Source organism: Dasypus novemcinctus, chromosome 3 (genome assembly GCF_030445035.2).
Source record: "Dasypus novemcinctus isolate mDasNov1 chromosome 3, mDasNov1.1.hap2, whole genome shotgun sequence".
Lineage (NCBI taxonomy): Eukaryota > Metazoa > Chordata > Mammalia > Cingulata > Dasypodidae > Dasypus > Dasypus novemcinctus.
In genome coordinates this window covers 85,098,892-85,170,980 of record NC_080675.1, presented here as the reverse complement: position 1 = coordinate 85,170,980, position 72,089 = coordinate 85,098,892, and positions in this window count along the sequence as shown.

Here is a 72,089-nt window from a genome sequence, read left to right as displayed (position 1 = left end):
AAATACCAGTCCTTGAACCACTGTTATTGCGAGTTTGTACAACCTGAAGCAAAATGGGAAATAAAAGGACACACGCACACAGAGATACAAACACAGAACCTACAGGTATAAGGAAGCCAGTTGAAACTGTCCTTTAAATAAATAAAAGAAAGCCTACCCTTTATTCTGAAATTATGTTCTTTCATTTCATAAATATATGAAAAGGTCTTTTTCTTATAAAATAAAGGTAATGGTAGGTGAGAGTGTCTTTTCAAAATTTTTCATTATTTGTGAAAATATATGGCTCTCCTCAAAACTTGGTTAGGAACAGGGCTTCATTGTATTTGGTTTTCAAAATTTGGGAAAGAAATTTCCCTAGTCTTCGCAATCCCAAAAGTCTGGAACCACTGATCTAAAGAATGGACCTGACCCTTCCTCTGTTAATGTAACCCCTTTGTTATATGTGTCTTAACATGGTATTTCTTTAACTAAACTTATTGGATGTCATTCCATCAACTCTATACCCTTCAACAGCCAGACCACAGAAAGTAGAAAAATCAGAGTATACCTGTTAATCTTAGTTCAAAAATTGCCTAAACTGTATCAGGTAATGACAGGTACCTAATAAATACTGTCCAATACTGGTATTAGCAAATCTTGTTTCCATTTCAAAAATATGTCAGGAAAATCATTTGAGTGGATAGAATAATCTCTTTTTAAAGTCAATTGTCTTTTTTAAATAAAATTGTATTGAAGTATATCATTCATACATGAACATATATAAACAATAAGTGCATAATAAAAGTTGTGAACTTATAAAACAAACATATCATCATACAGGGTCCCCACACATTAACACCAACACCTTGCTTTGTTGTAAAATGCTTGTTACAATCTAGGAATCATCTCTTATAATTAGCGTACTTCTAAAAAGCAGTAAGGAAACAAATATGGGTTAAAGTAAAAATAAAGTTGCCAGTCAATTAGCAATAATTCAGAAGATTATATGTAAGAGGGTAGATATTACCTTTAGTAATAGACAGCAATGTATTCTCAAGGATTGTTGCTAAGCTACTTCTTTTTATTGAAAACCTAGACAAGGCACTTCTGAAGAGCTAAGTACCTGCTAAGTTAATTTAGTTTGCTCTAGGATTAGGTGCCAGGAGCCAGTTCTCACTCCATCACTGTGTAGTTATGTAACCTTGGATGAATCACCTCACCACCTTAAATCTTAATTTTTAGTCCCTAAAAGATAAGGTATGAGTTCAATGACTTCCAAAATCCTTTGCAACTCTAACATTAAATGAGTTTGGAATTCTTCTCTCATGGATCCCAGCAGGTACTATATCCCACTTTTTTAACTAGAAATAATCTTTGAAAATAAGAAGTGCAACAACTACTACTTCAGGATCTCCAAGTTTAGTTGAATAGACAGTGCTGAGATATGGAGTTAATGAATCAGCAATTCTAAATCCTGACATTACAGCCTTCTGAAATGGCCCAAATTATCTCATTGGTTTTAGAATTATTTTAGAAAAAGTCATCAAAGTAAACTCCATTTTAAATATTTTGAAGAAAGCCATGGCATATAGTAATTTAAGGAGAAAGATTTTTGTAAAGTGAAATAAAAGATAAAGTGCTGGAATTTTAAATGACTTGGAATCACTGAGATTAGACAACTCCCATAGAAGCAGAACAATAATTCAGTTATGAATATAGTCCCGGGTGACTTACTGCTTGACTCATCCAAAATCATGCCCTTCCCACTCCAGTTAAAATGTTATCTCCCATCAAAATATGACATCCAAAAACAACATGCCAGTAACTCTAGGCCTTGGGGAACTGCAATGAATATCATTCAAATTAATTCTGACTGACATTTTGGTAAATCACCCTCTCGAAGTCAGGAAGGGAACATTTCTAAAGCACTTGAACAGTGCCAAAACAGTTAGGAGTAAAAACCACATTCATGACTCAGGAGGTGAAGTGCCAGGAGAGTCTGAAGTCCGGAAAATGGCATGGCATCCACAACATTTCAACTGGAACATGAGTCTTCATCAACAATCAGGTATTGATTTAGCAGGTATTGACTTAGCAACTCTTGTTGTACAAAATGGTATTACAGGTGAGATATATATGGAAAGAGAAGTACTTATGTGTACTCATTTGTATTTTAAATAGGTAGCTCAATAATTAAGAGCCGGCTTTGGTTTCAGCATGAACCTGTTCAAACATGGACTCTGCCACTTACCAGCTGCTGGGTTTCTCAGAAAGTTCATTTTTCAAAGCCTCAGTTTTCTGAACTATAAAATGCAGATGATGAAAATACATACTTCATATGGTCAATGGTAGACTGAATAAAATGACGCAAGTATAGTGCTCAGCATAGTGCTGGGCATATATAAATAAATTAATAAAAGGTGTCTGTTATTGTTGCTAACATATACATATATATATATATATAATAGCAGTCTTCACTTCCCAAGTGAGGAAACAAGCATTTACTGGGCATGTATTAATCATTATGCTAAGTACTTTACATATATTTACATACATTTGTTCATGTAATTCTTTTGCTACAAACAAACAAAGATTGAGAGAAGTTACAACAATTTGCGCAAGGTAACATAGTTAACAGCTGTTAGAGTCAGAATTTGTCCCTAGGTCTGTCTTCAAATCCAGTTTAAGATAATGCTAAACTTTAATTAGAGATATCAAACTATTAACTGAGGTTGTTCCTCTCAAATTCAACCCTTCTTTACCCATCTCACTGACACTGTTCTGGTTCAGGTATATCCTCATCCTTCATCACCTTAACTATTAAAATAATGCTCTACAGTGCTCTCCTCAGGATTTCATCAATCCAATCAATTCATATGTCCAAAATAAACTGTCTGTATTTTAACTTCAAGTGTGGTGCCCTGCTCCTAACCTTCAATGATTCTTATACTGACTGAATCAAGTCCAAATACCTCAGACTTCTCTTCAATATTCTTAATAATCAGGTGCCAATCCTTAGTTTGGGGCTACATTTTAGACACTCCAGTTAACCTGGATTACTCAGAGTTTCATAGCTTCCTGATAATATCCTATTACCCTTTGCCACCTTCAACAAGTTCCTATTACTCCCTCCAACCCTGTCAAAATCTAGCTTATATTTTAGGGCCTCATTATTCAAACCTTTTCTGATTTCTCACTACTCTTTGTAATTATTCCCTCCTTTCAATACCCCCAGCTCTTTATTTTTGCCTCCATTATGCCAATTTTTACTTTCTGTCATATACTATAATTATTTGTGTACCAGCTCCTCAGACTGTCATTTTCTTGACAGGAGAAACCGAGGCTTATTTATTAAGTATCCCAGTGATTTGAATACAGTAATAGTTACAGCTAACTTATATATCATTTATTATGTCCCAGACATCATTCTAAGGTCTTTTACATATATTAACTCAAATTCACATAACAAACCTATGAGGCAGGTATGGGAGGCAACTTCTAAGATGGCCTGCCATGATCCCTGCCTCTTAGTATGCACACCTGTATGGAATCACATCCTCTTGAAAGTGTGCTAGAATAACAACTTGCTTCTAATGAACACAATATGGCAAAGGTGATGGGATGTCACTTTGGAGATTAGGTTACAAACAGACCATGGCTTTTACCTCATACATCTTCTCTTTTTTACTTGCTTGAGGGAAGCCAGTTGCCAAGTCATAAATTGCTCTATGGAGGTACCCACTTGATAAAGAACTGAGAAAAATCTCTGGCCAATAGTCAGAGAGGACCTGAGGTCTTCAGTCCAACAGTTCATGAGGAACTGAATCTGTCAAGAGCCACATAAATTTGGAAATAGATCTTCACTCAGTCAAGCCTTCAGATGAGACGACAGTACTTGCTATCACCCTGATTGCAGCCTCATGAAAGACCCTGAAGCAAAAGAGGCCAGCTAAAGTCATGCCTGGGTTCTTAACCCACAGCTTTGGGGTAATTTGTTATGCAGCAATAGATAATAAATACAGCAAATATTATTATTATTCCCTTTTTTTTTTTCAGATGAGAAAGCTGAGGCTTATACACCTAGTAAGTTACAGGGACAGGATTTAAACCAGAGCAATACTGCTCTAGAGTCCACACTCTTACTCATGAATATAAATTGCCTTATAATGAATAAGTGAAAGTTCTTTACCTAAATTGGACCACTGACTATAACAAAGCCAAGTGACTTTTGTTCAAATAATAAGTAAGAGATGACTGCAAGAATATTTATAGAATCTGAAATCACAACTGACTGATGGGTCTTCTATTGATATCAGACAGGCTTACATTATATACTCTTATTTCAGTGTGTGTTTAGGTCTAACTTTCTACGTAAAACTTGAGTAACCTATTAGCTTTATTGAGATAGATGTAAGACCTTGTTCTGTAAAAACTTACATTAAAGAGCTCTGTTTGCATTACTTTCTGTTTAGAGCATTAAACAAAGTTGGCAGTAAGTATGGTGAGACTGAAAGAACACAGGCTTTGGAATCTCACTAACCTGGATCTCAGGCTTACCTCTCACAATTTCTGCCTGTGTGATAGAGAAGGTATATAACTTTTCTAAGTCATGATTTCCATGGATAAACAATGGGAACAGTAAGAGTACCTACACCTCATAGAGATCTAGGTTTACATTCTGATGTAATTAAATTGCCTAGAACAGTACCTGGCCATTTTCTCTCCAAGGCTTTGCTCAAATTCCATGTCTTTAATAAACTCTCCTCTGGTTACTAAAGTTAAAAATGGTTGCTTGGCCCAAATGCCCATCAACAGATGAATGGATAAACAAAAAGTGGCATGGACATACAATGGAATACTACTCAGCTATAAGAAGGAATACAGTACTAACACATGGGATAACATGGATGAATCTTGAGGACCTTATGTTGAGTGAAGCAAGCCAGGCATTGAAGCACAAATACAGACGACTTCTCTGATACGAATGAAGCAAATCAAGCTGTCTCAGAGAGCTAGAGACTGGAAGACAGGCTTATAGGAAATGGTGGGGGATGGAGAAGAAAGTTGTGAGCCGACACCTACATGGGCAAAATCTATGATAAAGTGGAGGTAAGTAGCTGTGCACTGAAGGGATAAGACAGGGCATATGAATATTACTGGGTGGGGTTTTGCAGGCTTGAGGGGGGCCTGTGTTGGGAGGATAGATCAGATGGTCCATGGATTTGGGGGGAGGGTCGGGGGGGAGCAGGTGAACACAGGAAATTGTCAGGTGTGTGGCTGAACTATAATGTTGAGAAAACTCTTTAGAAAATATAATAAGGAAGAGCTACTCGTTTAAGATGTTGATGGGGCATCTGGTGTAGGTGTACCTGGAGCAGGCTTCTTGGGAGTGTGTGAGTGCTCATCTTGTCATAGAGTGTTACATCAGTGGGTAAAGACCCATACAATGAGCAGGAAGGTGTTGTACCCCCATCCTGGGATGCCTGATGTTCTCAAACTGAGAGGAGGGTATCTCTCAAGAGCATGGTTGGCTTCCAGTTGGGGAGGAGAGACAAGTTTGTCAAGCCCTCAGCACTGTCCTTCAAGCAGTGAAACTTAGTAGTCACTGTGGGTCCCGAGGGAAGGAGAGAGGAATAGAATAGATGAAATAGGGGATAACTGGGGGGCAATGGAAGTATTCTGTAAGATCGTGCAATGATGGATACAGGCCATATTAAATTTCACCAAAAATTTAGAGAAGTGTATAGTCTAAAATGTAAACCATAAGGTAACCAAAAATTTATAAAAGCATAGAGTCTAAAATATAAACCATAATGTAAATCATAATGGAATCATGGTTGGTAGCTATGTTTCAATATCTGTTTATCAGTTGTACGAATGTAACATCCACATGTAAAAAGATCACAGCTGGGGAAGGGGGAAAGGGTTTTTGATGCTGGGTATATGGGAGTTTCCTATATTCTATTCATGACTTTACAGTGACCTAAAACTTTTTTGAAAACATAATAAAAAAATTTTTTTTAAAGGATGTAGATACTGAGGAAGAAATGGAAGAGACTGTCTTGCCACTGTACATACATGGCAACACCTACTACAGTGGTGAAAGGCTAAACATAAAAAAAAAGTTGTATGTTATTTTTCATTTTTTAATACTCCAATTTATTTTTTATTTATTTTAGTTTTTCTAAATTATGTATTCTATTTCTAATCTTTAAACTATCATTACTATTTCATTTTCCTACTAATTGAATTTGGCAATATATTAGGCTTCATTTTGAAGAAGTTGTGGATCAGACAGGTTCAACTATGACAGAGGAGGAGCACTCTGGTGGCATGTAATTCATCAGGGTGCATGGATTGGAGGGAGTTCTCCAGGGTGTGTGTATTGGGTATATAGATATGTTCGGATGTTTGTTGGGTATTGTCATAGTGGGTAGAGTTACACACAACAACTGAGGGAGTACTAGTTCCCATCCTGGGGAGCTTTGTCACATTCTCCAATGGAACAGCAACAATCCCCCAAGTGCAAGGGCACACAACAGTGAAGAAGGATGGTCCAATGATGGGCCCTTGATACTGATGACTATGCTTATGAACCTGTGTACTTGAAATTTCAACTAGGCCTAGAGCTGCAGGGTGCCTAAGAGTTACATCCTGAGAGCCTCCATGTTGCTCAAATGTGGCCACTCTCTAAGCCAAACTCAGCATGTAAATGCATTACATTCCCCCCAGTGTGGGACATGACTCTTGGGGATGAGCCCCGCTGGTGCTGAGGGATTACTACCAAGTACCAGCTGGTGATGCAACTAGAAAAAAAACTTGAAAAAAAAGGGGGAAATGATAAAGACAAATGAGTTTATATGGCTTCAAAATGAGTAAGGAGGTCATCAGAGGAGTCACACTTATACATGACGTCCCAGCAGGATCCCAGAGACAGCCAAAGTAGCTACAACACCAGGTACTGGTGTTCCTGGGGGCTATGGAGACACTCATGTCCTATGGTCATGGCAGATGGCTCTGGAGTTCAGTGCCTTGCCAGTGGGCCCTACTTTGGAGCTTGTGCTCCTGAGTTGGACTCAGATATGACATCTCTACACACACTTTTTCTGTTACTTTTACTGAACATGTTGTTGGCACTGGGATTGGTGTATGCTCAGGAGACTTGAATCTCTGGACTGTCTATGTGCCAGCTGGGCCCTGAGCCTCAGTAGAGTTGCAACATGTACTCTCCGGTTCATTGGACTTACCCAGGTCAGCTAAAGGGAGGTAAGGATGGTCAACCATCACACCAAGGAACCAAGAGAGTCTACAACTGCAAGCAGAAGAGTCCCACCCATCAGCCATGTGGGATCTAAGCCCCCTCTCAATTTAGAGGTGGAGTGGACATCACCATCCAAGCGTCCTGAGGATGGAGGAATAAAATATGGATTAGAGTGGATTTACTGGTATTCTACTATAGAATTATTGTGACTCTAGCAATGGAAGAAATTGTATCATTGATGTGGAGACAGTGGTCACAGGAGTTGCTGAGGGCAGGGAAAGGGAGGAAGAGGTGTGATATGCGGGCATTTTCAGGCTTGGAGTTGTCCAGAATGATATTGCAGGAATATCAGGTGCAGGACATTATACATCCTACCATAACCCACTGAATGGACTGGGGGAGAATGTAAACTACAATGTAAACTATAACCCACGTGGTACAGCAGTGTTCCAAAATGTATTCATCATACGCAATGAATGTGCCACACTGATGAAAGAGGTTGTTGATGTGGGAGGAGTGGGGGTGGGGTGGGGAGTGGGGTATATGGGAACCTGTCATATTTTTTAATGTAACATTTTGTGTGATCTATGTACCTTAAAAAAAAAGACAATAAAAAAAAATGGTTGATTGGGAAGCAGATGTGGCACAAGCAACTTGTCTACCGTCTACCATATAGGAGGTCCAGGGTTCAATACCTGATGGCATAGAGATCACAATATCTGCTAGAGGCAAGAAAATACTTTATCATCTTTTGATATTCAATTTAATTATTCACTCAGAAATTCTTAACTGATCACCTTGTGTAAGTCCTTGTATCTTAGTAATGAGGGAATCCTAATAAAGTTTATTTATTTTAACTAATTTTTATTTTTCCTCCTCCTTCCCCAGATGGTTCTCTTGTCCGACTGTTCATTGTTTGCTCACCTTCTTCAGGAGGTATTGGGAACCGATGAGCACTTTTTCTGTTACTTTTCTGTTACTTTTACTGTTACACACACTTTTTCTGTTACTTTTACTGAACATGTTGTTGGCACTGGGGTTGGTGTATGCTCAGGAGACTTGAATCTCTGGACTGTCTATGTGCCAGCTGGGCCCTGAGCCTCAGTAGAATTGCAACCTACCACATGAGAGGCAAGTACCCAGCGGCCTGAGCCACATCCCCATCCCACAGCTGCAGCATCTGTTAGCTTGTGGTGTCTGCTCATTGTGGCAGGTGAAGTACCTAGTTTATTGTAGCAGGTGCGGCGTCTGCTCATCTTCTTTTAGGAAGCACCAGAACCCAAACCTGGGACCTCCCATGTGGTTGGTGGGTGTCCAACTGGTTGAGCCACATACACTCCCAATATAGTGTTTTGAAATAAAGAAAGCGGCCACTAAATATCTGTTGGATTAATAAATGAACATTCTGTATTTTACTATTTCACCATCATTGGAAAATAATGGGCTCTTGTCTGATACATTTTGAAAACAAATGTGCTAGTATGATTGACAAAATCTTGTTGAGAAGAAGCAAGATGACTGAGATGACTTTTTTAAGACTGTATCTCAGTGTGGTGCAGGGATTGCTATGAGTGCAGCAGCGTTGTCACCCCCTTCCAAATTCTCTTGTGCATCATAGGAGAGAAGTTTGGAACTACACTTCCCATAATCCACTGGCCCTTAGATATGGCCTTTGAAAGCCACTCCCAAAGATTGAAAGATCATTCTTCACTGGCAAGTGAAGGCAATCATAGATTATCTGAGGTGTGGCCTGCCTTTGAATTCAAAGGATTTCTACTAATCATCTACTACAGTGCTACACGCAGCTGAGAGCATTGCTTACTGCTTCACTGCAATCCTGTACTACTGGATTTCCTGAAATATTTTCTGAAAGGCCTCCTGACTTCATCTTCTCAGAATTTCCAAAAGTTATATAAGCCTCTAATTCCATATAGAGGAATATCTAATTTCTAGTCAAAATAGCTCAGTAGCTTCTGCTTTCCTGATTGAACTCAGACTGACAGGCTATGATCTGGTGACTTAGTAGTAATAGTAGTACCATTTATTAAACACAAAATCATTCTTCATTAGAGAATCATCCCAATTAATTTTCCCTAGGAGAATTTATAGAATGGCCATAAAGAAAGCTCTTAAGTGTACTTCTAGGATCAGTTAGTTATATTAGTATACCTACTTCAAAGGAATTTATTATTATTTTTTTCTAATAGTCCATGGAATTCCCAACCATTTGAGGATAAAAGTGATAGAAGAGTTGAAAGTCATACCACCAGTTATCAATACAGATGATAATGGAAACATAAATCTATTCCTAATATCATAGCCTTTGACCCAGTCTCTAGAGCTAGATTACCTGGATTCAAATTCCAGCTCTTCCACTTATTTGACCGAGCCTAACTTTCCTCTTCCATAAAATGGATTACTATATCTGTATTGTTATTTTTATTACCATTATTACCTTTAGTCACAACAGATGGGATGATGGCTGAATCCCCAAATCTCACCTATCTACTGCCTGCACCAATTCCTGATGGGTATACAAGGCACAGGGAGAACTAACACCTGGGCAAGTATATACTTTATAACAGTCTCCTATTCTGACAAATTTGGTAGTAACACTCTGAGAGCTTCCTTTTTATACTCTCCCACAAGCCCAGATTAGAGCAGGAAACCAGCCCCTTTCCCATAGATCCCACACTCTGTCCTTGGTTTTCTCCATCTTCATGACTGTGGCGTGACCTTAACTTACAAATAAGACTTAAAAAAAAAAACCATATGCTTAATATTTCTTAAGCTTATATTATGTGCCAGGCAATATGTTAAGCACTCTCCATGCCTCAAAGCCTCATAACACCACTGTGAGATAGCTATTATTATTACTCCAATTTTTTTTCAAGGATATAAAATGAAGTCAAGGGAAGGGAGCGCTTTGCCTAAGGTCACAAACTAGTACTAGATGATGACATTCACACTCAGAAAATCTGATTAAGAGCCATTGCTCGTAAAAACTACATGCTATGCTCAGTTGGTTATATTGCCCAATCCCAATTTCTACTGGGAGGCACTGGAGGAGAAGCATTTTCTAAAATCAAATTATGAAAATTTCTGAATTCTTCCTTGCTCACAGAAAATTGCATCTGTAGCTCAGTGTGCCTATTATGCATGCTATTTTACTTACAGAGAAGAAAAGGTTATGTATTTAAAAAAAGGTGAGGAAGCCATTGGAGGATGCCATAAATTTATTCTGTCAAGCAGGCCAAGTTGTGTGACAGTCAGAGACATGGCTTGATACAGAGATGTGAAGTGTGACTTTTTTTGACTGTCACACTGGATGAGATGGATGGATTTTGGAACACATCCCAGGAAGCTGAGACACTCATGTGGTCAAGTGTTGGTCTCTCTGATCAAATTTGACTTGCTGTCTCTAAAGTTGTTGGATTTTGCCAGCCCTCCAGATGCTGCATTGTGTCTTTGCAAACGCAGTTGGCTTGACACCATCTGCAAGACCCTGCATTGGTCCTAGCACGAAGAGCCATTGTTTCCCGCAGAATTAATGGACATTCTCACATTCTACCTGTGTTAATTGAGTTATTTTCACACATGCTAATGTGTTGGATACCCAAGGCCCAGTTCTCACTTACACACTCTGCACTAGATATGCATATAAATGGGAGAAATCCTGAAACTTGCTGCTAAAACCTAGATAGCCTACTATTCAGCAACTGAGAATAGCTAGTGTTTAAAGAAATTTTATTTCCAGAAATAAATGTGCAGGACTCTTGTTCTGAAGATTAAACCAGTATATACTTATATACTCCAATATATAAAGGATCTCACCTTGGATAAGTCACTTGGCTTACCCATAATTTAGTTCCTTATTGTGCTTTAAATCAGTATTTTTCCATACTCTAGAAATATTTCACTCTAATATTACCATGCAGGGTAATAAGAGTAAGTCTGGGCTTCCATCCAAAGGTGTTTAGTTAATGAATTACCCAAAGTACTTGGTTATAAGGAAATTCCACTTATCTGGTATAGTAGGTGCTCTCTTACCAGAGGCAAATGATCCCAAAAGGCAGTTAAGGTGGGATATATTTAAAAGAATATATGTCCTAAGCATTTTCTTTTAACTTAAAAATACGCGAGTGTACATTAATTCACCAGTATTTTGATGAGGAACCAAGACCTCTTCCTTGAATGTGGATCTGCCAGTTAGTGTTTTTCTTCATCTAACCTTGGGTAAACCATATCTATAATGCATTGTCTATGAGTTCTAGACTTTTTTAACTCACAGAAACTTGAATAGCAAGCTGAGTGGTGTATCCTTACAGATTTTTATAAGTTCTGTTGTCCCACCCAAATCTAATTTCACAACATGTTTAAAGTAACTTCATCATGTCTTCCCAAAGCATCCAATTTAGTTGTCACAGTAATATAACTTTCTATTTTGCACTAATATTTAAAGGATGTAAAATGTAATTAAAATTAACCCATTGACTATGGGGTGCAGTGATGCTCAGAGATGAACTTACCAGGTGCAATGGATGTATCACGATGATGGGAGAGAGTGTTGCTGTGGGGGGAGTGGGGGGCGGGGGCGGTGGGGTTGAATGGGACCTCATATATATTTTTTAATGTAATTAAAAAAAATAATAATAATAATAAATAAATATTTTTTAAAAAAGTAATTTTATGTAACTAAAATAACAAATATCAATGGCACCCATGGGTGTGGAAACTAACACAATTAACCCTTTCTAAGCATGTAACTCACCTTATGGTGGTATCAGAAGTATGGAGGATCCTAAGGAGTAGCCTACTAACCACTGGAACTCTATATGCTATGGACATCCATCAGCATGTTTTACTAAATGAACAGAGAGAGTTCATTAATCCAACAACTTGGTTATATATTTCTACCACACTGACCTTGTCTACATGTATTAATAAATATGACATACTGTGAAGTTCTCAATTGTGCAGGATTTGAATATCCAGTATGTTATCTGACCATAATTTCGTAAGGGGGAAAGTGCCCACTGGGCTTGGTATTAACCTCAAAGACTCAAAACACAGAAACATGGAAACATATATTTGAAAAAATTGTGGATTACCAACCATTTTTATTACATAGTTGGGCAGCAGATTTTAGCATCTAAAGAACTGCTAACCATCCAAAATATACCTTATATAAATGCCCAAGATTCTCGTACTGTTTTAGAAGAGGAAAAATAACTGGCATTCAACTAGAATTTCATTTCCATCCTCCCCTCATGCCTACAAAATAAGGAATATTTCCTATTTTCATTTTTTATTCTAAGAGTTTGAAGAAAAAAAATACTTGACAATTTTCCAAGGCGTCTAACTGAACTAGCTTTCCCTTCCATTGCAGTGTCTGTGGAAGATATACTCTGCATATTTCAGGGAGATGAAAAGTTCACCTACCTTAATAATACCTCCTATTCACATAACCCTTTGGAATTCCATGACATGGCTTTTTTGCTAACATTTAATTCAAAATCCAATGAACTGGGAAGCGGCTGTGGCTCAATCATATGAGCTCCTGTCCACCATATGGGAGGCCCTCAGTTTGCTTCCTGGGGCCTCTTTGTGAAGGCAGGCTTGCCTACAGCCCACGGACACCACAGAGTGCCTCCTGGCCTGCAGGTACCACAGCAAGGTGATGCAACAAAAAGAAGGGAGATAGAAAAGCCCGCAGCAAATGGACAGAGAGAGCAGACAGCAAGCAAGCTGCAAGGGGGGAGGGGAAATAAAAATAATAAATAAATACAGACACAGAAGAACATACAGCAAATGGACACAGACGACATGCAAAAAAAGCCGCAAGGGGGATGGGGGATAACAAAAAATCCAATGAACCGAATGGATGGAGATAGAGAAATGAATCCATCAATAGATATGTATTGAGGCCTAATGTAGAAGGAACAGTGTTTGGGATAGCAGAAATGCTAGCTAATGTCACACATTATCTAAAAAACCTAGGGGTCATCACTTTAGTTAAAAACTTGCCCATTTCATTGATAAAGCATACCAAAATTTAAAACTTTAAGTTTAAAAACTAAGAAAATGGGACCCTGGGACTTGCATTTTGAGTATTTCTGTGCAGATTACAAGAGAACTAACAGTTCTACAGTATCTGGGGATTGTGGGAATTTTGAATTTTTGGGGGGATGACATGGCTACCAAATGTGTTCCCTAATTCATTTCCCAAGGTTTGTGATTGAGAAATATTTTATATAGGTATTTTGTATAAGGACCTAATGTAGAATGCTAGTTGATAAAAAATTCAACAAAAGAAATAAATTACACTTGAACATAAAATTTCTAATATGACATGCTATTTATCTGTTTAATTCTTCTTGCTGTGCACAACATAAAATCCGTTTGTCATAACCGGTTCTAAAAACTCTGTAATAAAGTGCCATTCTTTGACTTTCTCAAGCATAAAAATAAAAACTGAATTTTTTTTCTTGGAAAAGATGAATTATTCTATCTTGACAGAGGATAATTAGCACACCCAACACAAGTTAAGAGAATGGGTTGACAAGCACGAAGAAGACTAAGAAAACATGGGCATATTTTGCATGTGTTTTAATACATAAATGATTAAAAACATTACTATACAAGTTAATTGCCACCAACTGTAACACAACCCTATTGGAAGACAATATTAAGTTGTGTAAAACAGTACATCTTTAATTATTTGTCTATTCTATAAACAAGTTTAATTGGAATCTAAAAACAGCAAGGGACAAAAGCTCAGTTCATTAGGGACCAACTAACTGTAAAGGGCAGATAAAAACCTTTTGTCTGATACTGATGTTCCTCCCGAGCACCATCAGAGAGCACCAGGCAGCACACTAATCAGTAATAAGAGGTGTTCTCATTATTAAGCTTATAAAGCATAAACCAGGTCACCACAAGCTTTGAAGGTACTGATCATCAATTATTTCGCTAATTGTTTGTTCTGTTTGCATGTCTCAGGGTAAAAGGAAAAAGTCACTGAAGCGAAAAAGAGACAGCAATAATTGCTACCTCAGTGACAGTTGGATTTTAGTATCTCATTATTTATGATTTGTTTGGTTGTGCATATGTGACTTTAAGTCTACTGTATTAATGTATACCCAAGAAGCCTACTGTGTAACACTTGTGAAAGAATTACACAAATTAATCAGCAAACCAAGACATAGAATCTGTCCTGAGAAGTCCTGCAAGACTGTTATTACTGTGTGAGAGTGTGAATGTGTGTGTGAATGTGTGTTTGCGAATTCAAGAACCTTTACTCATGGCACGGGATATCTTGCAGTTGAGGAAGTGCAACGTAGCATGTTGCAGCATAAAATGTCAACCTCTCTGTGGCCATTGCCATTTTGTTTTCAAGGATCAAAAGACTTTCAGACTATATTAGAGAGTGAATTAAACCTCTTTAAAGCACAACAACTTTAGGATAATAATTTAAGCTGGAGTTATCATTCATAATAGGACTTTATTTCCTCAATATCAACCATTAAGAGAAGAGCTACCTTACAGTGAAGGCATCACTTGCTCAGAGCTTGGGAAGTTATCAGTTCACAAAGCAGCTATTTCTGGCCATCTTTAAGGTATCAGACAATATTTCCATATTATTTTTCCTTATATTCATTAATTTTCCATTAACATATTAAATATTACCTGAAATTAAAAGCTACGTTACTAACATTTAAACAAAAAAACAGAGTAAATTCTCCAATAAAGGTTTTAAGTGTGTGTATAGAGCTACACATTCATACTTGTTAAATATTGGAAAACCTGAAGGAAAGTTAAGTATTTTACTATGTTAAAGAAAATACTATTTTGTATGTATCAGTCTTTAAAAAAGTCAAGAAAACCCTTCTTGTGGAATGGACCTTCCATGTTCTTTTTTCCCCTCTGACTGAGTGCTGTAAAGAGAACAAAAACTGATAGGTCCTTGCTTTTTCGGGGTGAATTTCATGATGATATCAACTTGAGCTACTCAGAGCCTTAGGAAAGAGCATGAATGATCTCTGTCTAGAAGAAATAAAAGTAAATAATCACTGTTGAACTAAATATTAGCCAATCCTAGTAACTGGAGAAAGTCCAGGCCCTTTTCAATGGAATCAATTTTCTCTGCACAAACTGTGCTGATGTGATTGAATGGTTTTGTGAGGATATTTCTTTTTCCAAATAAAGTAAAGCCCGATTCTTCTTCTAAATAGAAAAAAAAAAGAGAGGTTGTGAAAAGATACCTGGTTTCCTTACAAAATTAAAATGGGGAAAAGAGTTGTTTAAGTACTTTGTAGGAGAATAGATTTCAGGTAACTGCACCTGTACTGTGGAAAATTACTCTTTAATTATGCATAGTAATTATAGTTGTTTAACTGTTAAGAAAAACCTGCAGTGTACTAGAAGGTGCATGCAACTTGTGTTAAGATTTTATCATTGGGGATAAGCAAGGGAAGATGATTTGAGACGAGAGAGAAAGCAAAAGAAAAGAGAAAACTGCTGGGGAACAGATCTTTACAGTACTTAACTGATACATAATGAGAAACAATTTAAAACGTATTTGTTGATCATGTACAATGTACCCAGAATGGTAATAAGATTACTGAGATTTAAATGTTACCAAAGCTCCCTTATTAAAAATCACTAATGCCCTGTGCTAAGTGTTATAATATATAGTTACTAATGATCAATAAATCACTTTAAATTTCGGTTCTTGGATTTTGCCTAGGATGATTTTAGCTGTTGTTTTTTTAACACCACTGTAAATGACATAAGGCAGTCATTTTTAGCTGTTGTTTAGTGGCAAACTCTTTACTCTTAAGGCTCAAGGTATCAAATGATTTAACTAATGACAAATAATAAAAACCCTTGCAGAAATATTTACATTCCACTCCAGTTATCTCCTGCTTGCTTTCTCAGTGGAATGGATAACATGGCTTTGATGTTATAGATAGATGTTAGTGAAACCGCAATCATGACTAAAATGAAATTTAAGTAAAATGAAATGTAGTTAAATATGAGGAAAGTCATCAAGTTGCAATAGCCCTATTCCATGATCTGTGGGAGGGGTGCTAGTCTAGGGCACTCCTTTCTGTTGTATTCCCTTAAGTATCATTGTTATCATCATCATCATCATCCTCAACAATTAAAAAAGAATATGTCAAGCAACTGCTCAACAACTGCTGAAAGAAATATTGAACTGAGCATAATTAGGAGTTTAAATCAGAATTTGTTAGTTTTAAAAGTATCATCAAATCATAAATATTAATAATAGTGATGAAATCTATGAACTCCAGTCTTTCTCTTACATTTACACAACTCTCAGAAGAATTGCAAACTAAATATTTGTTTCTGGGAAGATCCTTTTCTATGTCTCTCTCCCCTTCATAGTTTCAGTAACTGAGTGATACCAGGCACCACAAGCTTCCATTTGCAAATAGTGGTTGCATTTAGTTATTGACACTGATATGAAACCCACATTGTATGTTTTATCTTATATTAAGGCTCATAATTGAGGTGTCCATGCTTTCTGTTTTCATTGTCTAGCCTTTCAGTGAGATAGGAAGCATGATTTAAAAACATCACCTCTCTCAAGACTGATGGTACCACTACTGCTTCCTCAAAACTCCCACTGAAGTCAATAGGTGCTTTGTGTTCACTCAGACTGGATTCATAATGAGCAGATTTGATGAGAATCCAGCTTCCCAAGGATAACTAGTGCTGAGTCTTCAAGGTCATTCATCATTTTCATGTGAGAAGGGAGACCCTTTATTTGCTCTCTTTTCTCAGATAGGTACACAATTAAAGGAGGAATTATTCCTCTCAGTGGCAATCACTTTATTAACAAAGGGCACGTTGAGCCTCCATCTCCTCTCAATGCCAGATGGTCTGTGTGGCCAAGCAACTGAAGGCGGCCTCAATGAATATCTTACTTTTTGCCTCAGAACTGTTGGCTCTATTACTGCTTTGCTGGCAAATAGTAAAAGAAAATCCTCCTTGTAGGTTTACACTACATTATTTAATTTTTTTTCTGTATACTCTGGATCAATGCAAACAAAAGTAGCAGGTTGTCTCTCCAATAATTACATTCAAATTAACATTTTTAAATGCTAAAAATCCAAGATCAGGAGCCCATAATTAGGATCTACTGCTATAACTTGGACTGAGTAGCAGTTATGATAGGGAAAACGCTTTTATTCCAAATAGGATGCTTTTTATCAATTTACATCAAACATACCCAAATAGCACAGTGCTTACAGCAATTTGTAAGATGGACTCAATAGTAAGTTCTACACTTCTCACAACGTCATGAAACCTAACTCCAATGAAATTGTCATTGTGCCCTGAAAATGATTTAACTGAAAGACATTCTTATCATACTTGGCGACAAAGTTTCCAAAAAAAGTGTACCATTCTTTTCTAGGCATAATTATAAAAATGAGGAGTAGAGTACCTTATGAGGAAGAGGGGTTTGAAGAAAATCGACAAAAGTTGTCTGTGCTAGTTAAGATAGGATAGGCTGTGCTATGGTAACAACCCCCCAAATCTGTGATGTAATACAATAAAAGTTTATCTTTACACTTCATAGGTGGGTTGCATGGCTCTTCTGTGCAGCTGGTCTCCATGTGGTGACTCAGGACCTGAGCATCCTCCATCTTATAACCATGCCATCTGGAACTCTTGGCCTCCAAGGTCACCACAAGAAGCAAAGTGAGGGATGGAGGAGGCACAACAGCTTTTAACTGCCCAGCAATGAACATATCCCTTCTACTCAGTATCTACTGGCTACAGCTAGTCATATGGCCCCTAATTCATAGAAAGGGAGGTTGGAATATGTAGGGAGCACATGGCTATTGATAAGCACTAACTCTACCATATTTTCTATGAAATGAAGAGAAGGAAAAAAGCTACAATTAGGATGAACAGATACTGGCATTGATGCCAACATACCCCCTGATGTGCTGTGCTGGCACTAGTTTTGCCACAGTGGAAAGCAAAAATGCAAATCAAAACCAAAGCAAACAATAACAAAAATCTGAGACATGGTCACTGTCCTCATGGAGCTTCCTAGTTAGGTGGCTTTGGACAAGCCCTCAGGATTTCTAAGCCTCATTCTCCCTCTTGGCAGTGCAAATAAAGTTATAATATTTCGTGGAAGAAGTATTGAGTAACAAAGAGATTTTGGATAACAAAGAAAGATGTGATGAGAATTAAGTAAGGTAACTTGTTAAATACCCAACAGAATGTTCATACATTTTAGGTGCTTAATAAATGTTATTTCTCTCCCTTACTAAAGAGCTATACAAATAATACTTACAGCTAACACTACTTTTCCTGGGAGGATATCCTGGGTAGTAATTAAGAGAAGAGTCTTGATTTAATGTGTGCTGAGCCACTTAAACCTTGTGTCCTTTTGTGTATCCCCTCTACACATACTACATAGCAACCGTAGCTTAGTTTATTCCTGTCCTAAGCTTTGTGACTGATACAAAACAAATGTACGAGAAAATTCAAGGACACCAAGAAGTGTAGCTCACCAGCAAGTCAACTTTGTGGCCAGTCCCATTGTATCCTTGCACTCCTGTCCTTGGAATTGTGATGGTTCCTCCAATCCTTCCAGCCCTGAGTTTGTTTGGTTCCAGGTTCACCTAAGCCCCTGCTATGACTCGGATAATGTTTGCTCTTTAATTAAACCTAACATCCAGAAGCATACTTAATGCTATCCCTATCTTCTTTTGCTCTCAAAAGGTTGCTCCTAGCTGTACATTTACAAATGCCTTTAGCATGCCCAATTGTTCCCACAGGTCCCCAAACATGAGCATGAGTTTCCAGAGGCAGATGAGGAATTATTTAGGAAGTCTTGCGCTTGGCATAGGTATATTTAAAATGTAGGTTATATATAAACAGAGAAAAGATGAACTTTAAGAGGTAGCAGAGAGCTTTGATTCTAACTTTCACTGAAGGAAGCAAAAAGATTATTACAGATGAAATAATATTGTTTGTATTTTGTAGGTTTTATTTCTCCCTATATAATTTTTAAGGAAAAGAATTATGCAAGGTGTTAAATCTGTGTGTGTGACATTTTGTTTAGAAAGGCAATTAGCAAGATACCTTGTGGCTTCTCTTATATAAGATTTTACTGTGTTATTATTTAAGTTTTCATTATCTCTTTAGTTGGACTATAAGTTTACTAAGATGGAAAGGTTTCTCATACTTCACAGCTTAGTGACAAAGAGAATGGATTTTGTTAAGGGACAGAGCTGGGTTTGAATCCTGACTCCACACAAAAACATGTAACCTTAGGCGAGTTACTTGACTGTTCTGAGCTTTAGTTTTCTCATCTGTTAAAAAAAGGAATAAAAATAATATCTTCATGGTAGAGCTATAAATTTTAGCTGAGAAAACTGTACATGAGGTTCTTTCAATGATGCCTAGCACATAGTAATCACAAAATAATGTTAGCTCTTAAATATTTACTGATAAGTAGAATGAGAATCAATGCAGAATATACTAGAACTATGCTCTGGCTTCACTACACAGAGAGAATAAGGTAATTGGAATCCTCCCTCTCTAATCTTCAAAAGTAACAGGAAGTATGTAACTACGAAAGAGTATTAGAGGATGTTGGGTTGGAGTTTCTGGGTATCCTATAGTGACCATTTTACGGAATGAGCCCAAAATGAGCAGATTGCACCAACAGAAAAAAAAAGAATTAAAAAAAAAAGTTGAACCAAGGGGTGCAAAACTGTGAAAAGGTAGGACATACCAAATCTTGAGGCAGAAAGAGTTTAACCATGGGTCAGCAAAAAAAATAGAATCTAAATCTAAGCAGTTAAATGAAAGAAGCAAAATTCACAATGACAGACAAGAACAGGCCAACAAACAGATTAGGAGCAAAAGTACAGAATTAAATCAACAGAGGGAATTCATTGTATAGATTTCATTTATCCTGATGCCACATTCATATAAGGCTGGTTCATTTTTTCTCTGAAATCTCATTTCAGGGATTTTTTAAAATACTATATATATCTCTATATATTCTTTTATCATTCTCTAAGGCAAAATCTATTTGCAGTCCAGTAAATTCAGTTCCCTTGAAAACAAGAGCTATATCTGTCTTGTTCACTGAGTTCACCTGTGCTTGGTGAGAGCTTGGCACACTGGAGGCAAGCAATAACTACTCTTTAAATGCCAAAATGAGCTAGTTTATATATATTTGCTTCTTGAGTTTTTCCAAATGCATATAAAATTTGAAATTAGGATTTTGTATATCTATTATTCTACTTGAGAACCCAAGCTCTAGCAGCAGAGGTTTCTCCTTTTCTATCTTATAAGTACCAATCACTGCAGCCCCTGCATGGATGAAGGAAATTATTACAATCCTAGTGTTGGTGGACTCTAGTGGCAAATGCCAATTTCAACATGTTTTACTGTATATATCATGGCATATCCAAATTCCTCAAAAGGCAAACAATCTTGTAAGTTTCTGTTATATTTTTTTACCTTTTCTTGATGCTGTCTATAATTTATTCCACGTAATAGCTCTCTAAATTACTTGATAAATTGTTAAATATTATGCTATCTCTTAATTTTATAAATTTCCACTTAAAGACAAGTTGTCTTTGACCAAAAAAAAAGAAAAAAAGGAAAATAATTCTTATTTTAATTTAAGACATTCAGGCATCCTAACAATAATACAAACCTATAATGGAAAATCACTAATGAAAAGCCACAAATTATTGGTATATAAACAAGTCTCAAGTTGGTTGTTTTAACTTATCCTTAATATAAATGAATCAGTTTTTAGAGAAAACATCTTTGAAAATATATGAGGGCACTGACTTTCATGAAATGCTGTAGGTGTTTCTCATGAGAATAAAGGGACAAAAGCAAATCAGATACTAAATCCTCTTGAGAAACAAACTGTATACCCCAAATACTGAAGGAGAAAGTGTAAAACTAAATTAAAACTTCTGATTGCAAAGTAACTCAGTTTATTTTTGTTTTCTAAATGTTACCTCCTTTCAGCAATGGTACTTTTATCCAAGGCTCAAAGCAGAACTGTGAAACTTATCGGAAAAGCCTTCTGGGAGATATTTCTAACATTAGCAAAATCAGAGAATGTCTCAGAAAATTATACCCTTTCAAAATGAAGCAACTGCCGAGCACTGGGTTATGTGCTTGAACTACGTGAAACCAAAGGCTTGAATTTCTCCCATTTTTTTGGTAAGAAGATAATTTCATTTTACATAACTCAGAAAAATGAGATCCGATAGTCATTTGAATAATATGATGCTATGCTGTCCTTGCAAACTTCTTTGTCATTTTAGAAGGTTTATCAATTCCATTAAAAGACTTAATCATATGGCATAACACAAAATATACTTAATATGGATCTAGATCAAGTCCCTGACATTTTAAGAAATCTTTTGAACATTTTTATGAAGCAAGTCGTCAATAACATCATCTTTATTATTTTGTTGAAGTAGTTAAATAGTGGATTATTAAGCTTGAAGTAACTACTGCTGGCACTATTAAATTTTATCTTTAATTAAAATAAATTACTTAAGTAATTAACGATCATTATATAAAATTTAGAGGAAAGAAAATATTAAAATAAAATGTATAAAATCCCATCATCTATAGAAAACAATTACTATACTTTCACATTCTTCCATTTTAGAATACACAAACAGTATCATAGTCTATAAAATAGCTGTGATATCATTTGTTTAACCAGTCCCATGTTGTGAGATAGTCACGCTATTTCAATGATTTTATTATAGCAAACAATGCTGTGATAAATATCATTATGTATACATCTTTGTTCATCTGTCTAATTATTTACTTAGATTAACTTCCTAGAAATAAAATGTCAAATAGATTCATTATAGTTGGGTTTTTATACTATTGCCAAATTGCACACAGAAAGATGGTATCAGCTGGTATTCCTTCCAAAAGCATGAGAGTATTCATTTCCTCCTACTTACATCATTTCAGATTCTTCCTTATTAATTTCTGTCAGTCTGATAACTACTGAATTATATTTCATTTTAACAGGTGACAAGTTAAAGGTCTTTTATTTATACAGGTATAAAAGTGAGCCACTAAAAAGAACAAAACAAATAAGACAATAAATGAGATAAAATGGAATCATAAAGAGGACTCAGTCCAAAAGAGGGTAGAAAAAAAGGAAAAAGCCAAAAAAGAACAGATAGGATAGAAAACAAGAAGATGATAGATGTAATGCTAATAATATCAATAACAACCATATATGTAAATGGTCTAAATGTCCCAATTAAAGTGATTGTCAGATTGGATAAAAAACAAAAAGGTTAAAAATAAAAGGATGGAAAAGACATACCATGCTAGTTGAAAGAGAGAAGTGAAACAGCTATAGTAATATAAGACCAAGTAGATTTCAGAGTGAGGCAGAGCATCAAGATAAAGAGGGTCATTTGATAATGATGAAGGGGTCAATTCATCAGATCATATCAATCCTAAAAATTTATGCATCTATTACAGGGCTCAAAATAAGTGAAGCAAAAAAATGATAGAGCTGAAAGAAAAAAAAATAAAAGCAATCCATAGTTATGACAAAGATTTCAACACCTCTCTCTTAAAAACTGACAGAACAGGTAGATAAGAAATCCCTAATGAAATAGAAGACTTGAATAACACTATCAAACAACTTGACCTAACATTTACAGAATGCTCCATACTACAGCAGAAGAATACACATTATTTTCCTGGAGAATTTATAAAGATAGCCTATATTGTGGGCCATAAAACAAGTCTCAATAAATTTAAAAGGATTCAAACTATACAAAGAATATTTTCTACCACAAGTGAATAAACTTACAAATCAGTACTAAAAAGATTTCTGGAAAATTTCCAAATAGATGAAAATTAAACAACAAACTTCTAAGGGTCAAAAATAGTATCACAAGGGAATTTTAAAGTATTTTGAATTTAGTGAAAACATGGCATACCAAATCTGTGTGATCCAACAAAATGCAATGCTTAAAGGTAAATTGTGGCATTAAACATGTAGATTAGAATAAAATGAAAGGTCTCAAATAAATGACTTGAGCTTTCACATTACAAAAACAAGAAAAAGAAAGAGCAAATAAAACCCAAAGTAAATAGAAGGGCTAAAAGGAAGATCAAAATGGAAAAAAAATAAAATAGAAAATAGAAACACAATAGAGAATATTAATAAAACCAAATGTGGTTTCTTTGATAAGATCAATAAAATTGATAATCCTCTAGCCAGACTAATCAAGAAAAAAATGACATGTTATCCCTATCAGGAATGAAAGGTGACATCACTACAGATCAAACAATATTTAAAAGGTAATAAGGAAATATTGTGAACAACTTTTTGCCAAGAAATACAACAATTTATAAGAAATGGACAAATTTTTGAGGAATAAAAACCATCAAATCTTAAGCAAAAAGTAAACTGAATAGCCCTATATCTATTAACTTAATTTTTAAACTATATTTTTTATTTTTTTTAAAGATACTTAGATTACACAAAACGTTACACAAAAAAATATAAGGAATTCCCACATGCCCCACACCTCCCACCCTTCCCCACATTAACAACTTCTTTCATTAATGTGGTATATTCTTACAGGTATTCTACTATAAACTTATTGTGATTCTAGCAATGGAAGAAATTATTAATTTGCAACTATTAAACCTTTACACAAAGGAAAGTTCAAGGTGAGTTGACTTCACTGATGACTTATATTAAATAGTTAAGAAATAGTACCCATTCTATACATACTTTTTAAGAAAAATTTTAAAAGTGAGACTACTTTCCAACTCATTCTACAAGGGCAGCATGACCCTGATTCCAGAACTAGATGAAGACATTACAAGAAAAGATAATTTCAAGTCAATATCTATCATGAACATAGATGCAAAACTCCTTAAAATATTAGCAATTAAATCCAGCAATTTGAAAAAATAACACATTGTGACCAAGTAGGACTTATTTCAAAAATTTAAGATTGGTTTAGCATTCAAAATTAATCAATGCAATTAGTCATATTAACAGACTGAAAAAGAAACACCAAAAAATCATCCTCAGAGGAGAAAAAGCATTGACAAAAATCCAATGTTCACTCATGATAAAAACTCTCAGCAAACTAGGAATAGAAGGAAACTTCCCCCTATATATGATAAAAAGCATATATATACAAAGATATGGCTAATACCATATTTTACGGTGAAAAACTGTTTTCTCCCTAAAATCAAGAATGATGCAGCAATGTCAGTTCCTATCACTTCTAACTGACATGGTTACAGAAGTCATAGACAATGCAATGGGGAAGGGGGGATGGGAAGCATATGGATTGGAAAGATATACTTGAGATCATATTTATTTACAGATGGTATGATTGTTCCCATATAAAATCCTGTCTAAAAAAGAGCCAACTAGAAAATTATTGCAAGATACAAGATCAATACTCAAAAATTAATTGTTGGGAAGCAGTTGTGGCTCAACTGAGAGAACATCCACCTACTATATGGAGGGTCCAGGATTCTATACCCAGGGTCTCCTGACCCATGTGGTGACCTGGCCCATGCACTGTGCTGCCCCACACAAGAAGTGCCATGCCATGCAGAGATGTCCCCCAAGTAGGGGTGCTCCACGAGCAAGGAGTGCACCCTGCAAGGAGGCCGCCCCATGCGAAAAAAGTGCAACCCACCCAGGAGTGGCACTGCACACACAGAGAGCTGACACAGTAAGATGATACAACAAAAAAGTGACACAGTTTCCCAGTGCCACTGACAAGAATGCAAACGGACACAGAAGAACACACAGTGAATGGAAACAGAGAGCAGATAATGGGGGGGGAGGGGGGAGAAAAAGAAACAAAATAAATCTTTAAAAAATTAATTGTATTTCTATATACTGGCAACAAACAACTGTAAATTAAAGTTAAGTCAATTATAAAAACACCATTTACAAGACCATGAAAAATATGAAAAAATTAGAAATATACAAGACCTATACACTGAAAAGCAGAACATACCAATGAGAGAAATCAAAGAAGACCTAAATACAAGTTGAGATATATTGTGCTCTTAGCTTAGAAATCTCAATATTGTTAAGATATCAATTCGTCCCCATTCTAATTTTATTAGATATAATCCAATCCTAATAAAAACCCCAACCAGTATTTTGACAGAAATTGTCAAGTTGATTCTAAAATATATGTGGAAAAGCAAAGGACCTAGAACACCCAAAGAAATTTTGCTATAAAAAACAAAGTTTAAAATAAAATAAAATTCAAAAATCATAATAAGATATCACCAAATCCATAATAACTAAAATGAAAAATAACAACAAACAAACAAACATGACTGTACCAAGTGCTAGCAAAGATATGGAACAACTAGAACTTGTATGCACTGCTGAAAACAATTTCACTTAGGAAAATAATTTCACAGTGTCTTAAAAAATTAATCATACAACTATAATATGACCTATGCATTCTACTTGGCATATGTCCAAGGGAAATGAAAACATGTTTCCACACAAACACTTGTATACAAATGTTCAGAAAAGCTTTATATAGCATCCCCTTTCCCACCTCACTCCCTCCCAAAAACCCCTCAATTATCCTAAGATGGTAAACAAATTGTGTTATAGCCATACAGTGGAATACTCTTTAGCACTAAAAAAGGAACGACCTATTGACATATACAACGTAAATGATCCTAAAATGATTATGCACAGTGATAGAAGTGAGGCAACATACTGAACAAGTACATTTATATAAAATACCAGAAAATATTCATTAGTTTATAGGGACAGAAAGTATATCACTTGTTGCCTGGAGGAGGGGAATGAGCAGAAGAGCGAGGACTCAACTACAAAGGGGAATGAGGAAACTCTTGGGGGTGATGGATAAGTTCATTATCTTACCGTGGTAATAGTTTTACACACATTATCCACACATGTCAAAACTCTCCAAATTGTATAGTTTAAATTTAATGCATAACATTATATATAAATTATATCTCAATAAAGTTATATAAACTGAGTATTTAGATTTATCTTCTCTACATTTTCCAATCTTAAAAGTGCAAAATACCTCATTTAATATTTCTTTGATGATTGCTGATAAGGATTTTTCATATATTTTATTCCTACCATTTAAAAAAATTTTTTTATCCTCCCATATAAGTTAATTGTTCTTTGGTCAATGGCAAGAATTTTAAATTACTGCCTTAGAATACTAAAAAAACATCCTAGCTATGTGCAGTTTCATAATTTTGGGGTTTTTGTTTTTCATTTTTAATAAATTTGTCACAGTCTCATGACCTTTAAGTACAGTTAATTTTTTCAGACACCATAACTGTGTTTTTGTTCCATTTCCTCAAGAAGCCATGTTTTAAATGATTGATTGCACAATGGCCCCTCAGACTCTCAAAAGACCCATGTGGAGAAAAATATCTTTGTCTTACACTACAGTCTAGAAAGTCCAAGGGAATTTGGTCAAAGAGGCTCACATATTAAGTTTAATTTCAATAAATAACTACCTTGAACACTCATAATCAAGCTTCTGTTTAATAATTATCAAGGAATGAAAGGGAAAAATTCTCCTAACAATTTTTTTGCCAGATTCTTCAACAGTTATTATTTGGAGCAACAGAATCTTAATTCTGGGTTTTCTGGGTAAAATAAATAGGGGAATATGCATCAAGTAAGAAGAGAAGCCTAAGGAATAAGCATATCTAGATGATGAACAGTTGAAAGTTAGCTACTGCATACTTTTTCTTTTAAAAGAACAGTGTTAAGTAAAATGTCAGAAAAGACTAACAAAAATGAAGGGGAAAAAATGATGAGAGGTTAGTGTAGTAGAAAATGTGCTTAGACATTTCACCATTATTGTTATAGAGTTGTAGGTAGTCTCTCAGGGGCAAATCACATTTTTCCTTACCTAGAGGCCACCAATTAACATGACTTTCTAGTGGTATATCCTATGTCCATATGTATTTTACTGAAGAAACTATTTCAAGGAAGAATATTTAATAACTCTTAAATGAATATCATTATTATAAAAGTATACTTGGGCAATCTTTTGAGAGTGATGAGTTTTTCTAGCAAGTAACATCCATAGTAATTATTATTAAAGACAATAACGATTATCTTTTATTGAATATCTTTCATATGCCAAGTACAACGCTGGCTCACAATCTTCCCAAACTTCTCACAGTAGCTAGTACTGTCAGCATTTTAGAGATGAAGAAAGAGAGGATTTCTTGCTCAGAGCATATCATTTCCATCATGTGGAGTTTAGAGCACTGCTTACAGTACCATGTTTCTGTTAAGAAGCTGGTCCAGAGTTTGCTTAAACTACTGAATCTCAACACATTGTTGCTTTCTTTTTCCTTTTGCAGATATAAAATTTTTCGTTTGCTGAGTGACTCACTGGGGTTGGAAGGCTGCCTTTGAAATTAATTAGGTGCCATTAGGCCATAAAAACAAGCATACTTCTTATAAAAGAAGAACTTGTGTCTTATCAATAGAAAATATTAATATCCTTTAGACTTTCTGATGACCTCTACACCATTCTAAGTCCTAGAAAGTTTCCAGGATGAACTTGCCATGAAATAGTTAATATTTGTTTTGTCAAATAACCATCATCTCTGCTCTGGCAGAGTAGGGGTGAGGTTGAAATTTTTTTTTTCCATTGCTGTTTTACTTACAGAGATTAATGCAAAAGCAATCAGGTGGAAAGGACACAAAGACAATAGAGCTGTCAAAGAGTAAAAGAGCAATAAGAACAAAACTCTGGCTCTCTTGTTTGTGTTAGTAAAAAAAAGTTCCATTTACTAGAAGCAGAGGCCCAGAAGTCATCATTCTGAGTTTCTTATTCCTAATTTTGCCAATATTGATAATAAACATTTATTATTACTTTCTTTCTTAGATGCATCCTGGTTCCATGTTCTGTTTTTTAAATGTTTTTTACCAATTTCAAACAAGTCCAGAACTCCTCTGGTTACATTACACACTTCTCCCTTAAATACCAATCTAAACCAGGGCAAAATACAACTCTGCTCCTTGCCAAAAGATGGTGCTGGCTGTCATTTTTACAGACCTGCTTAGCATTTAGGAACAAAAAGAGTCACAAAAAACTTTTTAGAACTCTATCCTTTAGTGAGATAGTGGTTGTAAGTAACAGAAAATGCCACCTCATTTAAAAAAAAAAAAAGGACTCATTCAGAGCTCATTTCTATCTCCTTTAATTGATTTCTCTTTTTAAATGTGATTGATGTTTGTTGGATCAAGAACATTGACAAGTTATCTGTACTAAGGTTAGAATGAAAGAAATTAGCCCGACTGCAACAAGGTAAATTGAGAAAAACTATAAAGAAAAAAAATCTATCAATATTTTTAACCTACATAAACAATATAGAAAAAAATTTTCAAAAGCGGTGACTCAACTGCCTTTCCCTGCAAGTATTGAGGCTAACCATTCGCAAAGATTTAACGTCACACCCCCGGCAGGGTTCTAAAACCAAGAGAAATCTCACAACAATTTTTTTTTTTTTTTTAACAAAACGTTTTTCAAATTGAGACCTCTCCAAATCTTCAACGATAAGTCCACTTTCTGTTTGCCCTGGTACAGCTTTCTGGACTCAGTCCTTTCCAGAAATGGAGAATCCACGTTTTAAAGACAGCCTACTACATTCTGCAGCTAATTGAGACTATTTATTCCAGCTGCCTGAGGTTTGTAAAACCTGACTACCGAAAGGGGAGTCAGAAGACCCTCCCAACAATCCCACTTTACGGCAGGCATGACGGAAAAGCTGTGGAGAAGCATCGATGTACCTCTCACACTGTTAAAGAGGCATGTGTGGGAACGTGAAAGCAGCACAGGGTGAGAAACAGGCTAAGAGAAATTCTGAGGCCGCCTAGCACTCGCGCCACTTCGCCAAAGCTGTGGGTGCTGATAGCATTATTGTTTAATCTCTCTGAAGAATATGTGGGAGCAGAAAGCACAACATCCCCAAGTTGTTACTTTGTCACAACTGTACAGAATACATAAGCACTTCAGTAAATACACAGATTTTTTTGCAAACTGTAAATCATCTGTGAGCCACCACTGTTCGACTAATTACAGCAAGAAGCTGTGCTCATTAGCTGTTCTCATCTGGCTCACTGCACGACCTAAATAGTCCGTAAATGAGCCGGCAATTATTGCTGTATTACCACTACCAGCTCCGCTCACATCAAAATATCTCCACCAAATGTTACGCCTGTTGGTATTATCAGGTTAGAAATTTCATAAACATATTGAAGCAGTTAATTGGGAGATTATTTAAAAAAATGTGAAAATAGAATCATCAGTGAAAGAGTTTTCATCAAACACCAGATAGGCGGCTCCACCTATAGACAAGAACCTCAGAATGCAAGCATCTGGGAGGATTCGATCGCCTGCATCTAAACACTGGAAAACTAAGAAAGCAAGGGAAATTTACTCCTGTTAAATGAAATCCTGTATATTTTTATGCCATGTAAAAATGGTCGCTTGACTTGATCAAAATATAACCTAAGCATGTGCTCACAAGCCAAAGGCCTCAAAGAACTTTAGCCAAACAGAAGGCAAACCATGAGGTCAGTAAAACATCACTCTTTCTAGCTCCATTGCATGGCGTACATAAAAGGAATAGGATTTTTTTTTTAGTTTGGGCCGAGTTTTTTTAAAGTGTTTATATACTAGTTAAATGTGAAAGAAGCAATTGTAAAGAACAACTTTCCTGAAACATTTTAGAAGCATCTGTTTATAATATCAAATGATTAATTAGTTGGAGTTTTTTTATTCATTACAATGTCCTCTTTGAGCCTTATTCTAATTATTGTGGATATTTGAAAGTAATACATTTTTAAAACATGCCAAAATTCATAATTTACATTCATTCCAGTTCACCCAACCTCATTTGACCTAATTTAATGAAATCCTACTGTGATCGTTTCTATTTTTTTAAAAGAGGGCCCTCAATACTGGTGGCACTTTATTTTTATTTTATCTTGTCCTCAATAGTCATTACATCAGATTCAATTATGATCCTAAAAATTATGAAAGGAATAAAGAAAATGCTGCAAGCTAATGGATGTTCTGATTCTGCTGGCTTCCTCCTTCCTATCATCAAAGAGGAGATAAATACTTTATTCAATTCTTGATTCTTGTACTAGTTGCATGCATACAGGGTTTTGACTGTGCCTGATGGACTGAATATTGTTATATACCCTAACAAGACTGGTATCACAAAGTGACCTATAGGGCACATATTATATAGACTTTGGACAGGATGTAGAATAGGATGAATCACTTGTGATATGCTCTAAAGAGATAAATTCGCAGTGATGACACTGACAATGATACTGAGAGGCAATACTTCTTACTTAAATATGGGCAAGAGAATGAGTATCGTATTTTTTCAACTGCTAAGGTTTACAAAGAATTCTTCAAATCTTATCAGTGAATATCTGTTTTTTTCCATGCATTTCACGAAGTCTTCTACATCACCATGACATTCTTCAAGCTATAGGTGCTAGACTTCTAGACCTTAGAAAACAGCATCATTTTCCCCCACTGGCACTTTCCTCAGTTCCAATGCATGTTTTAATGCAAGTGTAGATTTTCTCCTCTTTTTTCTCCTCCTTTAAGGTCTTAGAAAGACATTTACTTCCCTGCCTATGTCCTCTGTTAGTCTTAACCTTGGTACTCCAGGCAAGGTTAATATCATTATCAGCTGGTTAGAAATGTAGACTCTTGGGACCCACCCCAGACCTACTTTATTGGAATCTTAACAATCTTTTAGAAACTGTCTAGGGAAAGGTATCTGTGGGTCTTTTCCCTGCAAGAAAGAGAGTCAAAATAGTATCCTGCTGTACCAAATTAAAGACTGAGCAAAATAAACATATGCTTTTGACTGTTTCAACTTCACTATCAACATTAAAAAAATGTTTTATCCAAAGACTCCTCCTTCATGTTTAGAGGCATACTGAGTCCTTTGAAAAGCTAATTCTAAAAATAATCCTTTAGCTGTTTGCAATGTGATTACCATATCAAGAGGTATTTTAGAGTGTCTGCTTTGTGCCCTGCACTACACTCAAGTCAGTGGAGGACTCACAGAAACCACATTCAACAAACACCCATTATCAAGGGGCTTTACACGTCCAAGGTTCTGGTTACACTATGGTACCGATGCCTAATATTCCTAAAATCTTTTAAACTTTCCAATCACTTTTATATCTACAGTTTTCCTTTAACACTACATACCAGAGTAGATATTACTATCTTTATGCATATATATATATATATAGAAACTGAAGCCCAAAGAAGTTTAGTCACTACCCAAAGTCACTAGGTGGAGACTTCTTCTAAAATCATGCTTTGAATATCTATGTTACTTATAAAGTTACTCATTCAAATATTATGGAACATCTTTAAAGTAAATGTTGGCTGATATTTTGAGTCCATATATTAATGGAATCTACTGCATTAAACAATGACTTCTGTGCAGGTCATTCAGCAGTGTAAGTATACAAGTAGGGATTCTCAGATTTTACTAGAAAAATATGGTATGATGAAAGAAGCACTGGATAGTGAATCATAAAACCTCTGAAATAACTCGTACCAGGAGGTATTTTTCCAGTCCTTTAGGAAATCAGAACAGTTCCCAGAGGGAAAAGAAGGACCAAAGCATTCCTCCATCTTCTAAACAGAAGAAAGACTCTGCCCTGGAGGACTTAACGAAGCATTTGCTCACTATCCGAAGGATGCAATCTGGCCTGCTTTTTGGCGTACGTGAGGAAGGGGAGATAGGAGACCAAAGTGACCCACCATGCTAAGACACACAGGTCAGAGGCCTGACACCCAGAAATGGACATTGCCTATTTAAGGAGGGAGAGCAACCTTTTTAAAATGAAGGAAAGATTTTTTAAAAATCTCTGATAGGAATCATGCCTCTGCTGACAGGATTCAGAAAAACCCCACCCTTCCCCTCCCCCAGCCCCACCGCTGGAATAAAATCCAATATGTGTCTCCATAACTGCATGTATGTCATTTACAAAAGACAGAGAAGCAAGTTTCATAAAGATTTTAAACCTCACCAGACCAAGAAACAGACCAACCTAAATCTAAATAACTAGAAGTTTGAACTGTGTTCTGTAGTATTACAAGAAAAGGAATGAAGTGAGAAAAAAAGTGTCAGCCAAATTAATTTTGGCTAACCATTTTTTTTCCTTTAAGATCACAAGTCTCTTTTCATCTGTTTGTCTTTGAGGATTCCCCATTCCCATCAATAAAAGTTACTCTGGGAAAAGAAAGTCTAACTTTTCCTCATCTGACTCAAAGGGAAAAGGAAATATTTCTATCTCCATGCCTATTGGCCAGTTATCATAGTGAGACAACTGTAGACCATCCGAGCTCAGAAACCTCGAAGGAATGCCTGTGGACAGGGAAAAAGAATGAATGTTTCAGGGGCAGCTTAGATTTGGATGTTAGGAAGGAATTTTGTATTCCCACCCTTTGTTCCTTCCCTTGAGGTAAGGGAGTCTTTGGGAATTGAAAAGGCTGATGAATTGTAATCTTTCCCTCCCCTCCTGAATTCTGAACCATTTAAGAGAGAGATGAAAAATAAGACTGAGATAAATATCAGCATTATGTCCAAACCCTGGAATTAGATAGCTGGTGCTGACCATTTTCAGGTCTTCCCCATAGGAGTCCTGAATGACACCACAGAGGAGTGTCAAAATGACAGCACAGAGAAGCAGACAGCACTTGGAGCTTCTGATGGACAGCTGGATCACTTATAAAGGTGGGAGGAAGGGCAGAATTTGGGCTGACTCATTCCGTCACTAATCGCCAATCAGAATTCAGTCCTCTATTAAGGAGGAAATGAAGTAAGAGAAGCCAAGCAGGTTGCACTAATGACTATCCCTTACATTTGAAGGAAGTGCGAGGAAAGGAGAAGGAATGTTCCCCCACTCAACCTTCATCAGTTTTCATTCTCTAAACGCTTCATGTTAACTGTTAAGTCTCTTGTAAACTAGGGGTGGAGCATCCCTCCCAAAAAAGAGAGGAGTAACACACTACCTAGACAGACCAATTCCCATGCTTAAAAAGCCACTCCTCAAGAACACACACTACAACAATTTGTATTCTCCTATATCTGCTGACAATGGAGTCTGTGTCTTGAACACTCTGAAATAAATCAGAATCATGCAATAGTTAAAACCTGCAAGATCACTCTATTATCCAAAGCCTAACCTTCACTCCCTGTTCTATTTCTAATTCCAAATTATTTCCAACCACATCAACCTAACATAGCAATCAGAGGTTCTGCAATATGGTAAAAGCTTCTCTAATAATAAAACAACAGTACTGAGTCCTCAAATTTGATTATAAACTCTTGTCAATTATCAATTTCCCAAGAAATTAAGAAATTGAAAACTCTCATGTGTCCCACTTTTAAAATACCCCCCAAATTAAATCTGATGAAACGGAAGCACAAAATGAAAATTATCCTGCCACTGAAAGTTAAATTACAAATATTTTCAAGTTAAAGTTAGAATTCTTATTCTGTTCAGTCTCAGCTATAGAGATTCTTTACTATAAGCCTGGGTTTAGTTGGAGTACTTTCAGCAATTGGCAGCAGATTCTGTCTTGTAATGGATCTAAATCTATATCTGAATTGATCTATTTCAAAATCTCTGACTAACCTCCCTTTTCAAGAGTTCAAAAGGTTACTAAGATATGCAAGACCATTACAGACCCTATCCCACCTTCAGTGAAATCTGGAATATAAAATAATCCCATCCCTGAAGCATTGTTCCATGCAAAATTATGTACTCAGACACATGACCTAGCAAAGACTCAGTGGTATCTGAAGGAAGACAGATGGATGAAGAAAATCTTGGTTTCCTTTTAGCTGGGATGCCATACTCTATGGAAGATTACATAGTCTGTGACTTTTCAAATGCAACACATTTTGGGCGCCCCCCCACCCCCAAGAGGTAACTTTTTGGAATTAAGCACTTACCATATCTGATAAGGGGAATGGAAGGTAGGGGAAGAATGGAGGTGACACCTAGGCATGTTTTCACCTCTCACAGAAAGCTGTATGAGAATCCTCCCTTCCTACAAAGTTTAGAAATTTGCAAGAGTGACAGCCTTAAACCCCAGGTCTAATCACAGATGCCTTTCTTTCTAAATCAGCATATCCACAGTCTTTTAATTTCCCTTCTCCTTTGAACTCTTGGTTTCCAGTGCTCCAGTGGTGAATTGAAGGCAAGCTCTATGTCATAACACGCACTACATGTTTTGAACAGACATTTCCATTTCATGACAAGCTGGCTTCTTCTACTGCCTCTTGTTATGGAGTTGTTTCAGTTGGTGGTTCTCACCTGGAGGGGCGGGGGGAGACGGGAATACGGCATATTTGATAATGTCTGGAAACATTTTTGGTTGTCACAACTGGGGAGTTGCTACTGGTATCTGTATGTAAAGGTCAGAGATACTGCTAAACTTTCCTCAATGCACAGGACAGCTCTATACAACAAAGAATTATCTGGCCCAAAATGCTAATGGTAACAAAAGTTGAAGAATTGTGGAGTAGGTAATAAAATATGTTTCACAGGGAAGGTCCCCACCCCCAACACCCATCCACACACTAGTTTCAGTTGGAGAAATACCTCAGAAGATTCTTGAACGGCAGCTGCTACTGAGGTTTTGAATGCTGTCCTTAAAGAGGGGTAGACACACATGCCTAAATTACAGTCAATAGTGGCCTTCAATATCTCAATTTTTTTCTTCATCTTTGCCCAGAAAAATTCTCAATCTTTCTCCTTCTAGCTTAATCTACCCCACTGTTCCTGTTCTGATATTAAGAATGAAGAACATATTGGAAACCATTAAGTTTCTCCTTTATGATCCCCAAAGACAATATTCCAAGTAAAGCTTTTTAAATTGCCCGCTTAGCCTTTAGTTTCACAATAATTTAAATGACTTCTTTCTTTGTTTCATCCCATGACGGTCTGGGGTGTTTTGTTTGTTTGTTTTGCTTTTTTTCCTAATATGGACTCCAGTTCTTCTTGAGGTTTGTTATTATTCAATTTTTCCATGTCTCTAAAGGCCAGTCCTCAATTCTAGCCTCTGAATTCTAAAACAATTGTGAGAGATTTTAATTTAACAATTCAAAGCCAACTTGAGACGCTATGGCAGGGAGTATCTTCTGAAACTTTGGGCAAGTCACATGAAATTAAAGTTGCCATTTCCAATTACTTTTCTTCGTTCCAAATCATTATTTGAAAAATAATGAATTCAGGAAAGTCTCTCTATGCTGTCTATAAGGTCTGTTGCCCTAGAAGAAGGAATTCAGGTGTAGTTCAAAGTCCTGCCTTCCATCTCCTACCAGCATTTGCCAAAAAAAGAAAAGAAAAGTAAAGCTAAGGATTGTCTGCATCCAAATGTCTAAAAGTCATGCTTATAAACTCCCTATTCCCCCTAGTAATATTTTTCTTATGGCTGCCATTGCCAGTCAGCCAAATTTAAACCCTGTTTGTTAAACTATCACAAAATCATGGAGTCTCCTGAAAACTCCCTATCAGAAGTTTTCATCTCGGGGCATTATTTTGCTCCCCAAATGCCAGTCCTTTCAAACTCTCAATGTTATCAGCCAGTACAGTAGGTCTTAAAGTTTCATGGAATTGAATTTACCTCCCAGAATCACAGGCCTCTCCTTTACAATATGGAGTGTGAGACAAAATGGGTTCCCCAAGAGAAGGGCAGGAGGAAGGAACTGAGCTAAATTCACCAATTAGAATTCACTCTTTCATCCCTGGTGAGAAATGAGTGAGGGAACAGAGGCTAGGATTACTATGCTAGCCTCTCCATGTAAAGAAAACATCAGGAATAGGGAATAAGTTTTCCCTGAAACAGTAAAGTGAAGAAGATGCATTAACATAATAACGCATTAAATTTATGTTATCAATGTAGTCAATTTTAGAAAAAAATATGCATTTGTTTTGTAGTTTCTCTATTATTAAGGATCTAAAAATACCTAAGCCTATTTCTCAGAGGACTGGAAGATACACCTTAGAGATCTGTGGTTGCCTTTCCTAGGTGGATTGAAACCCTGCCAGAGTGGAGCCAGGACACTGAGGAGGGTAGAAAAGTAAGTACAAGGAAAATATAGAAAGAGGAGGAAAAAAGATAAGAGCCCAGAGGAAAAAAGATCTCCTGGGCACCTAAAGGTAACTCTGCATGGCCTGAAAATTAATCACTAGGAAAGACTTAGGCATGTTATCCAACGTCTGGAATCGGTTGCTCATTATTGGTCAGCCTTGTGACTTTTGCCTCAACCTGTAGGAGATCACTTAGAAGTCTCTATGTTAGACTCCACCTCTATTCTGAGCTCCAGAAGCACACTCACGGCTGCCTATAGCAGTAATTGGTTCAGGACATCACTTTAATAGATTGCAATCACACAAACTAAAGGAGACTGGATTAGAATAAGAAGATATCAAAGTGTATTGCACAAAGTAAGAATAAGCACTGTTTTGTGAGACATTACTTTCAGTTTTATATTCATGTCTGTATGTAAAATGTATTTCTTGCTCTGGGCCTGTGGTTAAAAAAGTCCAAAAAACCCAGTGCATCTTCCTCTGAATGTCTCTCTGGTTCATGAAAAACATTTTTGTTTTCTATTCTCATAAAATCCCCTCCTCTCTTATAATTTAATAAAATGATCATTCACCCCTTTCTGGATGAACAGGAAGTCATCGTCATTGTCTAACAACTCAAATGCCTCCTCCCCTGCAAATCTTCCTATGACAGTTAGATGTTCCCTTCTAGTGGCTCCTTTATGTATATAAATGTGTTCTTTAATATATCTAAAACTATTATATATAATGTTTATATATGCTTAATATATAAAATGATTACATATATAAGTAACTTTTTATATATACATTTTTCTTTCCAGCTACACCATAAGCTCCTGGAGCAGCAAAGAGAGTTTCTCTATTACATATATTTTTCCAGGGCTTAGTAGGTATTAAATTCTAAATAAAAATGAGAAAGAACCCATTTTAAAAATGGGCAAAAGACTTGAAAAGATACTTCTCCAAAGAAGATATACAACTGGCCAAAAAGCACGTGAAAAGATGCTCAAATCAAAATATTAGTTTGAGATACCATTTCACAATGACTAGAATGACTACTGTTAAAATGGGAGAAACTTACAAATGTTGGAGAGAATGTGGAGAAATAGACACTCATTCTTTACTGGTGGAATGCAAAATGATACAGCTGCTATGGAAGATAGTGTTGCAGTTCCTCAGAAAGCTAACTATAGAATTACCATATGACCCATTCTAGGTATTAACCCAAAAGAATTGAAAGCAGGGACTCAAACACATATTTCAAAATTGATGTTCATAGAGGCATTTTCACAATTAACAAAAGACGGAAGCAACACAATTGTCCGCCAACTAATGAGTGAATAAGCATATGCTATATACACACAATGGAGTATTATTCAGCAATAAAAAGGAATGAAGTTTGATATGTGTGAAATATGGATGAACCTTGATGACATCATGTTGATGCTTATCATGAGATAAGCCAGATACAAAAGGACAAATTTTGCATGATTTTGCTGATATGAAATACTTAGAATAAGCAAACTCAGAGTCAGAATCTAGAATATAGGTTACAAGGGTTTGGGGTAGGGGTTGGGAGTGAAAAGTTAATGCTTAAATAGTACAGAATTTCTATTTAGGTCGATTATAAAGTTTTGGTAATGGATGGCCGTGATGGTAGTACAACATTGGGAATGTAATTAGCAGAATGAATTACATACCTGAAAGGGACTGAAAGGGGGGAATTTTAGGCCATATATATGTTACTAGAATAAAAACAAATATCTAAGTAAATAGATACTTTATGAATAACTAAATGAATGTTTGAAGGAGGGCAAACAAATCCATAGTAAACAATTACATAAAATGGTCCCAGGACATAAAGTTTTTTCCAGGTAAATACCCATTTATTCAAAAACAATTGAGAAGCAGAGTATGCAGATAAAGTGATAATCTGGATTAAATGAGAGTTATTATTTATGCTCCCAAGATTTATCAACTTTCACAGAATTTTCATATGTGGCTCTATAAGTATAAGGAATACAAATTCCTCTATCTCTGATGATTAACTATTAAATTCAACTAAAGTATATTGACAATGTTGATCACCTTAAGCATGCAATGCACTATTAATGTTATTAGGAAAAGAAAGCTAAAACAAGATTCTCCTCTGCATGAGCTTATTGTTCCATCAATTTAGTTAAATAGTTTTTGTCTTTTTGTTGTTGTTGTTAAGATTACAGTTAAAAGACGTTTTCAGTTGTGTGGATTCTAGATAATGGATGTTTACTGCACATTTTTGCCTCAAGAAGGAAAATAGAAACAGTAGGAAACCCTAAATTCCCTAAATGAGAGCATTTCCTTCATCCATATAACCCTGATCCTAACCCTTTACACCAGTAATCAGGTAATTAAATAATCAGTGCTTAGAAAGATGCACAACAAAATTCACCATACTTATTTATAACATCAATATATTCAATGTAGTGTCATGTAAGTTATCTATATGTTCCAGCCACTTTCTCATTCTTAAATTGTTCAAAGCCTGAACTATCATGACTGCTGCTGGGTTCACCCTATGTGAAATCCACATCTTCTGATTCCTTCCTTCCTCTTTTTCTCTGCTATATTCTCTATCTACTATCCACATCTATCACCAATAAGACTGCTGTGTTCATTTCCTTTTTACCTTCAAAAAAAAAATTCCACCTGGAAGATTTTGATTGGAGCCTATAAAAGTAATGACACTGAGAGAGAAATAGGCAGTTGCCTTAAGCAGTAGGCAGTAGTGAAGCCCTGCTATTTCAGAATGTTTGGGGAAATGTCAGTCTTGGTTGTCCTGCATAGAATTTATTGAATATTCCGATACACGAATATTTAATAAAGAAGACACACAGCTTCAGAAACTGTTAATTAACTCTTTGGGGCCCTTAGGGTATGAGTCAATAAGACAACATGGTTCCTACACAATATGGCACCCTTGAAAAATGGGAAGAATCAAGAAACTTCCAAAAGTGAATAAAAATTTAGGGTCATTTAGAACTCTAACAAGTGAACTGTAATACCACTCTAAAATGTTCTGACAATTTATTATCTATTTTGTATTCAATTACTTTAAATCTGATTGATTCTGCAACATTCATAATTTGGGATAATCTTTTTAAAATATATATACACTTTATTTTTTTAAAGATCCTTAAGTTACATAAATGTTACATTAAAAATATAGGGGATTCCCATATGCCCCACTCCTTACCTCTCCTACACTTCCCCACATTCCCACATTAACTAATTTCCTTCATTAGTGTGGTACATTTGTTACAATTGATGAACACATATTGGAGAATTGCCACTAAGTGCAGATTATAGTTTATAATTTAAACTCTTTTCTGCACAATTTTGTAAGTTATGATAGGATATATAATGGCCTGTATCTATCATTGCAACACCATTCAGGACAATTTCAATGTCCCAAAAATGTCCCTATATTACACCTGATTTTTCCTCTTCCTCCCCTCAGAATCTCTGGTGGCCCCTGCTTCCACATCAATGATAAAAGCTCCTCCATTGCTAGAATCACAAGTCTAGAGTAGAATAACAGTAAGCCTACTCTTAGTCCATTGTTCATTCCTAAACCTGAGGATTCTGGGAGGGTGATGCCCACTCTGCCTCAAATTGAAAGGGGGCTTAAATCCTATGGGACAGATGGATAGGACTATCTTGCTTGAAGTTTCAGACTCTCTGTTCCTTGGGCTAGTCATTGTCCATCATCATCTCCTTGTTAGTTTTCCTGCGTGAGTCCAATGAACTGGAGAGTAGGTGCTGCAACTCTTCAGATTCAGGGCCCAACTGGCACATGGAAAGCCCAAAGAATTAAGTCTCTTGGACATAAACCTATCGACTCTAGTACTAACTATAGGTTCAAATAGAAGGGGTAGAAAAGTCATGTGTAGGGAAACCACAAATGAACTTATGCTATCACTGTTCAAATTTCAGTTCTGCAGCATGATAATATTGTGGCATATATTTTGAAGATATTTTTAACCCTATAAACACTTCATCCAGCCCACTGAGTAAGAGGCTTGTTCCATTGTCTTTACAGCAGGAATGAAAAGAAAAGACTCAGATTTTGACTGTAATCCTTTTAAAAATTCACAGCAGAGGGAACTCTTAGTATTTCTAATGGTCAGAAGTTTTGAAGAATTTTGATTCCTTCAAAAAGGTCTAATTCCTTAAAGAAAAAGGGCTTAAAGATCATGCCATAACATTGCTGGGAAAAAAAATATATAAAGACCCAGACTCTCCCACCAGAAAAGGTTAGAGAAACCAGGCTGCTCAGGAAAAGTGAAGCAGAGTGGGTGTTACCAAGGAGGATGTGAGAAGGTTGGGGGGATGGGGCACTGTGATGAGGATCCACCCAAGAGGGACCTTGTAGACCAGACAGATTCAGTACTGGGAGATTTCCCAGCCTTTGCCTGAAGAGAGTCTTCCATTGCCTCTGCTGGGTGTTGAGTTCAAGCAAATTAGTATTTATAGACCATCATCTTTTGGGCTTGGACTTATCACAACATGGTGGCACCAGTGTAGTCAGACTTCTTTTGCATGGCACTTCAGGGTGTCAAAAGACCAAGGTGGCAGCTGGCGGTCCTCTTAAGGTCAGACTTGGCAGGACTAGCATAGCATCACTTCTGCCATATTCTATTGATCAAGTAGTCATGGCCTAGCCCAGAGACAAGGGAAGGATAAATGCACTCTATCTCTTGATGAGAGTAGTATCAAAATATCAACCATCTTTTATCCACAACCTTCCTAAGGAAGTGAGAATTGAGCTTACAGATGAATATTGAGAAGCGAGACTTGGAAAATTTTGAAGGAAGAGTGTTCCTGAAAAATAGAATAGCATATACAAAAGTGCTTAATGGAAACTTTATCATTTTGAAGGAGCAGGAAGAAGGCCAGTGTGGTTATAGCATAATGAATGAGACAGAGTTATGAGATGAGGTGGATGAAAAAAGGCAAATTAATTAAATTTTTATTTTAAAAAGTATTATTTTTGTATATTTTTAAAACAAATTATGATTTGCCCCCAAATACTACAGTCCTGATTTCTTTATCTTTTTTAGCTTTTTCTTTACCCCATTTCAAAATAACAAGTTTATACTGATAATTCTTGAAATTTATATTTCTGACATTTTTTATTTCCTATATAACTATCTTAAGCCATATACCTATATATTTTCTTCATCTCCCACAAATAATTATATAACAATGATTTTTATTTAAATTAGTATTGTGTTTTCATTATCATAAATATATAAATACTTACAACTGAGCCACATGATGTACTGTTTTTATATCTGCTTTCTTTCACCCTTTTTTCCTATGAGTTATTAATGGCCTTGTTACTTTATTTACTTAATTTTCAAAGTATCATGCCCTAATTTAATCCCAAAATTTTTGACAGTGGGTATCACCAAAGTCCTCTCATTAAAATAAAATGCATTAGATTTTATTTTAGACAGATTTCTTGCTGCCCCCTTTTAAAGAAAAATCTTGGAGATATCCTTTCTGAAGCTAACTTTTTTCTGGAATTTCTATTAATTTGAATTGATTCTCAAATGTCTTTTCTTTTTTCTCTCTTATTTTCCATCTTTTTTTTTTTTTACTAATGGGGATATTTCTACAATTTATCTTCACCCCTTCAATTAGATTGTTTAAATTTTGCCATCTGTGGTAGCAAGAATAATGCTCTGTACCCTCCCTGCCCCCACCACATCCCAAAGACAACCATATCCTAATCCCCAGAATTTGTGAATGTTATGTTTCATAGCAAGGGGTAATTAAAGTTACATAAGGAATTATGTTTAGTAATTAGCTGACTTTAAAATGTGAAGAGTATCTTGGATTATCCAGGTGGGTCCAATGTAATTACAAGGGGCCTTTAAATGTGGAATATAGAAGTGGAAGAGTAAGAGTCAGAGTGATGCAATGTGAGGAAGTCTCAACAGCCATTTCAGGATTTGGGAGACAGAAGAGAAGCATGGGCTAAGGAATGTGGGCAACATCTAGTAGCTTGAAAAATGCAAGAAAATGAATTTACCTTGAGAGTCTTCAAAAAGGAACACAGACCTTCTGACACCTTGATTTTAGCCCAGAGAGACTCCATTTGGACTTCTGACTCCCAGACCTATAAGCTAATAAAAGTATTTTAAGCCACTAAATCTGTGGTACTTTCTTACAGCAGCAATAGGAATCAATACTAATACACTATTATATTTTCAATTTCTAAGACCTTCGTCTTGTACCTGCATATCACTTTTTTTATATCATCCTATTCTTATTTCATGGAAGAATTTTTTTCTCTTTGAGGATATTAAATATGGAGTGAAATGTCCTCTTTTGATACATATATCATTTGTTTTCTCTGAGATCCTGTCTTTCTTTTTTTTTATTCTTGCCTTTTAAATTTGGGCCTTCCTCTAAAATCCAGTGTCCTTAACTATACGTTTATATTTAATAGTGAAGCACTGAAATACTGAGTGGAAACTCTTTTCCTGGACAGGCTTGTTGACTAGTGGACCTTATCATTGGTGAACAGACAGGAACATGGTCATTTCATATGGAGGCACTCAAACAGAAATATCAAATAATAAGTAATTGTTTTTCCCACTGCTCAGTTCCCCAGGGAGATGTTGACCCATCTTTTGTTTGAAGTGTATATGCTAGTAGCCACAATTCTGGAAGTCAAGTGGAGAAAACAATTGCATATTTTTGTTCATGATGCAAACCATTTGATATTTTGGGAGTCAACAACACCTCTGTTTCCTAATCAAATTTTAAACCATCTGAAAAATGGAAATTCAAATATCATCTTCCTCACTGATTTGTTTAGAAGAATGTGGCTTAGCTGTGAAGGCCAGATGAGCTTGCTCAAGTTCAGTGCCCTTGTCTAGACCCTGGCCTGAATACCTGACAGAATATGGGGGCTTACAGAGAAGACTTACCCATGATCACTGCAAAAGAAGAAAAAGACTGATGGATTAGATGCTCCCATACATGAAATGCAGATCAATAGCTATAGCTCAAAAATCAGGTCACTCTCTTCTCTCAATAGGGAAAAGTGAGACAGGGACAGAACAAGCACCCATAATGTATTTCCAGGGAAGTCCTTCCACATGTAAACCTGAAGAGTAGGGGTAAGCATCTCCCCTGGTTCAGATTTTCACTTAATCTACCCATTCTCAGTATGTTGCCTCAGCTGTACCCTTGGTCCATAGTCTCTTTGGTTCAACCTTTACAAAAATGGGTGTCTTCTGCTGGATTGAAGAAATCTGAGGACCTAAGTATTCACTGTACAGACTTTAAAGTAGAGACTCCCATTTTCAATTCCACCATGCCCGAGCCATCAAACATTTCATATATCTGTAATCCTGAATTTAGAGACTAAAAACAGCTAGGTTTATTTTAATCTTCTCCCTGTACCCTCTTTTAAGCAACTAGATTTCAACTTTCTCACTCCTCTAAGTTATTTAGTATCAGTCCATCTGGTTTTCATCTTCCAAAATTTTGTTGACATCTCTGTCTGCTGTCATCTCCTCTCGTTTCTGTGTGTCCTTGAGTATTCAAGCTTTTAAAAATTTGTTTATTGCCCCGTTGTTCGATTTATTTTCAGGAAGAAAAGTATCTTCAATCTATCATGTAAAATCCTATTCCTTTTTTACTCATCTGTTTCCCAAAATTTATGAAATGAATATATATTCTTTTTGTAATCACGCAAAAAAATGTTATTTTTAAAGAATTTCAGAAGATTTCGGTCTAGGAAAATTTTTATTTCCACTCATTATGAAGTATTTATTTTATTTGCTTATAATTCTTTCTTTCTAACAATAATTTTAGGACATCTCTCATCTGTATAAACTGCTCAATTATCCCATTTGCTTATTTTTCTTCCAAAAAATATCTATTAAAAGGCAAATATGTTTGCATAGGTGTTAATACATTATTAGCATTTTATACATAACACATATTGTACAACACATAGCTCATAAATCTAAAAAATATAACAACTGAATAAATTATTTAGTGAGAAGATGAATATTTGAGTTCAAATGTATACACATTATTTTACATGCTTTACAGATGAGAAAATTGGGATCAACAAGCTTAGGTAACTTACCCAAGGATTTTTATTCTAAAGCCCATACACTTTCCATTGTGCAACTTATTTCTGTAGACCTGTTCTCATTTTTACCCCAAAAGGTGGTTATTTGGATATTCACCGAAAATAAACTATCAAAAAGTGTTAGTGTCATCTCATGCCTTAGTGTTATATCAATAAAACGAGGAACTAAAACACCTGCATCTTTTCCTTTTTCTCCTAGCTCACAAAATTTGATATGATAATTGAGGGACTATTAATAAAACCTTTTTTAAAAATCAAAAGGGGCTCTGGAAAAACAATTTAGCATAATTTACCATAAAGAATTGTTCCCAGGCTAGGGTGCATCATGGCTTGAAACCAGTCCAAAATAGGGAAGCCAGCAGACCTACCTTGCTGTTAAAAGAACCCCATCTTGCATTTTACTTTTGTGAGTTGAGATTCAGCAACTTCACTGTTCCTTCAGCCTCTGTTATTATTAATGCTTAATTTTAATGGATGAAAGGAGGATTTTAGTGTGGGTGGCTTGCTTCTTCTTTTTGTTGTTGTTAAATGTAGCAACAAACAATCAAATGAAAGGAAGAGGAATACAAAGAAAATGGGTAGTGAATAAACAAAAAGGTCAAGACTCTAGTATTTAGTGCAATTTCTGGGGAACTATTAACTACACCATGATTGGCAGATTTAACAGTACCTTCTGCTCTCTTTGCCAGCAACTATGCAATTATTCCAGGTGTTGTAGTGGAATGACTCTATCAAATTTTATAGGATTAATCAGCATGTAAATGTTGGCAGGCTTCAGACTCCGATCCGGATTTCAGGTGCAGCTCTTAGAACAGATGGTGAGAAGTCCTTCTTCGTTTGTTTTTTCAAAAGGGATTTAGAGGACAACTCCAAGTCCTGGAAATGCCCCAATATCATACCTCTTTTTCCCTCTCCCTGCCTTCAGCAAATCCTGTGGCCACCGTCTCCATATTAATGATCTAATTTCTTCCATTGCTAGAGTCACAATATTTCTATAGTAGAATACCAGTTAGTCCATTCTAATCCATATTTTATTCCTCCATCCTGAAGACCCTGGGATGGCGATGTCCACTCCACCTTTAAATCGAGAGGGGGCTTAGATCCCATATGACTGATGGATGGAATTCTCATATCCTGCCATAACCCACTGAGAGAGTGTAAACTACAACATAAACTATAATCCATGCTGTGTAGCAGTGCTCCAAAATATACTCATCAAATGCAATGAATATACCACACTAATGAAAGAAGTTGTTGATGTGGGAGGAGTGGGGGGGTGTGGGGAGTGGGGTATATGAGAACCTCTTATATTTTTTAATGTAGCATTTTATGTGATCCATGTCTCTTTTAAAAAAAAGACAATAAAGTAAAAAATATATATAAAAAAAGAAAAGAAGGGATTTAGAAATTGGTCATAATACCTTTGGTCTGAGATAGAGTTTATTTCCTGACATATTGCCCACTACAATCTATCATAGCATGTACAAAAAAAAAAATTGTTTTAAGAGGTAAAAATAATCCCAAAATATATAATACACATGAATATTACAATTCCGTATTTCCTCTTTGAAATGTGGGGAAATATTTTAAAAATTTCTTCTGTTGGTTTATAATACAAAAATATAAGTAATCAATAATGAACAGGCATAGGCTCTATTACATCTGTTGAATCTTTCTTTAGTGGTGTAAAAAAGAGGCTCAAGAGGGATTGGGGACAATGTGTGAAGCTCATTGTCTGATTATAGAACTATTTGACAGAAACTCTTCTACTCATGGACTTCCAATGGCTCTTACTTTCCAACAGACAATGGTGTGCAAATATTTGTTCTTGCCAAAAGCAATTTAAACACTCCATCAGTAACAGTGGCTCACTCCAGCAGAACCATCAGCGCACCTCTGGGGTAAGGGATGAAGAGCGAGTTGAGCAGTGAAGTTTTAAGACACTTTCCTAGTAATCATGCTGCCCCCTCTCGCCCCTGGCCTCAGTTGAGAAGCACTGACCCACAGTGTGGAGTTCAAGCTTCTCAGTTTGCTATTCAAGGCTCTTCCACTCTAATTTAACCTTTCTACACCATTTTACCTTAATCCCCTTCTCAACATGAATTCCAGTCAGACAGGCTTCTCAACTGCCTCTAGTATTTTTTCTTTTTGTTTCCTATCCAAACATTTCCTGATTTTCAAGGGCTGGCTCAGTTTCACCTTCTCTAAGATACAATCCCTAGCTGGCCCCAAACAACTGTGCTTTCTTTGTATAACCCTTGTTTTATCACTAGTTTGATCACCAAGATGAGCAGATCCACAACTCACTTAAATTGGATATTGTATGTTTTGTAAATGCTGGGTTTAAGAACTTCTTTAGGGAAGCAGATTTGGCTCAACTGATAGAGCATCCGCCTACCACATGGGAGGTACAGGGTACAAATCTAGGGCCTCCTGACCCGTGTGGTGAACTGGCCCATGCACAGTGCTGATGCGTGCAAGGAGTGCCATGCCACACAGGGGTGTCTCCTACGAGGGGAGCCCCACACGCAAGGAGTGCTCCCCATAAGGAGAGCTGCCCAGCACGAGAAAAGTGCAGCCTGCCCAGGAGTAGTGCCACACACACAAGGAGAGCTGATGCACCAAGATGATGCAACAGAGACACAGATTCCCAGTGCTGCCTGACAAGAATACAAGCAGACACAGAACACACAGCAAATGGACACAGAGAGCAGACAACGGGGGGTGTGGGGGGGGGGGGTGGCGAGGGGAAGGGGAGAGAAATAAATAAAAAATAAATCTTAAAAAAAAAAAAATAGAACTTCCTTAACTGGTTTAGTAGCTACACCATATTTATGCCTTTTCCAATGTCTTATTTTTATTCTATTTTCTTTAATATTTTGTTCTTAGTTACATAAAAATTCCTCATTTTAGAATAAGTTGCTGTATGTGACTTTTTGGTTGCACTCTCCCTTAAATTTATAGATGAGATTCAGTGCTAAAATGACTAGCTAAGTCCATCTGGGGACACTGTTCCTTTTCAGATGAAGATATTTGCTCTGTTTTATTAAAGGTACTTTAAAATTTCAGCAAATTTATCAATTAGCCCCAGGCTCTCATATAGCCAGTGTTGCTCATTAAGATAAATAATTCATTCAGCAAATCTATTCTAAAAATAATTATTTTGAGGATGTACTATATTACATGAAATAAACTGGGATCAATAAGAGCCTGTATTTTGAAGTACAAAATAGAAGGTAATTTTAGAAGTAAGTTTGGGTCTCCTTAAATTTCTTTCTTTATTCTGTGGGAACAAGGAGTCTAATAAGGTTTTTGAGGAAAAGACAAATGTTATCTGACCTGAATTTTAGGCTATACTTTTTGTGTTATTGTCCATGCCAGTACAATAAGGAAAGAATAGCTCTCTTTTAGTGCAACATTAACAAATATCTTCCCTCATAAATGAAATTTTTTACCTTAAAGCATCTATGTGATGGAAACTGGAAACTCAAATGCCAGTGTCAAAAGGGAAGAATGAACCCAGGAAGTGGAAATAATAGGAGAGACATAAAACATTTATCAGAATGTGAATCCTGGTTTCTCATTTTAAACTGAAGAAACCAGGTCTGATTTAGAAAAGAAACGGATAGCAACACAAGGTAGACTGGAGTCCAAGAAATTGAAAGCAAAAAGACTCAGTAATGAAGAAAGTGATGAAAAGAGCATAGACGAGGCCTTGGCAATGCAATGGGAAAGAGGAGTGGCTAGAAGGGGAACTTTGGAACTGGTCAGAGCAGGCCTCAGCGACTGCCGGAACTATTAGAAGGGACAAAGAGAACTGGATCTGGGTGACTGGGAAGACACTGGTGTCATGAACCAAGAAAGGAAGAGTAAATTCTGTTTTTACTTGCTCAGAGAGCAAATACATCATTTAAAAAATTGGCTACTGGATTATTCTAAGCATGTAACTTAATAAATCTTAGTTCTATTAAAATGTGTTTGAAATTAGAACCATCTCACTCTAGGACTAATGACATATAGATTTAAACTGTAACTAGTTAAATGCTTGTGGGTCTGGCTCTTTTAGATTTTGTCTGGAGGCAATGGATATCTGCTTTACAGAACTCACTAAGACCACTTCCTGGTCGATAATCAGGAAAGCAACACAGAAAAGGCCTTTGGACAATGGTAACAGATGCCACACAAAAAAAGCCATAAGAGCCTCTGCATTTCACTCAGCATTAATTTTCTTTCATGGGTACCATGAGAGTTTAGGGGAACAATGATGAAGGGTAGGCTAGGTTACACTGTTGTAAAAAAAAAAAAAAAAAAAAAGGAAAAAAAAGAAAAAACAAAATAAATCCTGAAAGCTTAAGACAGCAAAAATGCATTTCTCGTTCATACCGCATGTCCATTATAGGCCAACAGGGCTGCTAAACTCCTCAAAGTCACTCAAGACCTGGTGTGAAGATTATTTTATCTGGGTACAGGCTTCCAGAATCACAAAACAGGACAAGGAGAGAGTGAAATGCACACAGGTTTTTAAAGCATGAATCTAAAGTGACATACATCATTTCTGTTTACATTTCTGTAGTCAACGCAATTATCATGACCACATCTAGTTCATAGATCAGGGAAGCATAATTCTACCATTTGTTCAGAAAGGAGAGGAACAGGAAATATTCAAGTATTCAAGTAGATAATATTCATCTACTTTGAAATAATGTTTGTATAACTACTGTCAACTGGATGAATTATACATATGTAAAGTTTTAATATTAAACTATAATATTAACTATGAACATTATGAACATTTGCGATCTCTGGCAATTAGTCATTCTGCACTTAGAAAACAATCTCTCTGCTTCATATTTTCTCCTCGTAGAATGATAACTATTCTCTAAGGAGACTTGCTGGTCCTCTAAGTCTGGACTGGATATTCAAGGAGCTATGATGGTGCCATATTTTTACTTCCATGCTGACCTGCTTTGTAAATGGCAGCTGGCGGGCAAGGGCTGTGTCAAAGGCCTTGTCAGCCGACTGGTAGCCAATTCCCACAGATCCCTTCAGTTAGACCATACTTGGGGACTGCTCAGTCACTTCTGAGCCCCAAGGACTATGCCCCAGCCTTTTCAGTCCTTGGGATGAAAATTTGACCCTTGGAGACTGAAATAAATCCTGACATTTGAACTGATTTTTAAAGTAACCCCTTCCACTAACCTAACCAAATGCATGACTTCATGTTTCTTTCATAGTTTGTGAGTCTTAAAATGAGTTATACATGTTATAATAAAAAGAATAAGTCAGTTAAAGAATTCTAGTTAAAACAACTAAAACTGTTTATATTCGTATTTGTTTTCTTGTTGGGTTTTATGAGATTTAGATATTTTGGTAAAGATGGCAACATAGAAGTTCAATGCTTGATGGCAATGTATTCATGAAGGGAATTTTTCAGGGTTGTGTTTTACATGTACCTACATACCAATTTAAATTTTCCTTGGAATAATTACACTATCACACATTCTGTATAGACTACATTTTAAAGTACTGATTCCATGATTTTAAGAAAAGAATGATGATTTCAACATGAAAGAAAACCTTCTTGTTTCATTGAAATGACATTTACATTGCTATATTAGAGACTCATCTATCTTGACATGGTTGCAAATCCAGGATTTAACTGTGTTTGAGAAGCCACATCAAAATCCCCAAAGACAGCAGAAAATCTCTCAAAGACTTCTAATTTCAATAAAATTTAATTAATCATTTCCTCCTCTTGGGGAATTTTTATATATGGACTACAAAGTCCTAGTTAATTCTAGGAGAGTAATCTCAGTTAATTGGTTAACTAACTGTAGCCCACAGGTAAAGTCCCTCATAACAAACACATAATAAGCAAAGGTTGTTGTGATGGTTAGGCTAAAGTGCCAACTTGGCCAGATAATTGTGCCCAGGTTTTTGGTCAAGCAAACAGTGGGCTAATTGTAATACAAGGATATTTATGGAGTGAGTTTACTGCATAGAAGGCTGATTACATCTACATCAATCAGGGAGATTGCCCTCAGCGATGAGTGACACTTTATCCAATTGAATGCTTTAAAAGGGGAAGTGGTTTCAGCATTCAGGGAAAATTTCCCAGCTGGTCTTTGGACAGTCAACATCTCCTGAAAACTCATCAAGGACCTTCAGTGGACTTTCATCAAAGCCCCTGGTTTGCAGCCTGGCTGCGGAATCTGGACTTGTGCATATCCACGGTAAGTGAGAAACTCATAAAATCTCAGGCTACTGACAGATATCTCCAGTTGATTCTGTTTTTCTAGAGAACCCTGACTAATACAGTTGTAGATAGCAGAGAGCCAAAGGTGCAAGGTTTTGTTAATCTTTCACCAGAAATAATGTTCTCTAAACGTGTATTTTTCCTGATCATTGAGTGTAATGGTCACTATAAAATAACTGATTATGTCTTTTGCTCCTTGGGAAAGGAAGTTGAGAACGGATCAGGGCTATCAATTTCCTGGTATCAAAAACAACCAGCCATTAACTAGTCTGACTTTTCCTTACCTTTCTTCTAGTTCTCTACACCCCTTCTACATTTTCCCAAACTAAATTCCCCCAAAACATTCTAAACAAAGCACCTATACATAAAAACATTAAGTTATTTGCTTAGAAAAGTAGAAAATATACCTCTTTTCCCTTCCCTTCCCTTCCCTTCCCTCCCCTCTAATCCCTTCCCCTCCCTTCCTTTCCCTTCCCAAGGTGACTGGTATGTAGGTTTCTTGACATGGTCCTTCACTAGATAGAAATCTAATTCCTTCTTTTTCCTCTCTATTTTTTTTTTAATGTTACATTCAAAAACTATGAGGTCCTCATATACCCCCCACCCCCTTCACCCCACTCCTCCCACATCAACAACCCCTTTCATCATCGTGGGACATTCATTGCATTTGGTGAATATATTTTGGAGCACTGCTGTACCACATGGATAAAGGTTTACATTGTAGTTTACACTCTCCCCTGGTCCACCCAGTGGGCCATGGAAGGACATACAATGACCAGCATCTGTCCCTGCAATACCACCCAGGACAACTCCAAGTCCTGAAAATGCCTCCACCTCATATCTCTTCTTCCCCTTCCCTACCCTCAGCAGCTACCGTGTCCACTTTCTCCATGTCAATGCTACAATTTCTTACATTACTAATCACAATAGTTCCATAGTAGAATATTAGTAAGTCCATTCTAATTCATACTCTATTCCTCCATCCTGTGAACCCTGGGATGGTTATGTCCACTCCACATCTATATCAAGAGGGAGCTCAGATTTCACTCCTTCTTGACCTCACAAATACATCTGGAAAACTCTTTTCACGAGCAGAACGTTGATGACCCTGGAAAATGTTCCTCTCAATCATCTGGCATGAAGTTGTCACTTACATCCATTAGTGTGACAGGTTCAGATTTCCTATAGACTTCCCCTATGTCAATCAAGATAAGTATTTGTTTAGCCCAGACTTCAACAAAACTCTTGGACTTAGACTTTTCTAAACTTGGAAGAAGATATATCCATATAAGAAAGCAATGAATGGGCTCAGGCTACAGATAGAGGCCACTCTCCTCTAAGAGAGCAGACATTCATCTGGGAGCTGGTAAACACTTGCCTCCAAGTAAATCTGAGCTATTTCTGCCTCCTGGTGCTAGGTGACCATGGGATGAAAAATGTTTACTTCTGTTTCTAAATTCTGGTTTAAAATTTTTTCTCCAGTATAAATTATGCTAATACATATACAATATAAAATTTCTCATTTTAACCACATTCAAATACACAATTCAGTAGTGTTAATTACATTCACAATGGTGTGTTTCAACCACCACCATCCATTGACAAAAATTTTCAATCACTCCAGACAGAAACCCTGTACCCATTTAGCATTAACTACATTCTCTCCCTCATCTGCCCCTGATGACCTATAATCATCCTTCTGACTCTATGAATTTTCATATTCTAGTTATTTAACATGACTGAAATCATATAATATCTGTCCTTTTCTGTTTGGTTTATTTCATTCAACATGATGTCTTCAAGGTTCATCATGTTATAGCATGTAACAGAGTTCTATTCCTTTTTATGGTTGAATAATATTCCATTGTGTGTATATAACACATTTTGTTTCTCCATTCACCTGTTGATGGATACTTGGGTTACTTCCACCTTGGGCTATTGTGAACAATGCTGCTCTGAACACTGGTGTACAAGTATCTGTTCAAATCCCTGCTTTCATCTATTGTTCATTCAGTTGAATATCCCACTTAGAATGTACTATTCCTCTTTGTTCTACCTAGTCACTCTATTAACACTTTAAAGAAAAGATCCAACCTAAAATATTTTTAACCAATTAATTCAGGGCAGGAATCATGCCTTCTAGACCTTTCCATATTCCCCAACAGCACCTAATACCCTACCATATATACACAGAAGGTGATCTAGACTTGCTTTTATTTATTTATTTATTTATTATTTTTATTTTTTTCTTTTTCACTTTTCTCTTTTTTTCTCTCCATCTTTGTGTTTATTCATTTTTTTAATATTACATTCAAAAAGTATGAGGTCCCCATATACCCCCGCCCCTCTCACCCCACTACTCCCCCCATAGCAACATTCTCCTCCATCATCATGAGACATTCATTGCATTTGGTGAATACATCTCTGAGCACTGCTGCACCTCATGGTCAATGGTCCACATCATAGCCCACACTCTCCCACGCTCCATCCAGTGGGCCATGGGAGGACCTACAATGCTTTTTCAATATGCAAAAGGCACAGGGGTAGGGCTAAAAAGGGGGGAAGGGGAAGAATACTCATATTTCTAGTACACAGATGATATAAATATAGAACAAAATAGACAAATAGCTTTTAAAATATAAGTTTTATACCATTTCCCCCTTAAACTGAACTCCCATCAACATTTAGCCAGGTCCTTACCCTTCAGCAATGTTGCACATGTATAATAGTTTCTGTAAACTTTCAGTTATATTCTCCAAACATACTGTGGTAATTTTAAAAGAAATAAAATCGACAATCCTGATCAAAAGCCTATATACTAATTTGAGACTGAATTACATTCTCCTTATACTCACTGCTACATTTTCCTTATATCCTGGATTGTCAAACATCTTCTAAGATTTTAGAATACCATTGGCAATATCAGTGCATATGATATTTCTCATCAACTACAACCTGAACATCGGAGATAATTCTGGAAATCTTGGCAAAGTTCTTTCCCATTCCTTATGAAAAAAAAAAAAAAAGTTATGTTTTCTACAATATCTCAAGCATTAATAAATGTTGCATATAAAAAGAGTACCATGATGATATAAATTTGAAAAAAATAACAACAGTTTTTTTGGTTTCACTTTGGGTTTAGAAAGTTAAATAAGTTACTATATTGAAGAATTCCTTAGAAATTTTATTATTTTAAAGTGCAGTGTGTTTTACCAAGAGGAGGAAATAGAGTATAGCATTTCCCAACATCTCACAACATTGTTCATGAAGCAACTTTGAGGGGCAGGAAAATGCAACTCTATGGACTAGAAAGTCTCTCTAGGAGAGCTAATGCAGTCATTGTGTTGCACACCACAATAGTTACTGCAGATATTGTATTAGCCTGGAGAAATATTCCAGTCTCCCTGAATAACCCCACTGCTTTAACTTTAGGAAGTTTATTGAGAATTAATTATCAACTCTAGTTGCTTGAAAAATATTAAGGTTCAGGCACTGAAAAAAATTTCTAGTGATCAGGGCATTCATTTTTCTCCTCTTCACCATCTCTGTCATCAGCCTACATATAATTCTCTTCAAATTAAAGATGGAGAGGAGAAAAAGCCACACAAATGTGCCCTTTATGTAGTCCTGATGAAGATAAATATGGTTAGAGTACAGAGGCTGATCAGTTTGAAGTAGGCACAGGTTCATGCACCTAAAGATCTCAAACTTTGTATGGGAATTGAAATTTTCTGCATCTCAAATTTCTACCTTCAGACTTTTACTCTTATTTTTCCAGAGCAAATTAGACTTTTCTTCCATATACAGCAAGTTGTCAGATCAATCATTTATTTTCTTTCCAACAGGACTACAGTACCAACTGAGCTTCAAATTTTTTAAGAAATAAAAAAGGAAGAATAAAAAAGCTCCCTTCCTTTGATGTAATCTAAGAAGGATGTGAAATGTACTTATTGTGGGTGTTTGTAAGTATTCTCCATCAGCAGATGAGTAGAAATATGGATGACAATAACCTCAAAGGAATAATCCTTAAATTTTCAAGCCATAATATCATGGGATGATGCATCAACAGCCTGTTGAAAACAAAAGTTTGGATTCAGAGTGGCATGTGGATACGTGTTTTTCTCAGCAAAATAATTCAGCCATTGTAATTATTTTTAACAGAATTGGGCTTCACACTGTGGGATAATGAGCTGGAAAACGTATTTGTTTTAAATAAAGGCATTTTCACACTACAAGAACACACAAATACCTAAGAAACCCAAATGCGTCCATCCAGCATGCCTGGTAAAAGAGCCAATTTGATGTTATTTCCAACTGTGTAGAAATAATTTGCTACAAATTCAGGCTACAATTCAAACAGGTGCTTCTTGAAAGAAACCCCATGAGTCTGGAATTGCCAAGGGCCGGGACGGCTGGGAAACATAAAGATGTTCTCTCTTAAATGGCACCCAAGCCTCTGGGCCTACTCAGGTCCTGACTCCAAGCACTACCTTCATTTTGGCATTATGATCATGGGACTAGGCTGATCCCTCAAATGACCCTCAGGTTTCACCAGCGATACGGATTGTCACTAGCAACCCTAAGAAATCATGCTTTAAACTGAGAATGTACGGGTAAATGATTCCCAAACAAGCCCCAGTAGGGCAGATAAGGAATGTCAGATGCAATGACTCTCACCCTGAACTCAACCACCCCATCCTTAGAAGCAAATAAGACAAATATGAAAACAGGGGAGAAAAGGGTGTAATAAGCAACAAGAAAACATTTAGATAGAACAGCTGTAAAGAGAAGGGTATAAAGGTAGAAATCAAAATGCTTCCATAAGTTGAATTATGCAGCAAGAACAAATGGTAAAAAGAATGTAGTTCAAAGAAAGGATTTAGAAATCATCATAGATTTTGAAGGGAAATTTCTAGGAGGGCAAAAATAATCTAAGGATGGAGCATTTAGATTGGTATTAAGTAAAAGTGGGTGTTTAATAAAAACTTCTCAGTATTGATATTTGCATGGATCAAAAACAGTGCCAGTAGTCATCCACGGCTGTGCCAGGAGTTTACTGTTAGCTCTTAGTGGGCTGTCAATGAGTTTAATGATTTCAAACCTTCTTCCTTAAAGATTTCGTTTCCTTCCCTTAATCCTCTAAAATACTCTGTTTGCTACCAGAAATGAGTTCCTCAACAGAGAAATCTACTCTGATGTTAAGAAGAATTCACCAGTACAAAGAGAATATCCCCAGAATGGCGAATATATCCTGACCTGCTTCTCAGCAAGGAGTTTCCTGGTAATAAATAAAGAAACCCAAGAATGCACCTGAGCATATGCCAGACTTCCAAAATCCATTTACCACTGAAAATGCAAAATTGTTTAAGTCAGCTCTTAGCATAGGTTGAGAGTCATATTTTCAATTTGACAGTCACATCACTAATTTATATACAGCCCAAGTATGAAACAGATGTAATCAAGTCAACTCTAAGTATTATATACAGTGAGACCTTTCCCCTTTATTTGACGATGTGACAATCGTGTAAAATGACTTGATGGTACAAAAATGACTTCTCCTGAGTAAGTTTCACTAAAATTTCTGAGAGCTGAACTCACATGGGCAAAGAAAATATATTCCTTCTAGAACTGACATTGCTATTTTCTCTGCAGTTCCTTAATTGTCTTGGTGAAGGACGTCAAGTAGTAATGTTCCAAGAACACAATAAAATATAAATAAATATTTAAAAAACACAGTCCAAGCCCAGAAAGTATTTGGAAATGCAAAAGTATTGGAATTTTATTGCTACTCAGGTAGGTTCCCAGGATCTTTCTCATAAATTATTTGTCCTTGAGAAAAATGCATTACCTTTTGCAGGCCACTAGGGAAACAAGCTGTGAAATATTGAGGCCTAGTTATTTATTATTTCAACTCCTTCCAAAGAGGGTGGGTCCCTATACATGGAAGACCTTTTGTTTCCCTGAACCCCAAGTTGGGTATGGTTTTGAAAAATCGAGGTGGTGGCTTGATAAGTGTTATTGTTCTCTTTAACAGAATGGAGAGGAATTTTTAAGTTCCTGGTGGTAAATCAAGGAAGAGAGAAAAGTCAGGATTTTGGCTACTGCAAGTGAAGAGCGAGCAGCACTTGAGAAACATGTTGAAAAATATTAGTTTTTCGCAATGGGTTGAGGAATGTAAATCTGAACTAAATTCCTAATAGGGTGTGTTGTTTCATTTTGAATAAGAAATAATGGCTTACATGATTTTATATATTCTGTTAATAAAAACATTGTTTCTGTTTTTTAATATGACATTTATTTCTTAAGGAATTTTGACAAAATAACCAATCATAAATTTTCCCAAACCTGGAAACATCTTGTTCCTTCCAAGGAATGAAAGGCCTTGGGCTACATAATAAGAATCATCATTTCCTTGTATTTACCTCTTAGAGAACAAGGTACAGGGTGAACTCTACTGTCTCAATCAGCAGCTAGAATTTGTCCTTGGCAAACAAAAGTCTGAAAAAAAATCAATTTCTGCTTCTACTATTAGAGCATAATACATTTTCAGTAAGAAAATGTTCAGATACATTTATTGCATGTTTCTGACTTATTTACATGGACAAATAGATATTCTTATCCATATATTTTTGCAAGAGAGGTGTCCAGAGACAGGACAGACTCATCCTATAAGCCCAAAAGAGGGGAAAATCTTTTAATTGGCTTTGTAGCTGTATATCAATTTCTCTTTACATCAAATTGGAAAAATGCTTACTGTCATATTTATATATTCTTGTATTTTTAACAGGCTTTTCTTTATGATATCCAAAGCTGTAATCATACATCACACAGCTTCATGGCCATTTATCTTCTCAATGATCTGTTCTTATTTTAACATAAAATAACTGTGCCATTTTGTTTTAGTGCTGTCTCTAAATCATACCTAGATACTATTTTTTAACTAATCTGAAAATCTCCATCCTTTAATAGAGAAATTAGATCCATTAATAAATGCTGCACAGGAATTCAAATGTGAGGTAGAAACTCAAATAAATCACTGGTTGCAAGAAATATTTTCCATCCATTTGGTCTTTGTGCTCAAATAATACTCTAAAGATAGGAAAACTAGTGGTATGTGCCATCTACAATGCATGCTTCATTTTAATTGTTGATGAAACCATAAACCTGGATAAATCCAATTCTTTGCCTATTCCAGATCTATACCTATGCAATTGAACAAAAACCGAATAACCTTTAAATTTAATGGGTCCCTAATGGTGCTCAGCAAGCATACTATACTTCCTCAGTCCACCTATTGTCCAATTTTCAGATAACTATTTCATTCCTTTCAAATATTTTAACATATCCACCCCCATTCTAACTCTCAGCTGATGACTTTGTTCCTTTTTTCACTGAGAAAACTGAAGGAATCTTAAGGGAACTTCCACACATTCTCTTTCCATCTACTAACATAATTCTACTATCAGACCTTCCCACTTACCAATACCTGTACTATATACTCTGCTTTCTACCTGTTGCTATTGTTGAATTACCCATACTCCTCTTATACAACAGATCTAATCTCCTCTCATCTTTTTAAGAATGCAATTCCAATAATCTTCCTCTCTCTCTCCTATCACCAAGTTTTCATTCGCTGCTGTGTTTTTCTTAAAAGTAGACAAATATATATTTATGTCTCCCATCTTGCAAGAGAAGCACAATTTTTATTCACCCTGACACTAATTTGTTATGTAGTAATAGATAACTAATACAGTAATAATATGCCCTACATAAATGAATCTCTAAACTTATAATAAATATTAACTTTCATTATTTTATTTTATTTTTTTTTAATTTTTTTATTTTTTATTGACTTTGTAATAATATTACATTAAAAATATATATGTGAGGTCCCATTCAACCCCACCCCCCCACCCCCCCTCTCCCCCCCCCCCAACAACACTCGTTCCCATCATCATGACACATCCATTGGATTTGGTAAGTACATCTTTGGGCACCTCTGCACCTCATATACATTGGTTCACATCATGGCCCATACTCTCCTCTATTCCATCATGTAGGCCCTGTGAGGATTTACAATGTCCGGTGATTACCTCTGAAGCACCATCCAGGGCAGCTCCATGTCCCGAAGACGCCTCCACCTCTCATCTCTTCCTGCCTTTCCCCATACCCTTTGTCCATTATGTCCACTTTTCCCAATCCAATGCCACCTCTTCTATGTGGACACTGGATTGGTTGTGTCCATTGCACCTTTATGTCAAGAGGAGGCTCAGATTCCACCTGGATGCTGGATGCAATCCTCCCATTTTCAGTTGTAATCACTCTAGGCTCCATGGTGTGGTGGTTGTCCTTCTTCACCTCCATCTTAGCTGAGTGTGGTAAGTCCAATAAATCAGATTGTAGGTGCTGGAGTCTGTTGAGGCTCAGGATCTGGCTATCACATTGTCAGTCCAGAGATTCAAATCCCCTAAATATATCTTAAACCCCAACATTAACTGCACCTCCAGCACATTAGCATGAAAGTCTTATGAAGGGAGATCCCATCTGAGTCCAGATTCATCACACATAAACACCATTTCCAAAGAGGGGCCATCTGCCCTGGTAGTTAACCCCATCGGCCATGACCATAACTCCCATGGGTCTCTTTAGCCCTCAAAGGAACCAATATCTGGGGGTTGTATCTGCTTTATCTGTCTCTCTGACTCTGCTCAGTTGTGCATGAGGGCAAACCTTCTGCCAGCCTCCAGACTCTTTTTTAGAAACTCGTAGCCATATAAACTCATTTCTCCTTTCCATTTCCCCCTTACTTTAGGTCAAACAGCATTTTAAAGTCATGGTATTTTATGTAGACATGGATATTCTGCTGGTCCGCATTGAACCTTCCGTATAAGGTCATTTTCCAGTTGCATCATCAGTTGGTAGTAACTTTCATTATTTTAATAATTTTAATGGATTACTTGGAAATTAGGAAAGGATGGAAGAAAACTGTAGACATGAAGTTGTTTGCTTACAAAAGACTATAAAATGAGAGTAAAATGAACACCAAAGAGGGCTTTGAGCTCACTGTTCCTGAAATGGTCATAGTAGCCAGCTTGGTGGATCAGAATCAAGCCAATAAAATGGGTCAGTTTATTGGTTCTTGCAAAGGTTCTAAAGGTTGAGATGAAAATCTGACAGTTGATCCATGGTGGCACAGAAGTCATCCTGAGCTTTTCCAAATGGAAAGTGGCATGAACAAAATGCCTGAAAGGAAAGGTAACATCACATTCAAAGTGGGGTTAATTGCTGACTGCAGAGCTAAGAAATAACTAATGATACAATTACTGGATGTGGTAGATTGAATTACATATACCCCGATTTAGACATGTCCTCAGTCTGTATCCACATTTCTATGAGTGTGAACCCATTGTTAATAGGATCTTTTGATTCAAAACATATCAAAACTTACATGATGCAGCAAAGGCAGTGCTGAGAGGAAACTTATAACTATAAACACACTAAAAAAGAAGAAAGACTTAACTGCAAACCTGGAGGAACTAGAAAAAGAACAGCAAACTAAGCCCAAAAACAAGCAGAATGAAAGAAATAAATATTAAAGCAGAAATAAATGGAGTTAAGAATTTTTAAAAAATACAGAAAATCAATAAAACCAAAAGTCAGTTCTCTGAAAAGATCAATAAAATTGACACTTAGCTAGTCCAACCAAAGGAAAGAAAAAAAAAATATGCAAAGAAATAAAATCAGAAATGAGAGTGACATTACTACTAACCCCACAGAAATAAAAAGGATCATAAGAGTATATTATGATCTGCCATATAATTAGACAACCTAGATGGAATGGACAAATTCCTAGGAACATATGAAAAATCTACACTGACTCTAGAAGAAAGAGAAGACCTCAACAGACCAATTACAATGAGAGTGAATGAGTCATCAAAAACTTCCCCAAAAAGAAAAGACGAAGACCAGATGGCTTCCCAGGTGAATTCTACCAACCATTCCAAGAAGAATTAATATTAATCCTCCTCAAACTATTCCAAAAATTTCAACAGGAGGAAACACTACCTAACTCATACTCTGAGGCCAACATCAACTTAACACCAAAGCCAAAAACAGATACTACTAGGACAGAAAATTCTAGACCATTTTCTCTTATTAATACAGATGCAAAAACCCTCAACAAAATACATTCAAGTCGAATCCAACAGTACATTAAAAGAATTATATACCCCAAATGTAAAGGAGTTTCACACAAGAAAATAAATTAATGTAATACACCATACTAACAAATCAAAACAGAAAAACCACATGATCATCTTGAGTGACACAGAAAATGGATGTGACAAAATCCAGCATCCTTTCTTGATAAAAACACTGAGAAAGAAAGGAGTAGAAGGAAACTTCCTCAACATGATAGAGGGCAGATATGAAAAATCCACAGCTAACACCATACTCAATAAAGTAAGACTGAAATCTTTCTCTCTAAGATCTGGAAGCAGACAAGGATGGCCACTGTTACCTCTGTTGTTCAACATTGTAATGGAAGTTCTAGCCAGAGAAATTAGGCAAGAAGAAGAAATAAAATGCATCCAATTTGGAAAGGAAGAAGTAAAATTTTCACTATTTGCAGACCACATGATCCTACATAATACACAAAACCCTAAAATATCTACAACAAAGCTACTAGAGGTAATAAATGAATTCAGCAGAGTGGTGGGTTACAAGGTCAATATGCAAAAATCAGTAGTGATTTTTCATACTAGTAATAAGCAATATAAGGAAGATATCAAGAAAAACATTCCATTTACAATAGCAACTACAATAGTCAAGTATCTAGGAATAAATCTAACCAAGGATGTATAGTTCATATACACAGAAACCTACAGTCAAAGAAGACCTAAATAAATGTAAAGACATTTCATGTTCATCGGTTGGAAGACTAATTATCATTAGGATGACAATTCTACTCAAAATGACTTATAGATTCAATGCAACCTCAATAAAAATTCCAATAGCCTACTTTGCAGAAATGGAAAAGCCAATTATCAAATTTATTTGAAAGGGTAAGGGGCCCTGAATTGCCATAAACATCTCACAAAGGAAGAGCAAAATTGGAGGATTCACACTTCCTGACTTTAATGCATATTACAAAGGTACAGTTGTCAAAATAGCATGGTATTGGCACAAGGATAGACAAAATGACCAATGGAATTGATTTAAGAGTTTTGAAATAGACCCTCACATCTATGGGCCAATTGATATTTTTAATACAATTTTATTGAACTATATGATTCATTCATGAATATACATAAACAATAGGTGTGCAATAAGAGTTGTGAACTTACAAAGCAAACATGTATATCATCATACAGGGTTCCCATACATCACTCCACAACTGATACTTGGCAATATTATGAAACACTTGTTACAAACTATGAAACAGCATTGTCAAAACATTACTACTAACTATAACCCATATCTTACATTTGGTGTATTTTTCCCCCAACGCATCCAATTAATAACACCTGTGTTAGTAATATACATTTGTTATACTTCATGAGAGAGCATTCTCATATTTGTCCTGTTAACCACAGTCCATCACCCACCACTGGCTTCCCTGTATTATACAGCTCATGTTTTGTACAACCCGTTCAAAGTGTACACTCAATGGCTCTTATTAGAATAGTTTCATTACTCCAAAATGAAAAATCTCATACCCCTTTATAGTTGTCTCATAGAATTGATATGTCTTCTTTACCTTTGCTGCAAAAATATTACAATATTACTGCTAACTATGAGCCATAATACACATTAGCTGTAATTTTCCCATGAGTCACCATATGCTTAACAATTTGCAAAAAAAGATTCTTATGTTTATACTATTAACCACAATCTTCATCCACCACTGAAATCACTGTTATACATACCCTAGATTATTTTCTAGTTTCCTTTCAATTGACATTTATATCCACAGACTACCCCTTTCAGTGACAATCTCGTTTATAAATCGGAAGTGTTAGTTATACTCAGTATAATGTGTCACTCACAACTGCATTCATTTCCATACTTTTACGAGAAACTTCCTTAAAATTCTACATGGATTGAGCATCAGCACCCATCTCAACCCACATCCTATTGCTTAGTAACCTATACTCTAGAGTTTACTGCTGTGAGTTTACGAATTGTATTTAGTTCATACTATTGAGACCATACAATATCTGTCCATTTGTGTCTGATTCATTTCACTCAATGTAATATCCTCAAGATTCAACTATGTTGCATGTATCCCAATTTCATTTCTTCTTATAGCTGAATAGTACTCCGTTGTATGTATATACCACATTTTATTTATCCATTCATTGGTTGATGGGCACTTGGGCTGGTTCCATATTTTAGCAATTGGGAATAATGCTGCTATGATCATTGGTATGCAAATGTCAGTCTGTATCTTTTCTTTCAGTTCTTCTGAATATATTCCTAGTAATGAGATTGCTGGGTCATTTAATAGTTTCATATTCAGCTTCTTGAGTGACTGCCAAACTAAATTCCACAGAAGCTGCACCATCCTACATTCCCACCAACAGTGGTGGAGTGTTCCTATTTTTCCGCATCCTTTCCAGCACTTGTAATTTTCTGGGTTTATTATGATGACGGCCATTGTATAAGGTATGAAATCGTATCTCACTGTATTTCTGATCAGCATTTCCCTAAAAGCCATTTATATTTCCTCTTTGGAGAGATGCCTATTCAAATCTTTGGCCATCTATAAACTGGGTTGCCTGTCTTTTATCAGTGAGGTGTATGATACTTTCATATAGCATGGATATCAAACCCTTGTCAGATATGTGGTTTCCATAGATTTTCTCCCACTAAGTAGGCTGCCTTTTTACTTTCTTGACAAAGTACTTTGGAGAACAAAAGTGTGAAATTTTGAGGAGGTCCCAATTATCTATTTTTCCTTCATTACTCATGTTTGGGTGTAAGGTTTAAGAAACTATTGCCCACTACAAAAGTTTGAAGATGTCTTTCTACCTTTTTTTCTAGAAGTTTTATGGTTGTCGCTTTTATACTAAGGTCCTTGATCCATTCTGAGTTAATTTTTATATAAGGCATGAAATAGAGGTCCTCTTTCTTTCTTTTGAATATGAATATCCAGTTTTACCAGCATCATTTACTAAACAGACTCTTCTGTCCCAGCTGGGTAGGCTTGACTGCCTTGTCAAAAATTACTTGACCATTGATATAAGGGTCTATTTCTGAGTTCTCAGTTCTGTTCCTTTGGTCAATAAGTCTATTTTTATGCCAGTACTATGCTGTTTTTATCACTGTAGCTAAGTAATTTGCTTTAAGGTCAGGAAGTGAGAGTCCTCCAACTTCCTTCTTTTTTAAGACATTTTTGTCTATTCAGGACCCCTTACCATTCCAAATAAATGTGATAATTGGCTTTTCCATTTCTTCATAAGTTGGAATTTTTATTGGGATTGCATTGAATCTGTAAATAAATTTGGATAGAATTGATACCTTAATGATATTTAGTCTTTCAGACAATGAACATAGAATGTCGTTCCATTTATTTAGGTCTTCTTTGGTTTCTTTTAGCAATGCTTTATAGTTTTCTAAATAGAGTTCCTTTATGTCCTTGGTTAAGTTTATTTCTAAATATATGATTCTTTTAGTTGCTATTATAAATGGATTTTTTTTCTAACTTCCTTCTCAGATTGCTCATCAGTAGTGTATAGAAATACTACTGATTTTCGTATATAAATCTTGTATCCTGCCACTTTGCTGAATTCATCTATTAGTTTTAGAAGCTTTGTTGTGGATTTTTCAGAATTTTCTAGGTATAGGATCATATCACCAGTGAATAAAAACAATTTTACCTCTTCCTTTCCTATGGGATCGCTTTTATTTCTTTGTCTTGCCTAATTGCTCTAGCTAGAACTTCTCACACAATAGTGAATAACAGTGGTGAGAGTGGACAACTTTGTCTTCTTCCTGATCTCAGCAGAAAAGCTTTCATTCTTTCACTGTTGAGTGCAGTGTTAGCTGTGGGTTTTTCACCTATGCATTTACCATGTTGAGGAAGTTTCTTTCTATTCCTGTCTTTTGGAGTGTTTTTTGTTTGTTTGTTTGTTTTTTGTCAAGAAAGGATGCTGTATTTTGTCAAATGCATGGCCAATTAATGTTTGCCCAGTCCACTCAATTGGGAAAGAACAGTCTCTTCAACAAATGGTGCTGGGAGAATTGGATATCTATATGCAAATGAATGAAGGAGGACCCCTATCTCACACCATGTAAAAAAATTAATTGAAAATGGAGCAAAGACCTCAATATTAAGCACCAGGACTATAAAACTCCTAGAAGACAATGTGGGAAAGCATCTTCGGGAGCTTGTGTTAGGCATGGTTTCTTAGACTTTACACCCAAAGCACAAGCAACAAAAGTAAAAAATAGATAAATGGGATTAAATGGGAAGTTCTTTTTGTGAAAAGAACTTCGTTGCAAAAGTGAAAGACAAGGACTTAATGGGAGAAACATTTTGGAAACCACATACCTGATAAGGGTTTAATATCCAAAATATATAAAGAAATCCTACAACTCAACAATAAAAAGGCAAATGCCTGAAATTACAATTGAGCAAAAAGCTTGGATAGACATTTCTCCAAAAAGGGTATACAAATGGGTAAAAAGCACATGAAAAGATATTCAACATTCTAGCTATTAAGGAAATGCAAACCAAAGCCCCAATCAGATACTATTTCACACCCACTAGAATGGCTTTTTTTTTATTATTACAAATTTTGGAGAGGATATGGAAAAATATTAACACTCATTCACTGCAGTTGAGAATTTAAAATGGTGCAGCCACTGTGGAAGACAGTTTGGTGGTTCCTCAGAAAGCTAAGTATAGAATTGCCATATGACCTAGCAATCCCTCTACTAGATATATACTCAAAAGAATTAAAAACAGCAACTCCTGCACACCAATGTTCATAGAGACATTATTCACAATTGCAAAAATACAGAAGCAACACAAGTGTCCATCAACAAATGAACGGATAAACAACATGTAATATACACACACAATGGAATATTTTTCAGCCATAAAAAGGAATGAAATTCTGATACATGTGGCAACGTGGATAGACCTTAAAGATATCATATTGAGTGAAATAAGCCAGACACAAAAGAAAATACTGTATGATCCATTGATTTGAAATAATTTGATTAAGTGAATCATAGAATATAGGTAACCAGGGGGAGGTTGGGTTGGGAGTAGCGAATGAGGAATTAATGCTTAATTTGTACAGAATTTCTATTTAGATAGATTGTAAAAGTTTGGAAATGTATGGTGGTGATGGTAGCACATTATTGTGAATATAATTAACAGCACTTAATTATACATGTGAACGTGTTTAAAAGGGGAAATTTTAGGTCGTATATATATTACCAGAATAAAAAGTTAAAAGATAAAACAAAGAACTGTATAACACAGTGAACCCTATTATAAATGGTAGACTATAGTTAATAGTACAAGTATAAAAATGTTCTTTATGAATTATACAAAACCACCACCCTAATGCAAGGTATTAATAATAGGGTGGTATGTGGGGAAAAGTATACCTAACGTAAACCATGAGCTATAGTTAATAGTGCAGTTTTAATATGCTTTTATCAATTGTAACAAAGGTTACAATCACTAATTCAAAGTGTCAAAAATTGGGTGACATGAAAATGCTGTATTTTTAAATCTGATTTTCCTGTGAACCTACAACTTCTCTAACTTATTTTTTTAAAAAAACAAAACTTAGAAGAAAGATTGATGAGGAAGTTAAAATGGAGAGATCAGGTTATCAGAATCTTTTGAGAGAAAAATCATACATAATGTGCCTTCAGACATGATGGAACATGAAGCAAATAGTAACACCTTTGAAGTGACCTTTCCATAATAGTTGAACCTGAATCTAATCAAATCTCTAGATCTAATTTCCATTTACAGGAAACATACCAATTGAAGAAAATTTAAATTACACCACAAGTAAACAGACAAATTCAGAATGCAGAACATTCTATAGGAGAGTGGACCAGATTTCTTAATTGAAATATTAAAGATAATATCATACAATGGAGAATACAACTAAATAGTTGGAAAAATAAGCAGACATTTATTTGCCCTTGATGTCTTAAGGAAATAAGTGTCTGTAAGGCCTTCAACTTTTATTTGTATTGATAAAGCTAGAGTTAAAGTATATAGGCTAGCATACACATGACAAGTAGTTTCATATTTATGTTTGGGGAGATGTGAGTATTTCATATGCTGTATTCACTATTATAAAATCATAAATGTCTTATTTAAGTTCATTGTAATATCCAAGTAACTTCAAAATTATTATTTTCATTCAAAAATACTTACTGAGGGAATTGTGGGAAGATGGAATCATATTAGGCATGCAGGGCTCAATGCTCTCACAGAAACAATGGAGAAAGAGCCAATAGCTGTGAGGGTCAGCAGACCAGAGCAGTGCTTCACAACTCTCAGGAGGGTGAAGGACAGAGAGAAGAAGAACCCAAAACAACAAACTCCCATGGTGGCAAGGAAGGGCTCCTCTCCCCCACCCCCCAAGATATTAAGATAGGGTAAAACCCTTGGCTTACTAAGAGGGGAACAGACATCTTCCTCCCTGTCAGCTGTTACAAGGGAAAAGGGAGGGAGAGTTGGGAGGCTTTTATTCAGTGAATTCACCCAACAGAGCCTGCTTTGAACATGGGCTCTGGCCAGACCAAAATGGACAAGGAAGATTACCTCTAAATGGAAAGGTGTGCCAACAAGCTCCATCTGCTGACTAGCCTGGAAATTACATGGACAAAAACTGCTTGGGGTCTCTCTGTTTTCTAACTCCAGGGAAAAATTTGCAACCTATTAGTGAATCACTGGCACAATTTTGATAACTTAAGATGTGCAATTTTAAAGACTTAGAATATTTTGAACCAAATATAAAACAAATCTGTGGAAAAAGAAGAAGAAGGAAAAAAAAAAAAACCAATAGGCAAGAGAGAGAAATTGGCCATTGGAGTAAATTCACCAACATGTTCAGATGCCTAGACATCAGCAAAAAATTACAAGCCATACTAGGAAACAAGAAGAGATGGCCAAGTGAAGTATCAAACCAAATATCCTGAAGAGATATAGGATTTAAGACAATTAATCAATGATAATCACACAACTCTCCTAAATCAATTCAAAGAGTTGAAAGAAAATATAAATAAAGAGTTAAGGGATATTAAGAAGACACTCTGTGGGCATAAAGAACAATTTGAAAGCCTGCAAAGAAAAGTAACAGACCTTAAGAGATTGAAAGACATGATGGATGAGATTAAAAATACATTAGAGGCACATAAGAGCAGATTTAAATTGCTCAAAGACAGAATTAATGATTCTGAAGAGAGAACATCTGAACTGGAAAAGAAAGAACAGAAAGAGAACAGAATGGGAAAAAATGGAACCAGATCCAGGGAATTGAATTACAACGCAAAATGCACAAACATTCACATTAGTGGTGTCCCAGAAGAAGAGAATGTAAAAGGGGCAGAAAGAATATTTGAATAAATAATGACCAAAAGCTTCCTAATCCCTGTGAAAGACATAAATATCAATATCCAAGAAGAGTAACACACCTCAAACAGAATAAATCCAAATAGACCTACCCTGAAAAACTCACCATTCAGAGATACAAATATCAGACATAAAGAGAAGATTCTGCATGGATGGTGGATGCAATTCTCCTACTTGCATTTGTAGGCACTTTTGGCTATCTGGTCTGGTGGTTGACCTTCTTCACCTCCCTGTTCACTGGCCGGAGTAAGTCCAATAAACCAGAGGGTAGGAGTTGCAAGTCTGCTGAGGCTCAGGGCCTTGATGTCCCATGGACAGTCCAGAGATTCATGTCTCCTGAGTATACACCAACCCCAGTGCCAACCACAGGTCCAATAAAGTCTCTGGGACCCTGCTGAGGCGTGCATAAGCGTAACCCCTCTGATGACCTCTTGACTCTTTTTTGGAGACTCAAAGCCATATAAACTCATTTGTTAAGGAGGTTAAAAGCTTAAAAGAGAAATGTTGGAAAAAGATACACGATGCAAATAGTAACAAAAAAGAGCTGGAGTAGCTATATGAATAGGGGATAAAATATATTTTAATGCAAAACTGTTTTAAGGGATGAAGAAGGTCATTTTATATTAATAAAAGGGACAATTCACCAAGAAAAAATAACTATACTAAATATTTATGGTTTAACCTTAGTGCCCCAATATACATGAAGCACACACTGGCAAAACTGATGGGAAAAATAGATGCCTCTATGATAATATTCGGAGACTTCAATACACAACTCTCAGTATTGGACAGATCATCTGGACAGAGGATAAAAAAAAGAAACAAAGAAATTTAATAAATAATATGATAAAATAAATAGACCTAATCAACATCTATAGAGCATTATACCCCAAAACACAAGGATATATACTCTTTTCAAGTGTTCATAGATCCTTTCCCAAATAGACCATATGTTGGGACAAAAGAAAGGTCTCAATAAGTTTAAAAAGAGTGAAATTATACAATACACTTTCTCTGATCATAAAGGAATGAAACTGGAAATCAATAATGGATGGAGAAAGAGAAAATTCATAAAAACATATGGAGATTAAACAACACACTCTTAAATAATCACTGGGACAAAGAAGAAATTGCAAGGGAATTCAGAAAATATATTGAGACAAATGAAAATGAGAACACAGCATGTCAAAACCTATGGTACACTGCAGGCAGTGCTGAAAGGGATATCCCTCATTGTTTACATTTAAAAAGAAGAAAGAGCCATATTGAAGATGTAACTGCACACCTGGAGAAACTAGAAAAAGAACAGCAAACTAATCCCAAACCAAGTCAAAAAAAAAAAAAAAAGAAATAGTAAAGATCAGAACAGAAATAAATGAAATTGAGAACAAAAAAAAAATAGAATCAACAAAACCAATTAAGAGTTGGTTCTTTAAGAAGATCAACAAAATTGACAAACCCTTACCTGGATGGACACAGGAAAAAAGAGAGAAGATGCAAATAAATAAAATTAGAAATGAGAGAGGCACCTTATCACTGACCCTGCAGAAGTAAGAGAGATCATAAGAGGATAATATGAACAACTGTATGCCAAAAAACTAGACAATGTAGAGGAGACGGTGAAATTCCTAGAAACACACAAACCACCTACACTGACCCTAGAAGACATAGAAGACCTCAACAAACCAATCACAAGTGAAGAGACTGAAATAGTCATCAAAAACCTCCCCAAAATGAAAAACCTGGGACCAGATGTCCTCACAGATGAATTCTACCAGTCATTCAAAGATGACCTAATATCAGTCTTGCTCAAGATCTTCCAAAATAGTGAACGGAAAGTATGCTACCAAACTCATTCTATGAGGCTGACATCACCCTAATACCAAACCAGAGAAAGATACTACAAAAAAGAAAATTACAAACCAATATCTCTAATGAATGAATATAGATGCAAAAATCCTCAACAAAATACTTGCAAACCAAATCCAAAAGCACATTAATAGTATTATATACCACAATCAAGTGGGTTTTAGCCCAGGTATGCAAAGGTGGCTCAACACAAGAAAATCAGTAAGTATAATAAAACACCTTGATAAATTAAGGAAGAAAAAGCACATGATCCTCTTGTTAGATACAGAGAAGGCATTTGACAAAATGCAGCACCCTTTCTTGATAAAAACACTCTAAAAGATAGAAATGGAAGGGAGTTTCCTCAATATAGTAAAGTGCATATATGAAAACCTACAGTTAACATTATACTCAATGGTGAAAGACTAAAAGCTTTCCCGCTGAGATTGGGAACAAGACAAGGATATCCACTGTCACCAATGTTATTCACTATTGTGCTAGAAGTTCTAGCTAGAGCAGTTAGGCAAGATAAAGAAATAAAAAGCACCCAAATAGGAAAGGAAAAAGTAAAATATTTACTATTTGCTGATGATATTATCCTTTCTCTGGAAATTCCTAAAAAGTCCATAACAATGCCACTAGAACTAATAGACAAATTCAGCAAGTGGTGGGATGCAAAATTATTATGCAAAAATCAATAGTGTTTCTGTACACTACTGATGTGCAATCTGACGAGGAAATCAGAAAAAAAGAATTCCATTTATAATAGCAACTTAAATAATCAAATATTTAGGAATAAACTTAACTAAGGCAAAAGGACCTGTATTCAGAAACTACGAAACGTTGCCAAAAGAAATCTGAGGAACACTTAAATAAATGGAGGGGCATTCCATGATCATGGATTAGAAGACTAAATATCGTTAAGATGTCAATTCTACCCAAACTGATTTACAAATTCAATGCAATCCCAATAAAAATCCCAACATCCTTTTTTGCAGAAATCAAAACACCAATAATCAAATTTATTTGGAAGAATAAGAGATCCCTAATAACCAAAAATGTCTTACAAAAGAACAAAGTTGGACAACTCTCACTTCCGGACTTTAAAGCATATTATTTAGTTACAGTGGTAAAAACAGCATGGTACTGGCATAAAGACAGACACATTAATGGATTAATGGAACTGAATCTAGAACTCAGAAATAGAGCCTCACATCTACAGTCAAAAAGTGATTTTTGACAAGGCTGTCAAGCCCTCCCAGCTGGGCCAGAACAGTCTATTCAACAAACAGTGCTGGGAGAACTGGATATCCATATCCAAAAGAAAGAAAGAAGATCCCTATGTGACACTTTATACAAAAATTAACTCAAAATGGATCAAGGATTTAAATATAAAAGTGACATCCATAAAACTCCTAGAACAGGGATCCTAACATCAGAGGAGGCATCTTACCAAACTGACAATAGAAAAAATTCCATTGCATGGCGAAGGTGTCTGTGGAAGAAAAAAGGTTAAGAACCCCTGTCCTAGGGAAACGGACTTGGCCCAGTGGTTAGGGCGTCCGTCTACCACATGGGAGGTCCGCGGTTCAAACCCCGGGCCTCCTTGACCTGTGTGGAGCTGGCCCATGCGCAGCGCTGATGCACGCAAGGAGTGCCCTGCCACGCAGGGGTGTCCCCCGCGTAGGGGAGCCCCACACTCAAGGAGTGCGCCCGTGAGGAGAGCCGCCCAGCGCGAAAGAAAGTGCA